Source organism: Gobio gobio, assembly GCF_949357685.1.
Source record: "Gobio gobio genome assembly, chromosome: 19".
Lineage (NCBI taxonomy): Eukaryota > Metazoa > Chordata > Actinopteri > Cypriniformes > Gobionidae > Gobio > Gobio gobio.
Genome location: NC_137112.1, coordinates 32,670,342 through 32,731,289, shown reverse-complemented (window position 1 = coordinate 32,731,289; position 60,948 = coordinate 32,670,342). Strand labels below are relative to the sequence as shown.

The 60,948-nt window shown below is 41.1% G+C and overlaps 3 protein-coding genes across 3 annotated transcripts; 2 read left to right on the top strand and 1 right to left on the bottom strand.

Annotated features, from left to right (window-relative positions):
* The first annotated feature begins 601 nt into the window (after positions 1-601).
* Positions 602-2,950, top strand: golt1a (golgi transport 1A). Its single transcript, XM_079844065.1, has 5 exons — positions 602-702; positions 997-1,088; positions 2,039-2,217; positions 2,433-2,496; positions 2,631-2,950. Exons 1-5 carry the CDS (start codon positions 678-680, stop codon positions 2,670-2,672), a joined length of 402 nt encoding a protein of 133 aa, XP_079700191.1. The 5' UTR covers positions 602-677; the 3' UTR covers positions 2,673-2,950.
* Positions 2,951-3,139: 189 nt separating this feature from the next.
* kiss1 (KiSS-1 metastasis suppressor) lies at positions 3,140-6,686 on the top strand. The gene is made up of 3 exons (XM_079844066.1): positions 3,140-3,322; positions 4,772-4,886; positions 5,178-6,686. The coding sequence occupies exons 2-3, from the start codon at positions 4,802-4,804 to the stop codon at positions 5,441-5,443; spliced, it is 351 nt and encodes a 116-aa protein (XP_079700192.1). The 5' UTR covers positions 3,140-3,322; positions 4,772-4,801; the 3' UTR covers positions 5,444-6,686.
* An 8,107-nt stretch (positions 6,687-14,793) lies between these two features.
* Positions 14,794-42,933, bottom strand: csf1a (colony stimulating factor 1a (macrophage)). Its single transcript, XM_079844926.1, has 7 exons — positions 42,648-42,933; positions 36,858-36,971; positions 36,377-36,439; positions 29,227-29,397; positions 20,549-20,738; positions 18,904-19,728; positions 14,794-15,911 (listed from the first exon to the last, which is right to left on the bottom strand). Exons 1-7 carry the CDS (start codon positions 42,678-42,680, stop codon positions 15,679-15,681), a joined length of 1,629 nt encoding a protein of 542 aa, XP_079701052.1. The 5' UTR covers positions 42,681-42,933; the 3' UTR covers positions 14,794-15,678.
* Positions 42,934-60,948: the final 18,015 nt, after the last annotated feature.

The window sequence follows — 60,948 nt, the reverse complement described above, 5'->3', positions numbered from 1 at the left end:
ACCAAGGCTGGCGGCTTCAACAGAAGCAAATACCATGGATTGACAACATAGCTCCTCACAGTAGGCCTGTCTTTAAATGTTTAAAAGTTATCATTCAAAATCAATTTCCCTGTGGAGGAAATGAATGTAGAAACTGTCGTTGCACATTGCATTCTAGGTAGTCGCCACTATGTTTTAGGACACCCCTCATGGCCAAGTCGGAATCAAGTAAGCCTATTCCAGAAAGCTGTATAATAATTTTATCTAGTTACCAAAAGGGTCTCTGATAAAATTACTATTTTTATGTATGTTGTTTTGCACTTTTCTTCTGAACACAGCTAATATGTACAATTATTTGTCATGCCAATAAATCACATCACATACTCCAATTATTTAGATTGGAAGGCAGGGGATATCAACAAATTGTGAAAGGATGTACTTCCATACAGTAGATTGATTTATTAGTGGCATGTGAGGGATAGGAAATAAGGGCAGAGGGTGAGTGGACACATGGATGAGTGAATGGACTGTGATAGTGTAAACGAGATAAAGTGATCATCATTCTAATACGTTTGGTTAATGTTCACCCGTACGATAGGGTTCAAAAGTCGAGTATTTATGTGAAACAGTCAAGCCAGTAAAAACTGAGGAACTAAAACCTGGAGATCTGAGCCAAGAAAGACAACAAAGGGGAAACCATGATCACAATCACTGGGTTTCAGAGTGAGTGTCTTTCTTTCCTGAATATAAATGAACTGCTGTAGATGTGTTACATTTTTGTACAGTTACAACTAAACACACACACACTGATATGTTCTTTCTGACTTTTAATATAAATTGTTAAAGTAATCGAGTGAATAAACAGAATGTAAATCAGTACAGTTAGAGATAATCTAAGACATATTTTGTTTGCTATAAGATTTCCATACAGTGTTATCCATTTTAAATGCCAACAGTAATAATTGTTTGATTAACTAAAAATATAACTATAAACAATCTGTACTAACTGGATTCTAGAAATCGGTGTGGGTCTGTCAGGATTCGGCATTTTCTTTGTGCTGTTTGGAATACTGCTGTACTTTGACTCGGTCCTGTTGGCGTTTGGTAATGTAAGTGCTATAATGAGCTGTTTAGACATGACACAACAAGCTAGATCTTTGGTCATGGGAAATGTTTCTTAAAGGGGCAGTTCATCAAAAAATTGGAGATTCTATAATCTGCCCAACCTTATGTCACTTTTAACAAATATGACTTTTTTGCTAAATATACAGAATATATACATCATTTAATTTTAAATTATGTTAGTCTGTGCTAGTCTTACTTTGAAAAGTTAGTCTGTTTTAAAGAAATTAATACTTATTCTGCAAGAATACATTAAATTGATCAAAAGACTTTTAAAATTGTTACAAATATAAATATCAAATAAAAACTATATTGCATACAATATGTTGAGCAGAACAACTGTTTTCAACATTAATAATAGCCTACATTGTAAAAAAAATTCAACTTGTGTTCAGCTGCCTTAAAATGTTAAGTTTAGTCAACTCAAATATCCAAGTTGTCACTTAGTACAACTTCACATATCAAGTTGACTAAAGTAAAATTTTTAAGAACACACCTTTTTTTTTTTTTTTTTTTGGAGTGAGTCAGCATATTCAAATGATTTCTGAAGGATTGTGTTATACTTAAGACTGAAATAATGACTCTATAAAAATAATTCTGGTAAATTCATCCATTTGTAAAATTGGGAGCTACATTAAAACTTCCTGTTTAAAATGATATATGACACTGCTGATTGCAAGAATGGGTTCGAAAAAGTACAGGCGAGTCAGGTGCCTCAAAAATGTTCTAGGTATTTAAGGGTTAAAATAGAAAACAGCTATTTAAATTGTAATAACGTTTCATAATTTTACAATTAGTTTACTGTAATAAATGCTACCTTGGTGAGCATAACATTTTCTTTCAAAAGCATCAAAAAATCTTTCAGATTTTGGCATATACATAATATTTTTTCTTTATTATGTGTACTTTTTCAAACGTTGTCTTTCTCTTGTATCAGATTCTGTTTCTCTCTGGTCTGGCGTTCATCATTGGCTTGAGGAGAACAGTGCACTTCTTTTTCCAGAGACAGAAACTCAGAAGCTCTGCCTTCTTTCTAGGAGGTGTGGCTTTAGTTCTACTAAGATGGCCTCGTATTGGCATGCTAGTGGAGACCTATGGCTTTGTGCTTCTATTTAAGTGAGTAAAGAGTTGAATCATATCCTGTCCTTGTGTACGAGGCAGAGGCAGCGCCTCCATTTGGTTAAGATGTTCCTACTTCAAACCAACCAAGAGACATTTTGCCTAAATTCATTTTTAATACCTTTATTTTTACTACATAGGCTACATGCTATTTCTCTGCTTGATCGTTCCACCCTAAACTGACAAATAACAAGACTCTGCATTGTGTGTAGGTCATTCTTCCCAATGGCTTTTGGATTTCTTGCAACAGTCTCAAACATTCCCTTTTTAACTACGGTATGGGAAATAAGCTTTTTTACGATTTTTGGATCACAACTTAATTCTAGCTATAAAATTTAAGCACAACCAACTGATTTCTTTTTACAACTATACAATTAAACATTCCTCGTTGTTTATTTGCTCTCTTTCAGATTTTAAACAAGTTATCTGGAAGTAGTTCCTCAATGGTGTAAGGAAATCTGGAGGTGCTACTGTTAATATTGTAGATTCTTTATATATATATATCAGACTGTAGACTGATGTATATGATGGGTAGATGTGTGGGCTATATAATAACTTAAGAATGTTGTTTTTTTTTGTGTTCATTTATTTTAAATACATATCTTTTTCTATTTAAAAATATATGCTGCAATATCACAATTTGATGTACACAAGACATATGTCGGTCTGTACTTTTTACATTTCCCTCCTGAGATGAACACAAGCAAAAATAAAATGTCTGGTGATCTTTTAAAGCTTGTTGACCTGCTCTCAACGCTACAAGTTATGAATATATATTTTAGAGGAGTGCTTTTCCAATCATCTCATTTCTATTCCATCTGTCTGCTCCCCCCAACTTCAATGAACCACCCTCAAATAGAAAATCAAATGATATCGAGTTCAAATATATAAAGGCTTTGTGGTTCCGGAATGTTCCGGTGAAAGGGATGGGTGGTGGGCCCACCCGGGGGCAAAAAGACAAGATCAGAGGGAAAGAGGGGATGGTTATGTTGGTCTGCGACCCACCGGGGAGGCTATGACGCAGGTAATGTGTATGAAAAAGATAAATCGAGTCTGAAGATTGTATGAACCAAACACAACCTCCATACCTGCAAGTGTAAAGGTAAGCCATTTACTTTATACTCCCACTGCCATGTTTGCCTTGCTAGTTGCATATGCGTAAGTGTACGTGTGTAAGCTCATGTATACACATTCTGTGTGATGGTCTATTTGAAGTCTTGGATGGTTTGATTGATATATTTAAAGTTATGCATTTGGCAGATCATTTTCCAAAGTGATTTACAGTTTTTTTTTGTTTTTTTTTAATCAGTACATACGTTCACTGGAAATATGCATTTTTGCAATGTTTTTGTACAGGTGCTTTGGTTAGCCAGATAAAACTAACCCAAAGGGGTCTGAATGTGAACTAAATGTGATCCTTTTCAAAGAAGAATCCACTTTTTTATAGTTTTAAAAATGTAAATAAATGTACAATTTGATATTGCCAATTCCAGTTCGGTTTTGAAGATTTCTTACATACCTTTTATATTGATAGTTTATCATTGCTCTTTAGAGCAATCAGTAGCGTTTTGGTTACAAAATGTCTAATTAGTTGATGTTTATAATATTATTGTACTATGTAATTTTTTATGTATATTTTTCAGTTTTTACATCTATAAACAGAATACGAGTAGGGGTGAAAGGCTGATTTATGATGCTTTTGATAACTTAAATTCTGTTTGAAGAGTGTAAGTGTGTGTCTGATAGAGTTTGCGTCTAGTGTGTGTGTGTGTGTGTGTGTGTGTGTGTGTTTGTTTGTTTGTTTGTTTGTGTGTGTGTGTGCGCGTGTGTGGTCCTGTTAAACCCTATGTTATGGGGACAAAATATCCCAGGATGGCAATATCCAAATCCTTGTCCTTGTGGGGACATTTTTCCTCATGTGGAAAACTGCTTATAAATCATACTAAATTATGTTTTGAAAATGTAAAAAGGCAGGAAGTTTTCTGTGATGGGTATGTACAGTATAAAAACCATTATGTCTATGGAAAGTCCCCATAAAACATGAAAACACAATGTGTGGTGTGGGTGTGTGTGGGTCCTGGTAAACACTATGTTATGGGGACAAAATATCCCAGGATGGCAATATCCAAATCCTTGTCCTTGTGGGGACATTTTTCCTCATGTGGAAAAGTGCTTATAAATCATACTAAATTATGTTTTGAAAATGCAGAACGTTTTCTGTGATGGGTATGTACGGAATAAAAGCCATTATGTCTATGGAAAGTCCCCATAAAACATGAAAACACAATGTGTGTGTGTTTCAGCATGGCAATCCTTGTCCTTGTGGGGACAATTTTTGGTACCCATGAGGAAAGCATCTTATAAATCATACTGAATTATGTTTTTATTTTATTTAAAAATGTGATGTGTGTCTGAGCTTATGTTATGAGTATGAAAAGATACAGATAAATGTCACTGAAACGTGTGATCTCATAAATGAGTCTTTAATAAGTACCCATGATTCAGAAAACAACCATGTGTGCTGGTTTCTAATTATATTTCTTTCTTACAGAAACTAATTTTGGTTCAAAACACATTCAAAATGATGCTACTTACCATCATTCTGATGTTGTCAGTGGCGATTGGAGACACATACTCTCCAGGGCATGTTCGATATTACTTAGAAGGTAAGTTCAATGCCAATAACTTCTAATAAATACATTTAAAATATTAAAAGGTGTTCTTAAACAGTCTTGAGGCATCAAATGACAATGCAACTGAAAAGAAAATATTTATAATTATATATATTATAAAAGAAGATATTTAAGATTATGATGTTATTTTGATAGTTTTATGGAAAAACTTCATAATGTCATTAAATTATGAAATATATCATAATTTGCCTGCATTTAATAATGTAATAACGGCAAAGCATAGTTTCACTTGTCTATGTGTCACATCCTTTGTTGTATCTCTAGATGAAACTCCTGAAGAAACATCCCTCCGGGTTCTCAGGGCAACTGATACTCGTCCCACAGCTGGATCTCCTTCTCCCAAGCTCTCAATGCACTTCTCCATGGGTGCAGGTCCTCAGCGGAGCACATGGTGGTGGTCTCCAGAAATGCCTTACACAAAGAGAAGGCATAATGTTGCTTACTACAACCTCAATTCCTTCGGTCTCCGCTATGGGAAGAGAGAACAGAACATGCATGCAGGTTTTAAACAGAAGATACCTGTAAAGTGAGGTCCAATAGACCTTTCTTAATATTGAATATTGTCCTTTCATGTATTCTTTGTGATCGTTTAATCACCTGATTGCCATATGTGATTTATGTACTATATGGGATTGATATGTGGACAGAACATTAGTGGGATAGTTCATAATCTTCACTATAAAGAGGTGTAGTGATAACTTTGAGGACACATTTTACTAGTACTTACAAAATAATATATTTAAAATAATGTTATTTAAAATGACGTCGTAACCTTAATACATAGGTTACACCCTAGAAATTCAATTATTTTTTGGTGTGTGTATTTCTAATGTACTTCCTGTTCACACACTCCGATGATCACAAACCTAACATGTTTTTTGTTTGTTTTTTTACAAATAAACTGTGGTAATACTTCATGTTGCCACATCAAGCAAAATCTGAAAGTTGTTAAGTATACATTTATTTTTATCTTGCAACTTAAACAGATTCTAACACTCCACAATTTCAGTTTCTCTGATTATTTCTGTATTTATATTTTTAGTATGGTAAACAGCAGCACTTGCAACCAAAATTAACAGCTCATCATCAAAACACACTGATATCTGTTATCATACAGTATGTTGATGGTGAGCAGTTCATAGTTTTGTTTTTGATCATCAAAATGGCTCAAAGCTTGATTATCCTCAAAGACTGGCTTCAAAGTTCTGTGTTCTATACTAGGATTGTATATTATAATAAAATTAGATTTATCTGTACAAATTTCAACATTCAAAGCATCTCTTTTACTGTGCAAGATATTTTGGTGCTGTATCTTCAGTGTTTTGCCTTATTTAAAACTGGTGACGTTCGACCACAACTTTCCACTGACTCTAGATGATAATCATTGAGCGTTTCCGTGGTTGTGCTTTTGAGAGGGAACGTGATCAGCATTGATACAAATATTTAAGACCATTATAAGAAGCACATTTGAAAAAGTCATGATGTGGATTATACACCCTGTTTTCATTATTACACTCTGCACGTTTCTCTTCAATGTGCTGGCAGGTAAGACACGTGGCACAAACTTTATTAGATTTTTTCTGATATACATTATACTCAATGATTGTTCAAACCAGAAATGTAGGCTATATAGCTTAATATAAAATGGCATAATAATGAGTGATTTCGTGTCAACAAATATATTAACTATATTGATGTAATCGATGTTGAAATGAATCTGTGATATGCAAATTTTTAACTTTATTACATTTGAAACTGAATACAGAATAATACAAAAACAGCACACATTGCCTAGTTGATCACCTGTATCAATTTGTTTTAATGCAAATGAAATGTACTGATTCCTGCAGTTAAAACCAAAGAAGTGGATTCAAAATCAGCAGGCCCATCTTGGTAATTCTCAACATTACTTTCTTTTTTTTTTTTTATTACCAGTTGAATTTATCCTGTCTACAAACATAACAAACGTTTTGGTAGATTTACAATGTAATACTGATACTTTTAGCCTTTGAGTTGTATTTTGACTTCTATGAGAAGTGATAAATTGATGACTTGAAACAGTTCTTGTATAAATTTAATCTCTTGATGATTCCAGTTATCAATATTTATTTATGCATTGTTTTAGTAATGTTCTTCATCCGATGTTGTACGGCATCATCTGCTTCCTCGTTTTCTTGGTTGTCGTTCTCCTGATTCTTCTCTTTAAAATGTTCATCTCGATGCAAAGAGGTGAGTGCATTACAGTATGCTACTCTGTTTAATTGTTTATAAATGACAAGTGCTTGATAGTATTATGATTAAGTCTTTTTAAATTCATAGCTTTATTTAGTATGTGTGTGATTTTAGGCCTTGACACTATCCACATAGCCAACGAGACAGGAGAATCAACCGTTTTGCGTCAGAATAACACATTAAGTGTTTCCTCTCCTTCGGGCGATGGTAAAAACATGTTTTACAAATAGTCTTACTGTTCGTCCACTGAGGCTTTCACGCTAAACTTTGGCCTTGTCAACAATTAGGTGGAGATGATTCATCCTCTACTAGTTCTGGGACCCCTGAAGGCTCGGTAAGTCATTTGAAAACTAGGCTACTAACTTTCTTCCTCACGCACCTGAATGCCAGCCATTATGTATTCCAGATGCATTACAATTATTAACGTTTTTATTTCATATGGGATTTTGTTTTTGTTTGCATGTCAGCTGGCGGATCTTTCCTGTAGCTCTCAGCGGTATGCAAGCCTTCACGGCAAGTCTTCTGACTACATAAATGTTTCAGAGAGCGCTTTACCTGGACGAGTAGACTTTCATAATAAAAAAATGGATATAGACTATGTAAATGTTAAAGAGTCCCAACGGAAGAAGATCAACAGAGAAGGCCAAGCGAGCTGTGACGGCACTACAAGTGTTAGCAGCGATGAGTCTGTCAATTACTCCAAGGTTGTCTTTACTAAGACAGATAAGTAAAAGATGTCTGTTATCATTTACTCACCCTCATGTCCTTCAAAATCTGTATGACTTTCTGCAGAACTATTACATTAATTATATTATATTATATTATATATTTTTTAAGAACGTTTCAGTAGTTTTTGCCCATACATTTAAAAGTCAATGGCGTCCAAAGTAACACTGATTGACATTTCACTTTATGGACAAAGAAATAAAAATCCTCATTTGTGTTTCACAGAAGAAATTAAGTCATGCAGGTTTGGAACAACATGAGGGTGAGTAAATTATGACATCATTTTCATGTTGCAGTTTAATTGTCACTTTAACATTCTATTAAAAGATGTGCATGTCACTGTAAAAAATTAATAATCTGTCTTGCAATTTTCATTAAAAAAATTAAGGTGGTAATTAAAAAATATTGAGAATATTTCACTGATAAAAACCGAGAGATAAGCCTACATTTTCCTTCTTTTTTTTAAAGGAAACTTAAGCAGTTTTGAGGCTTGAATTGAGGAACCAAATTAAGCTAATAAAATTAAAGGGGTCATGAATTGAGAAATCAGCTTTTCATTCAGCCTTTGATAAAAATTAATTGTGATATAAGAATGTCCTGTAAGTTTCATAGCTGAAAACATCCTTGTTAGTCAATGAAAAGCTTTTATTGACACCAGGCCAGCGCTCGATCTCAGAATGTGCCAGGCTATGACGTCTGAGTGTGGTGAAATGCCGCTTAATCTACTGATTATATTGCGGAAGTTTTGAACATGCTTATTTGTCTGCAGTGAAGTTTTGCTGATGTGTGTGTGTGTGTATGTGTGTGTGTGTGTGAGTGTGTGTATGTGTTAGTGATGCGCGGTTCGCGGATATATCCACCAATCGGGCGGGCCAAGTAATACAAAATAACATTCATATTAGTTGCGGGTGGATGAGAGATAAATAATTTTGTTTGTTTGATAAAGACATTTTGCGAGCCCTGTGGGCGGATTCCGGTTGCCTTTTCTCCACATTGGAAGTTTTCAAAACAATTCCCCACATGTACTTACGGGGGAGCCGAAACTCATTATTATGCAAAACTGTTATCCAATCATAGCAGTGGGCGTTTACTTGAAAGTCTTCAGTGCGGCACGCCCATAAAAACAGAGCGTTCCAGGAGAGAGGCTCAAAACCAGGGCAGAAAATAGCCTATTACTTATTCATTATGATGTTTTTAAATGTAAAAACCACGCAAACGTAATAAGTTGACCTCAGACAACAGTATAAAAAATTAAAAAGCCAGTTCATGACCACTTTAAGGGAAAAAGGCTACCTATTTATTTTAAGAAAATTAGTTAAATTATGCGGTTTTATTTAGAGACTAATTCCCAGCATGCATTGCATATGGCTGGAAATGGAGAGTAAATATTGAAATTTAGTGTTATTTTATGTGTTTTTGAGTGAAAGGAAACAGTTATGTTTGACATTTGAAAGAATTTCTGTAATGTTGAAGTTCGTTACCATTGTGCAGAAGAGTAGAGCTTATGGTTAGGTTGTGAATAACTGCATGTACTAATGTTATGAAGCATGTTGCTTTTTTCAATGAGCAATAACTTTGCTATTGCCTGAGCAGTAACACGTTTGTTCCTACTTGTGCTGTGCTAGCAGCATACATGTTTTTAATTGTACAACATAATTCATAGTCAAATATAAACTGGTCATTTCCATTCACTCTAAATCACACACTTTTGAGAGTCAACAATAGCACATTTCACTAAATATATTAAATTCATTGTGTCAGCCAAAGACAAATCCTTCTAAAACAGCCTTAAAAACTACTCAAAAATATAATGTGTAATATTGTAGCCATAATTTTTTTAAAATAAATCGCACATAAAAAATGTTTACAGTGAAATGTGAACATGGTTACATAAGCATAAGGGATGGGGGGGCATTTTTTTCCAGTGGATTTTCAGGCACACTTTTTAGTGTATTTTTCAGATCATAAAACACCACATCCTGACAGGAAGTACCCAGACATGCATCCAGACATGCATCTGTGAAAGTCTAGCAGTAATAAATAACTCATTTAGATGTGCAGACATCAAAACAAACATAACAAACATATGCCCCTTCTTCACTATTGACACTTGCTTTTTCCACCGTCAAGCATCATTTTTCATTTAGGGCCTGAAACCATAAAAATCTCACGAAGCACAAGGAGCGCAACCCCTTGGAACATTGTTATAAAAGGACAATTTTTAAATATAACTTTGATATTTCCCAATACCACCACTTGTTTGATGCAGTTTTCAATATTTGATATTTACAGGTTTAATATTTGATATGCCGCACTTCAAAATGTCAATGTTGGTGGTGGATTGCATCAGCTTGCACTGACAGTGTCCCACCGCTTGGTGGTATCAATCGTGGCATGTGTTACTATACGGGGGTGTATACATTTGTGCATGAACCAGTGCCATTCAACATTATATCATCCTTCTCATTGTAAGGCCAAAACTTTTTTATGTGATATAAACAACCCTAACCACACATTCGAATATCTGATAAACACAAACCCTCAAAACAACCCAAAAGGACTTTTAAAGTCACCCTCTTTATTCTGATAAAACACAGATGTTTAAATAAGTAAATAATTAGAGGAGACATCCAGGTTCCAAGAAACGCATCTATTTGGAGTTCGCGTTCGAATTGAATTCATTACAAAATTAGCTTTGTATCGCGGCACTCCTTTCAGGTACTGCACAGAGTGAGCCTTTTGTGCAACTGCTTTAAATTCAGAAGCAGTAATTGTGGTTCAATGAACTTAAAGTGCATGTCTTTGTGAATATTGCTCCAGTATGTTTCAGACTTTGTGTCATAGAAGCTTTGCTACAGACTTTTAGAAACATCGCCTGCATGTGGTTTTGTTTAGGGATTAAAATAAACGCAGTTCATTTCATAACAGATGCTGAAGTTGAAGGGGGTTCCATCTTTAGTGGCAGGGCAACAAAGAAATGCCATTGCATTGCTCACATCCGGCTAATAATGGACTTTGATCTGTCCGCTCCACTCAGCTGCAGGCACATCATTATTTTGTTAGTCCAAAACTGATTGTTTTTAATAAAATCTTAATAAAACCGAACCTTTTTTTTTTCTTCATCAAAATTGTCATTGTCACATAATTAAACATTTAATTACACAAAAGTGCTTTTCCACAGGCAGTAAAAAGGGATTGACTGTTGCGCAACGTAAACCGATGCAAGGAGGATTCCAATCATTTTTGGCACATCCACAGAGGTTTGGTGTGTGAAATTTGGTGGTTTGGTTAAATCTCCACCAGCACATGCTAGATCTGTGCTGTAGACAAAAACAGCATTATGTAGTTTGTGTGTGGACCTAAATCTTTTTTTCTTCTCTTAATATAAACCATGCAAATGAGACATTTCAGGCCAGTTCTGACATTTTGCACTAAACCACAGCTTTGCACAAAGAAGTTAACCCTGTGGTAATCGATGCATTGCCAATAAGCCAATGTCATCGAATTAAGATGTAGAAAGTGCAGTGTACGCAATCGATGAAAGAACAGGAAAGACAAAGACCGGTGAGATATAACAAATGTTATAAGCGGTCTTTAAAATAGCTCTAACGTTTAATGCTAAAGGCTTCATCAATAGTGTCACAATGACTTCATGATCGAACTAAATAAAACTTGACCACCAAAACCTCACATCAATAAACTGCTCTAGCCTTATTGCTACACTGTTTGAGACCTTTTATGACAGAGTTCCGTTTTAAAACCACAAGAATTGCATTTAAAATATCTAGGGCTGGTGAAATGGATTAGATTTTCTGTTTGTTTGTTTGTTGTTTAACATGCTACAGTGCATCTTAATGACATATTAATTATTGTTTTCAATTACTTATCTGTTCTTTTATGTCTCCATGTCCAGCTGCATAAATAATTTATATCAAACACTGTCTTGAATGAGTACTTTTTGTGTGCGAATTATAGCTTCCATAGCACAGTAAGGCAAAGCAGATGCTCACATTTTGAGGTGCAAGTTGAAGGAAAGAACTTAATTGAAAGAGAACAACCGCACACTCTCTTAAACATATGTATTTACCAGCACTCCGGCTAGTAGCCTTTGTCAAGGTATAGTTCTACAAAATGGAGATTATTGATTGATTTGTCATTACTCTCACCTGTGTATGATTATCCCATCTATTTATACTGCTCTCCATTTTGTAGAACTATACCTAGTTTTGTTATTGTAACAATGTGAATTAAAAAGGAATTGATGTCAAATTGATTGACATTATCTCATTGACAGACTTCAAATAACATGTTTATCTGCTGATCCTATGTCTTGATATTCCATCACATGAAAACTAACGTGAAACACATTGTATTTACCATTTAAAAGGATAGTTCACCCAAAACTTCTGTCATCATTTACTCACTCTCAAGTTGTTCCAAACCACGTAAGACTTTCATTCATCGGGGAGATCGTAAAAGTAATCCATAAAAATCGAGTGGTTTAGTCCAAATTTTCTGAAGAGATGCGATCGCTTTACATGATGAATAGATTGATTTTAGGCTTTTATTCACATATGAACATTGATCAGCGAACATTAAAAAAAAGCTCAACCGTACTTGCTTGACGCGCAAGAACAAACCTCATTGGTTCTTGCGGAAGCTTAAACGTGCTGTGAAACACAAAGTGAATCCTCATTGGTTCTCGCATGTCAAGCAAACATGCTTGAGCTTCCGTTTATCATATCCAGTGCCGCCGCTTCCACCCTGCGCTGCGCGTAGGACACCAAGTGCTGAGGGGGCACACCATAAAATAATTACTAGTTGCGTAGCTGTCAATGGAGGGACAGAAATCTCTCCAAATTTGATTAAAATTATCTTAATTTGTGTTCTGAAGATGAACAAAAGTCTTATGGGTTTGGAATGACATGAGGGTGTAGCCTGACGTAGTAATACTCAATTCTAGTCAGAGTCTATTTGACTCTATTTGAGTCTGATACTGCTCCATTGGGCTGTGATTATGGGGCATGTTTCAACCGAACCAGGAAAGACCTCAATTGGATAGACCTACAACCAATAAGAGAAACGGAGCGACGCATAACGTTAGTTGTCAAATGTCAACAGAACTCAACTGCACTGTGTTGCCAAGTCCGCAGGTTTTTTTTTCATGTCCGCGGGTAGAAGCGACCCCAATTATGTGATATACAGACCCAGTAATGTGAATTTTAGCAAGCATCCCTGCCAAAATAACACATATTTTACCCCCCAAATGCCCTTTTTTTCTGGAGAACCCCCCCCCCCCCCCCCCTCCCTTGTTTTTGGCTAGTTTTGAGTAGCAATTGGGCGGGTTTTGTTGTAAAAACTTGGCAACCCTGTCTGCCCACACGCTGGAATAAGTTACGTTAGAAGAAAAAGATGAGTGTAAACGATCTTTGCCGGTGTTGTAAAAAAAAGACTGTAAGGATACACAGAGTACTTACCAACACGATCATCATTTCTGAGAGAAATAGTAAAGGTGAATGCATATGAACAAGTTCTCCGTTTAGGATTAGAACAAATTCAACCCAAGCGCCTTTGATGATGTGGATGATTACGTTACTGTTGATCATCTGTCCATCATCGTCTAAAGCCCGCCCTGACAATTTCATTGGTCCGAACAGTTACTGTTCAGGCATAATTGCTCCTCTACGGATCAAGTCCAGACCGAACTGCCCGCGCTCAAATGTTGTGGGCGGGGCTAAGTTTGGCTGGCATCCAGGCTAATGAGGGTGAGTAATTAATGACAAAATTTACATTTTTGGGTGAACTAACCCAAGGTAGATGATGACAGATAAAATGAAAGATGACAGATTCTGTCATCGTTTCTAGTTGGAGGTTTCTGCCAGTTCCTGTTCTCCATATTGTGAGTCAAACAAGTCTGGTAACTGAGGGTATCACCTTTTGTCTTTCTCTGAATGGTGGCAGTTGATGATAAATGCTTGATATCATGAAGTTGTCTGAGTTGTATAGTTATACTGAAACTACAATGTATAGATTAGCCCTAGAAAAGCCCTATCAGGCTTGATGTCTGCAGCGCCAAATGGTAAGTTCTCAATAAAGATTCCTACTGAAGACACACCCGAGTTTCCTACATGTGTCAGTTATTTACCATTTCCTTTACCAGCATGACACATCTTTTGAAATGTTTGCCTTGATGACTAAAAGGGTCTTTTAAAGGGATTGTCACAGTTATATTCAGTTTGTTTTAGTTCTCATGGACATTCAGTTTATTTTCATCAGTCACATGTGTTCCTTTGTTCTATTTCCCGCCACAGTCTGTCACCATGGACACTAACCACATTATCACAGCTGTTCGTCATTTAAGTTAATCATCTGAGTATTTAATTCCTGCTTGTTTTCAGTTCATTGTCCGGTATTGGTTGTGTCCTGTGGACACGGTCTTGCACATTGGCTTATTATTTGAGTCTTATTAATAAACCAGGTGTCATCTTCATCTGCCAAGAACCTGAGCGTTACAGGGATAGCTCACCCAAAATAAGAGTTCTGTCATCAATTACTCGCTCTCATGTCCTTCGAGACCTGTATGACTTACTATTTCTTCTGTGAACACAAAAGGAGAACTTGACCCAGTTGCTCTTTTCCATGCAATTAGTCCACATGAGGATGCAAAAGCACTATAAAAGTATTAAATTGTTGATGGGATTGGAGACACGAGGGTGTGTAACTAATGACAGTATTTTCATTTTTGGGTCAACTAATTCTTTGCACATACTTCTGCCCTGACGTCTATTATTATTTTATTAAAGTCATATGTTAGAGGAGAGATGTAGCATGTGACAAAAAAACAGTAATGCGCATCTGTGAAAAGACAGAGACATTGACCAAAAAAAACAAACAAAAGAAAACTGCAACAAACTAACCAGGTAACATGAGATTGCTTTATTGTAAATGGGTAGTTTTAAGGACAAACACACTGCTAATGTTGACTGTTTCACGTTCTACAAAGCACCGGCGTCAGCAGTTTCTTTAATCTGTTATACTCATTTGTTTTTTGGTACTGCACAAAATATATTGTTGTTAGATTCCTTTTATCAATATGAGCCAAGCAAATCATTAGATTAATTATTTGCTTCTGACATAAATACAGCACTTTGACTGTGGCTTCGTCCCACCTGCCCTGAATATACAGAATTTATTTATTTATATACACCATATATATATTTGTGTGTTTGAATATCAAAACAAGTAAAATCTTGAACTGACTCTCTGAAAATGAACTCTCTTTTTTCTTTTTCTAAGAATTAGTGATATATTCCATTCAAGATGTCATGGTCAGTTTGACTGGGCAAAATGTGCAAAGAAGAACAAGATTAATGCGTCAAGTTTATTTTGTGCAAGAACACTTACATATTTCATAGGCTATATCATGTCAATGGACCACCTGTAAGATCATTCATTTCCTGTTCTAGTACTATATCCTGATTGTGGACACCTTTTGAGCAATTAAAATCCTTTGTATTATAATTCCATACTGAATGAGAAAAAGCAACCTGCTGATATTTTGTCTGTCAAAATATAGTTTGTTTTGAATAAATAATTTACTTTATCACCTCTTGGTTTCTGTTCTTTTTGAAGTGTCTTCATGTTGGAAACTTTAAAGAATGTTGATTTTTCTGTTTGACTGAGATCACTTGGGACACCCTGCTGAAAAGACCACCAGAGCTAATCACCAGCATATGTTTTGGCTACTAGTCCCAGCAGGCTTCTCAGGCTAGATCAACACCACTCCAGCACTGACCAGGATGCCGGTCTAAGCAGGTCTCTTTAGAAGGGCAAAAATGCATTGTGGGTCACTTACTTTTTGCTGTCTATAAAATAGGAGAGTTATGAGCAGAAGTCCACCGCACCCTAGTGCAATTATAAGCACGGTGCCAAAAGAGATGATTAAAATGCTGGATTGTTCTGTGGCAGAGTTCCTCTTTGTTTTGCTGTCTGGATGAGTCTGGTCCTTCATCCCCTGCCTGTCCTCCTGGGATCTGCTGTCTGTGGAAACCAATGGTATTTTTGGTGAATCATCACAGAATTGGTAACACATGACCTTGAACGCATTCTTCTGCTTGAGACGCATGTTGATCGTTGACGTCTACTATTCAGGGTTAATATTGTTAACTAAAACTATTTTTGTTAATTGAAATTAAGTAAAAAAAATAACCTATATAAAACCTAAAATAAACATACTATACATATTGGCATACATACAGTTGTAATCAAAATTATTCAGTCCCCATTGCATATCTGATAAACGTAGCTCCTAACTTACCAATTTATTATATTGACCAATATATTTATTGACTCTTTAAACTCTTAAAAATAATGGGCGTGTCAGTCCTTATTTTAGGACTCCTACATTTTTGCTCAAAGCATTTTAGCATTAAAACTAGTAGCTCCTAAATCTGTGATAAGTTAGGAGTAGTCCAGATGACTCCTAAATCACTAAGACTAAATCACACAATCCTAATGGCTTTCTCCCCTTTCTCTCTTCCACTTCGCTTCTTGTCTACTCACTGTCCTATCATAACAATAAGGCAAATAATTAAATAATGTCGGATTACCTGTGGCAGTTGTTTCAAGAGTTCCCACTTACAAATTATCGAATAGATTAAAAGAGTAAAATAATCCTATTTGGCGTGCTGTCCAAGGGGATCAAGGGCTCTGAGCCCGGAAATTTAGCCCAAATCCAGAGTTTTCCCTGAATCCCCGACTGGGCTGAAAGTGAAGAGTCGAGGTGTCGGAGGGATGCAGAAAACAGTTGAGGTAACTTGGTGAGTTGGCTCTGTGTACTCTATATATGTCTCCTCTTGAGTTGATAAGATAGTGCTCCTCCCGAACTTTGTTTATAAAACATAATTTCTCGCTTGAATTTTAAGAGAGGCTGACAATTAGCTGAACATATACATACTTGTTTAATTAGTGACAGCCTACTTTTAAAAATCTTTATTTGAATACATTCTTTTTTTTTTAAACTGTATTTGAATATGGCAACTTTTTATTTTAAAATCTTTATTCGGATATGGCAACATGATACATCGTTCCACAATATTTCTATCACTGACAGAAACTCCTCCCCCATCAGCCAATGTGTGTATAGTAAGTGTGATGACATCATCCATAGCAACGAGGTCAACCTCGCCCCTTATCCTTAGCTTAAAGGGATAGTTCACCCAAAAATGAAAATTAGCCCATGATTTACTCACCCTCAAGTCATCCTAGGTGTATATGACATTCTTGGAAAAAGTGTTGAAAGTGAAAGCACTTTCAACACTTTTCCACAGAAGGCGATCGGCTGGAACTTTACATGATAAAGTTTTAAATATGGATATTTTTCTTACACAAATGCATCAATTCACTTCAGACGGCCTTTATTAACCTCCCGGAGCCGTGTGGAGCACGTTATTCGACGGACAGATGCATTTATTATGGACTTCAAAAACAGAGCAACTATTACTGCTATTAAAAAGCTTGGATTAGCCTGGACTTTTTTAATATAACTCGGATTGTATTCGTCTGAAAGAACAATGGCATATACACCTAGGATGTCTTGGGGGTGAGTAAATCATGGGCTAATTTTCATTTTCGGGTGAACTATCCCTATAAGATTTCTCTCTGTTCCTTAGTAAAAGTTGATCTCAGCAGCTTTCTGAATAGGTTTTAAGAGAAAACTAAGAACTTTTACTGCTATTTAGGAGAACTTTTAGTGCTAAGATGAAATGTTTTGTGAATACGGACCCAGGTTTATTGGCAATAGCCTATTTGTAGACTTTCAGCCCTTTGCAATGAACAAATCAAACAAAACTCATTAAAATAGCTCAACACAGCAAATGTTTCAAGTGGTTTCCCCAAATTCAACTGAAAATGCACAGAATGCCTTGAACAGAATCCCTCGCAAAAGCACAAATCTGCAAAACAGGTGTTGTCTCAAACAAACCTGATGCAACTAATCAAGGGCTTCATTGGTTGCAATAGGTGTGCTTAAGCTAGAACACATGAAATATCTGAACGGGCTAGGTTTGTTGAGTGTCACGTTTGACTGCATGTTAGAAACATGTCTAAGTCAAAAGAATGGTCCAAAAAGTTAAGAGAAGCCCTTCCTAAACATTGAACAGGATACAAAAAGATAGCGAAAGCACTAAATATTCTTAGAGACACTGTTGTGAACATGGTTCGCAAGTTCAAAGTTAAATGCGGTGATGCTCTGGGGCTGCTTTGCCTCCTCTGGCACTAGAAACCTGCAGCGTGTGGAAGGCAAGTTGGATTCATTTTTGTATATCAGGAAATCCTAGGAGAAAACGAAGCTGAACCTTGGGTGTCATTGGACCTAACAACAGGACAATGATCCCAAGCATACCTCAAATTCCACCAAGGCTTGGTTGCAGAAGAAGTTCTGAAAGAGTGGCCCTCACAGTTACCTGACTTGAACCCCATGGAAAATCTCTGGTGGGTTTTGAAGAAGGCAGTTACAGCACGCAAGAATGTTACTAAACTGGAGGCCACCGCTCATGAGAAATGGGCTAAGATTCCTCAGAAACGCTACCAGAAGCTGGTGTCTGGTTATACATCTTGTTTGCAGCAGTTAATAACCGCAAAAGGGTGGTCTACTAAGTAAGATGTTTGCCATGAAGGGGTTGAATAATTTTAAGACTGCAGAAGTCATTGAAAGCTGCATTTTCAGTTGAATTTGGGGAAACCACTTGAAACATTTGTTGTTTGAGCTATTTCAATTACTTTTGTTTGATTTGTTCATTGAAAACAGCTGAAAGTTTGTAAATTATCCAAATAATCCAAAAATTTTGATTTGCAATGGGGGTTCAATATTTTTGATTACTTTATATATCCTTATAAAAATGACAACAGCGCATAGCAATAATTACTATTTAAACACAAATTAAAAAAAAGAAAGAATACTTAAAATATGGATGATAACTATAATAGTGTATAAAAAATAATATACAGTATATAGTCTATCTAACATCCTCACCCTTGCTGAGCTTTGACTCATGGATGGTTCCCATGAAATTCCTTGGCACCCTCATCGGACTTTGGGTGTGTGTTTGGAAATTTTCAGGAGGGCTATGACCTGGCTGTTCACTGAGGATGCTCAGACCTTCTGATGAATGTGCAGCTGCTTTCAAAGAAGACAGAGCTGTGGTTGTGACTGGCACAATGTGTTTACTTATTTGAAGCATCTGGAAAGATTTGCCTTTTATCTGTGCGCTCTTCATATCTTTATATGTTGGCTCAGATGTTGCAGTAACCCAGTTCTGGGATAATTTCACATAGGAACGGGGTGGTCCTTCCTGGCTTTTAGAATCTAAAGACCTCTTGGCAAGTAAAAGCGGCGTGCTCCTCTCCACACCCTCCTGTGTGTTATCTCTTGTGCTTTTTTGATAGGGAGCAGATGCGGTCAACTGAAGAGTTGAGTCAGTTCTGCTTGGAAATATATCCTTATAATGTGTAAATGAAGGGAAAATATCAGATGATGGCATATTCTCCATCTCTGAGTTTGAAGTTTCTTCACGTAAAGCTGGAGTGCTACCAAAGAGGACGTTGGGTAAATCTCCTTGCATTGATCTCCATGTAGTCGGTGTCCCTGGAGCTAGAGTTTGGTGTTTGGTTACTGGGACAGCAGACTTGAATTGTTTAGTTCCCTCACTAACACTCTGCAAGGTTACTGCTGGTGAAAAAGTGGATCTTTGTGGGGATTGAGTGGATTTCAAGTAGATATTCCATTGGCTTGCAGATGCAGATGTCCTAGATGATCCACTGCTCACTGTTGGACAAATGCAGGGGCATTCAGATGCTCCTAGAGAAAATGTAATGCAAATTATAGCAAAAGCAACTTAAGTGAGACTAGCTGGCTTTTTGCTATAATATTTTGCTCATTTTTATCAATTTCTTGAGCCTGTTATGCTCTAAGCTTCTTTATCTTTTTTTAAGGAATTCATTTATATTTACATTGACGTCTGTGTTTGCAGGTTGCATTGGTATACCAGTGGGTAGGTGTCAACAAGTGTCTTTATGAGTGAGTCTTTTTGATTTGAAAGAATAATTCAAAAACACTGATTAATTGAAAAATGAATAATCAAATGATTATTTATGAACCTTTCAAAAGTTTACAACTGTGTGTTGCTTGGAGTCGCGCAACAATTCTACTTCAGCTTCATTCAGAACTATTTATGTTGGCAGTGCAAAAGTAGACAAAGCATCTGCCAATATTATCTAACATGTAAGTTAGTAAACAGATTGTTCTCTGTTGGCAAGATAGGTTTGTAATAACTTGTCTGTCTAGGTGTTTTCAAAACCTTTGCTACAGTACATGACCCTTTTGCAAGAAAGCTAGGGAAACGTCAACAGCCATAATGCACTGGCCATGAAAGTATCATCTGTAGTTTTAACAAAAGCGCTGCGCTGTCAAAAGTCTACAGACTTTTGCTGATAAATAAATGGGTAGATCTGGGTTCAGGTAACATGGAGACATGGAGTACACCTTATTGATTTACTCATACTACTGACATTGTAGCAATACAAAGCTAGTTAAATATTCTTGCATAAAAGTCCTAGCAAACTTTTGAGTGTAATATTGCTTAATTCTATGATTTTACTGGACTTTGCAGTTGTGGTACCTGCTGTTTGGCTGAGAGGTGCAATGGTGGATTCTGGGTAATCCTCTGTGTACTCCTCTTCACAGTTCCAGTCCACAGGTTTGTCGCTCTGAGTCATTAGACCCATATACATGCGAATCACTTCCTCAGCTTTCTCCAATGCTGTCCTGGGCCAAGTCATGTGGATTCTTATGAATTTCGTTGGGCTATCCTGTAAGGTGTAAAACATGTTCAGGTTACATGGCATATGAAAGTATGTATGAAAGGGTTACAGGGCATATGAAAGTAACTATATTTAATACAATGATTTTCCCCATGTGCATCCTGCCAAAGAAAATGAACAGTCTGACCTGTTTTTTAAAATAGAGTAGACAAAGACATACAATGCATCATGGCATTCATCTGTGATTTAATTAAGACTGCAACTGGAAAAGTTTCCTCTGGACTTGCTGAGAATGTGGTCCAATAACTTAATGTGGGTAGAGAATAAGTTAACTTAATAGGCATAATGTCTACTGTTGTAACCTCCGGGAACGAGGGAAAGAGACATGGAGTCGATGACTAAGTTTCAAATACACTAAGGGTCGCACTTAGAAGCCCCAAACACTTCTGATACTTTGAGAAAAGGTCAATGAGAATTAGTGAGTGTAATTTGCATACCACTCCCCCAGACATACGGATATAAAAGGGGGACAGGACAGGGTGCATCACTCATTTAGGTTTGTGCTGAGGAACCGAGATAGTGTCCCAGCAGTGGTTCACTAGTTCATGTAGGTTGTCTACAAACCGGAAGGTTGGTGGTTCGATCCCCGGTTCCACTTGACCAAGTGTCGAGGTGTCCATGAGCAAGACACCTAACCCCAGCTGCTCCCGACGAGCTGGATGGCGCCTTGCATGGCTGACACCGCCGTCGGTGTGTGAATGGGTGAATGTGAGGCAATGTATAAAGCGCTTTGGATGGCCATTGGTCTGTTAAAAGCGCTATATAAATGTAGTCCATTTACCATTCAGAAGTTAGTTCAGCATTGTGGCTGGAGGGACACCACATCTCGTTCCCTGATGGAGGTTACAACAGTAACCGAGACATTCCCTATCTGTCAGTCCCTATTCCCGATTGTGAATTTCCAAGGTTGAAAGATATCGACTGCATCCAAAAACACACAGGCGGACATCTTTGAGAGGGAAAAACGCTCTCATTTGCTTCCATTTCAGAGGATGAAGGGATTGAGCTTGTGTATAGGCGACACTCACTCTGCCCTGAAGAACAAATCTGAATGGGTGATGCACACCGTCTACCTGTTATACATGCATGTCTGGGGGAGTGGCATGAAAATTTATCTCGCCAATTCTCATTGGCCTTTTCTAAGATTATTTCTAAGAACTCCTTCTAAGAGGTGTTTGGGGCTTCCAAGTGTGACCCATGTCAGTCATCTACACCATGTCTATGTGACTGACAGGTAGGGAACTGAACGTCCGGTTACGTATGTAACCCTCGTTCCCTGAGGAGGGAACGGAGACGTACGTTAGTGACTAACGAATGGGGGTTTCGCTTAGAAGCCAATCATCTTCATCGTATTCAACAGCGCCCAATGGCAGTGCCAATGCCATGGGCATGCGGAATTTGCATGCGTAACTCCGCCCCACCTCGTGGGTATATAAGGAAGTACGCTGCGAACATCGCATTATGTTACTGCTGCAGGAGCCAAGACTGAACTCCTCGCGTTCCAGGCAGCACAGCTGACGTGGCTAAGGAAACGTACGTCTCCGTTCCCTCCTCAGGGAACGAGGGTTACATACGTAACCGGACGTTCCCTTTCGTTCAGTCACTACGACGTACGTTAGTGACTAACGAATGGGGGAACCTGTAAAACAGCGCCACTCAGCTGTCATCCAGTGCCCTGCGTAAGTGTGAGATCCCGCCACTTAAGGCCCTAGGACTCCCACTTATCACAGGATTACCAAGGTACACTGGGAAGCATATCCCAGTGAGGGAATGCCAAGATGCCTACCGTAGGGAGGACTTAGAGAATACACACATGACCCGCTGAGGGTTGCATATGGAAGATCTCTAGGGTACCAGCCGAAGGTGGATTTTTAACCCTAGGGGTGGCAGGGACTTGCCAAGGGAAAGACACCTGCTCACTGAGGAGGCTTACGGTGGGAATACTCGTGTGGGGGTCGCCAGAGGGGAACCATGCACACGGAGCACCTGGCCGGACATGAGGGTCTGGGCTCGAAAGGGCAGACTGAACTGATGTCGGCGTCGACAGTGCTGGAGGAGCTCAGGGCTCTCGGGGAGCTCACCTGAGGAAAATATCGCACGTATCCAGTCATGGGAGTGGAATGGCGAGCAAGCGAAGACACCTGAGCGTGGTCCATTACCGGCCCCTCGGGGGGGCGAGTACAAAGTCGGACACTGGCTCCACTCGGAGATTGTAGAATCTGGCGAATGTGTTGGGTGTCGCCCAGCCTGCAGCTCTGCAGATGTCTGTTAGCGAGGCGCCATGCGCTAGAGCCCAAGAGGAGGCCACACTCCGGGTGGAGTGTGCCCTCACACCAAGGGGACATGGTCGACCTTGCTGCTGGTAAGCCAAAACAATGGTGTCCACCACCCAGTGAGACAACCTCTGCTTTGAGAGAGCACTTCCCTTCCGCTCTCCACCATAACAGACAAAGAGCTGGTCTGAGGTCCTGAAACACTGCGTCATGTCTACGTAGGCGCGGAGAGCGCGTACTGGACAGGCAATGCCAAGGCTGGGTCTGCCTCCTCCAAAGGCAGCGCTTGCAGGTTCACCACCTGATCTCGGAACGGAGTGGTAGGAACCTTGGGCACATATCCGGGCCGGGGTCTCAGGATCACGTGAGAGTTAGCCGGCCCGAACTCAAGGCACGCTTCGTCAACCGAAAATGCTTGCAGGTCCCCGACCCTCTTAAGCGAGGCCAATGCGGTCAGCAGAGCCGTCTTCATAGACAAGAACTTAATCTCGGCCGACCGCAAAGGCTCAAAGGGAGGCCTCTGCAGAGCACTTAAGACTACTGAGAGGTCCCAAGAGGGAACGAGAGGAGAGCGAGGAGGATTCAGTCTCCTCGCTCCCCTCAGGAACCTGATGACCAGGTCGTGCTGACTTACCTTTTTGTCTCCCAGGAGATCGTGGTAGGCAGATATTGCGGCCACGTACACTTTCAGGGTGGAGGGAGACAGCCTTCGCTCCACCCCCTCCTGGAGAAACGATAGCACGGACCCGATCGGGCATTTCCAGGGGTCTTCTTGGCGGGAAGAACACCATGTGACGAAGAGGTTCCACTTCAACGCGTAGAGACGTCGTGTAGACTCAGCTCTAGCGGAAGTGATGGTAGCGACCACCGCAGGTGGAAGGCTACTCAAACCTGCCGTGTCCCGTCCAGAAGCCACACGTGGAGCTTCCAGAACGCTGGACGCGGGTGCCAAAAGGTGCCCCGTCTCTGAGTCAGAAGGTCTGGTCTCAGAGGGATAGGCCAGGGAGGGGCTGTCGCAAGGAGTAAGAGTTCTGGGAACCAGGTCTGGCCGTGCCAAAGCGGGGCGACCAAGACGACCTGCTCCTTGTCCTCCCTGATCTTGCACAGTACCCGTGCAAGAAGGCTCACTGGGGGAAACGCAACTTGCGTAGCCCGGACGGCCAGCTGTGCGCCAGTGCATCCGTGCCGAGGGTGCCCTCGGTCAGGGAATAATACAGGGAGCAATGGGAAGAGTCCTGGGAGGCAAACAGATCTACCTGTGCGTCGCCGAACCGTTCCCATATCAGCTGGATCGTCTGGGGGTGGAGTCTCCACTCTCCGGGGAGAGGCTGAAACCGTGACAGCTCGTCGGCTGCACAGTTCAGGTCTCCAGGGATGTGGACAGCACGAAGGGACCTCAGGCGCTTCTGACTCCACAAAACGAGATGGCGGGCGAGTTGAGACATACGGTGGGAGCGTAGACCGCCCTGGTGGTTGATGTACGCTACTACGGCCGTGTTGTCTGTCCTGACTAGCACATGTTGACCCTTCAGCAACGCTCGGAAGCGGTGCAGGGCGAACCGTACAGCCAGTAACTCGAGGCAATTGACATGCAGAAGGCGCTGGGGTCCTGTCCAGGAGCCCGCGGCTGCTTGTCCATTGCACATGGCACCCCAGCCCGTGGATGATGCATCTGTTGTCACAACAACATGCCTGGAAGCTCGTTCTAAGGACACTCCGGTCCGTAGAAACTTGAGGTTCGACCACGGGGTGAGTGTCTGTAAGCAGGCCCGAGTCACTGGGACCCGGAGCGTGCCAGACCGCCATGCCCATCTCGGGACTCGATCGCGTAGCCAGTGCTGAAGCGGTCTCATATGAAGCAATCCGAGCGGCGTTACCGCGGCTGCAGATGCCATATGCCCCAGGAGCCTCTGAAAATGTTTCAGTGGAACCGCACTCTGGCCCTCGACTTGTCGAAGGGCAGTCAGCAGAGACTGCGCGCGCTCGCTCGAAAGCTGCGCGCACATGGCGACCGAGTCGATATCCATACCGAGAAAAGAGATCCTCTGCGCGGGGCAAAGTTTGCTCTTCTCCCAGTTGACCCGAAGGCCCAGACGGGCTAGGTGATGGAGCACCAGATCTCTGTGTCCGCAAACCTGCTCTCGAGAGGGACCCAGTATGAGCCAGTCGTCGAGGTAGTTCAGGATGCGGACCCCGTGCTGCCGAAGGGGCGCAAGGGCTGCCTCGGCAATCTTCGTAAAGACGCGAGGGGACAGAGATAGCCCGAATGGTAGAACTGCGTACTGATATGCCCGCCCCTCGAAAGCAAACCGTAGGAACGGTCTGTGTCGAGGCAAAATGGAGACATGGAAGTAGGCGTCCTTCAGGTCGATCGCTGCAAACCAATCGTGTGGACGAACGCATTCGAAAAGGCGTGTCGCTGTCAACATCTTGAACGGAAACCGGTGAAGGTAACGGTTCAGGATGCGCAGGTCCAGGATTGGCCGTAGCCCACCGGTCTTTTTGGGTACAATGAAGTACGGGCTGTAAAACCCGCAATTCATCTCGGCTGGAGGGACAGGTTCGATCGCACCCTTCGCCAGTAGGGTGGCAATCTCCGCTCGCATGACGGGGGCGTTGGCCCCGATCATGGTGGAACGGACTCCCTGGAAGCAGGGAGGAACCCGTGCGAACTGAATCGCATAGCCGCGCCTGACGGTCCGCTCGACCCAGCGGGACAGCCCTGGAAGCTGAAGCCAGACATCCAGAAACTGCACCAGCGGGGTCATACGGTGTACAGACGTACCCGGTGTGGGCTTGCAGCGATGCAGCGTCACCGGCCCGGACATGGGAGGCTGTGGGGCGTCCCGGTGCGGGGGCACGGTTGACAGCTGCGTCCTGACAGAGGAGACCAGGGAAGGACCAGCGTTCCACTGGGGTCTGCTCTGCCAGGAGGCTGGCGACAGAGTGGGATGCGAGTGGCGGGACCCGTGGGTGGCGCGCACCGTCATCACCGGACTCTGTGGGCTCAGGGATGGGAGTGTTAATTCTTTCTTTGACCAACATAGGGTGCTGCTGACCCGGGGGCCAGCAGCTGAACAAAGGATTCTCCCCCGGCCCTCCACCGGGGGAAGGAGTGGTCCTGCTACCATCTCCTCGAAAGAATTTCCCATCCCTGAGCCGTCCGTCTCAGGAGCGCCGCTTGGCCTGGCGTTTAGCGGGGCGCGGGGCGGCCTGAGGGGACTTGGACGCCTTCCTACGGCTTCCTCCGCGACCCGGCCCGGGTGAAGGCTGCTGCTTGGACCGGGTGGGAGGGGCGGGAGCCTTAGGAGGGCGTCCTCGGCGTGGAGCAGACTGAGTTGACTGCGCCGGCGGCGGGGTGGAGGCAGCAGCTGGCCGCCGGGGCAGTACGTGCTTAATAGCCTCAGTCTGCTTCTGGGCGATTGAGAACTGTTGGGCGAAGTCCTCAACCGCCCCGCCGAAGAGGCCGGCCTGGGATATGGGGGCATCGAGGAACCGGGTTCGCTCGGTGTCCCGCATATCGGCCAGGTTCAGCCACAGGTGACGCTCCTGGACCACATTTGTGGACATCACTTGACCCAGGGAGCGTGCGGTCACCTTCGTCGCCCGGAGAGCGAGGTCGGTGGCGGCACGCAGCTCATTTAAGAGCCCCGGATCAACTCCACCCTCGTGCATGTCCTTGAGGATCCTGGCCTGGTAGACCTGGAGGATCGCCATGGCATGCAGCGAAGCGGCAGCCTGCCCCGCGGCTCTGTGCGATTTCGACACCAAGGTTGATGTGAATCGACAGGCTTTGGAGGGGTGCTTAGGATCACCACGCCAGGTTGAAGCGCTCTGAGGACACAGTTGCATCGCAACAGAACGTTCAACTGGAGGGACCCCAGTGTACCCTTTAGCTGCCGCCCCATCGAGGACGGAGAAGGCGGAGGAAGTCAGTGAACGGTCACGGGAAGACAACGGGGACTTCCAGGACCGCGTGAGTTCCTCATGCAGCTCGGGAAAGAAAGGTATTGAGGGCAAGGACTGACGGGTGTCAGCGCGAGCCCCCAAAAACCAATCATCGAGCCTTGAGCGTTCGGGACAGGGTGGAGGGTTCCACTCGATCCCTAAACTCGCGGCTGCCCGAGACAACATGGCTGTCAGCTCTGGATCTGACTCGGGCAATGCTGGCACGCCCGAGGGCGGCAGCACAGCCGAGTCGTCATCTCCAGAGGACTCGAGCCCACCTTGTGATGCGGTGATCGACATCGCATCCTCCTCTGGAGCGCCAAATGAGATGCGCGGGGGGGCCGGAGCCGGCCCCGCGATCTGCATCTGAACACTCGCGGGTTGCAATGTGCAAGACGGGGGTGTGGCCCGAGGCATGAGCGTCGGGGCTTTGTTCCACACCGTAACCGTCAAGTCACCCTGACCACCAGCCGAAGTACTGGGCCTCTGGGACTCAGTAGATCGGGGTGTGGTAGAGGGGACTCTCACTTCAGTACGAAGGTCATGGAGTCTTGACCGCAACATTGCGATGGTCATGTTCCCGCAGTGAGAACATGACTCATCCGCGAACGCTGTCTGAGCATGCTGAAAGCCCAAACATATCAGACAGTGTTCGTGCCCATCAGAAGAGGAAAGCAACCGACCACACCCAGAAGTACACGGACGAGACATCCTGAAAAGGACGCGTCACGTGTAAGCTCTTTTATGAGAGGAAGCTTCGCAGAGAACGCCGAAGCGCCCAGGGACCACACACCAGCTGTCTAGCGGACCACTGCGCAGATCAGCAGGCAGGCAGTATGATGATCACTGGAACGCGCCGTAACACCAACGCCTCTGGAAAGCTGCTCGTCTCGAAAGCTGTCGATGACTCAGATCAGGCTTGTAGGAGTGAAGAGATCCTCTTGGCTCCAAAGCAGAAACATAATGCGATTTTCGCAGCGTACTTCCTTATATACCCACGAGGTGGGGCGGAGTTACGCATGCAAATTCCGCATGCCCATGGCATTGGCACTGCCATTGGGCGCTGTTGAATACGATGAAGATGATTGGCTTCTAAGCGAAACCCCCATTCGTTAGTCACTAACGTACGTCGTAGTGACTGAACGAAAGGGAATTCCTTATTACAAATAAACAAAAACAAAATGTAGCTCTTAACATTTTATTATGAACAGTCCAACACTACTGCAAGAAAAACTATTTTAACAAAGGCCTCTGTTGCCAAACCACTAGCTACTGTCCAAGACTCTTGGTTTCTTGACTTTTCCCCCTTGAAACTTTATACTGTTCAATTTATGTACATACAAAACATAGCCTAATGTTTCCACTTGCTTGATTCTTGCACTGTTTTTGCATCAACTGTTTTGTGATATTTGTCATTGAAAAGACTTTATACACCAATCAGGAATAACATTAAGAGGCGAAGGTAAAGTGAATACATTTTTTGAGTGAATTTGAACGAGTTTGACAAGGGCCAAATTGTGATGGCTAGATGTCTGGGTCAGAGCATCTCCAAAACTGCAGCTCTTGTAAGGTGTTCCCGGTCTGCAGTGGTCAGTGTCTATCAAAAGTGGTCCAAGGCAGGAACAGTGGTGAACCGGCGACAGGGTCATGGGCGGGCCAAGGCTCATTGATGCACATGGGGAGCGAAGGCTGGCCCATGTGGTCCGATCACTATGGGAAGAATGCATGCCGGCGGAGCCAGTGCGATGCTTAGATGCTTGCAATGTTCCGCTGGGTTTGAGGTGTTGACTTGGCCTCCAAATTCCCCAGATTTTAATCCAATCGAGAATCTGTGGGATCTGCTGATTAAACAAGTCCGATCCATGGAGGCCCCACCTCGCAACTTACAGGACTTAAAGGATCTGCTACTAACATTTTGGTGCCAGATACCATAGCACACCTTCAGGGGTCTAGTGGAGTCCATGCCTCGACAGGTCAAGGCTGTTTTGGCAGCAAAAGGGGGACCAGCACAATATTAGGAAGGTGTTCATCATGCTATGCCTGATCTGTGTATATCCTTTTTCTAAGCAGCTCCACAAAATGATTACTCTTTCATTTCCATTTGTTCAGTTGTTTACGTGTTTCATTTGTAGACATTTAGGCTGTTAAACTCAGTAAAGTATGAAACGGCAAAAAATCTTCTTCCATAACCCTATTTATAACTTGCAGATAATTGCAACACAGCTCTCCTAGAGAATAAAAATGGACTTTGTTACCTCAATCTCCTCATTGATTGGAGGGATGCATCTCTGGGAGTAAATGTTGTAGATCAAGTTCTTCAGTGAATTAGTATAACGATAATTGTCGGAGTCCTTAGCATATCTGAATTGGGTGTTGAGTAGCTCCAGTATGTGAGGGAATGCTGCCTTAACATAACACACAACACTCTGCAACACACAAACATATGACAACCACAATGAACATTTGATATCGCACACTGATTTTGTACACCCTATATTATTCAGACCTGAGTCACAAAACACACAAGGCTGTATTTTATTCATACACCACATTTCTATAAACTGCATTTTGTGAGTTTTTATTCCTATTGTATTACAGTACACAAGCTTTCCAAATGGCTATGCTTGCAAATGTCATGCTTCAAATCAAACACGCTCTTTCGTAAAGCTTGCGCTCAATTTGAATGGTGATGGGGCATCTCAGATCTCTACAGAATGGTAAATCTAGGCATCATCAGGAGTTTCTCTTTCTGATAAATGAGAGGAAATGTTTACCACATTCCATAAAAGAAATGGTCTTTGAACAGAATAAAAATATCAATCAACTTAATTCATTTAATTCACCTGTTTTGTCACTAGCATTTCCTCATCTAGTCTTTGAGAGTGGAACTTTTTATTCATAGAAATGTACAATAATTCCACACATAGTATACCAGGGAAAGTCCCCTCAGGGATAAGTGACTTGGTCAAGCACACAATTACAGAAGAATTATTGCTTGGTTGCCTAGTTTGGGAGCCTGAAATCTTTGAATTGTTAACTGTTAAAGTCAGTTAACTCTCAAAGTTGTTTATCCAAGATGCAATTCTTCAAATATAATGGACATCTGGACATATATGTACAATTCTTGCTGAATACCAGGGACCCCAAAACACATCTGTGTCCAGAGCAGTCTTCAAGCTGTGATCTTTCAAACTCTTAACATGACTGATGGCCTTGTACATTTCCAAAAGAACGTTGTGACTATTTAACTATTTTTGTTCTGCCAGTGCTCTCCTTCAGAAGACGCTTCCTCTTCACACTTCACATGCACCATGGTGACATTTTGAAAGCCTTTGAAAACAGACTCTCTTTGAGCTCAACAATCAGTAAAAATAGATTTCAATAAATAATGTGATGAACTTCAAACATCATCATGTGAAAACACTGGCAGTGTAATTAAAGCATGACAAATTCACACTAATGTGAGAGGTGACACTTTTGTGTGTGATACTTTTAAGGTTTTGTGTAACACGAGAAAAAAAAAAGGATTTGAAATTATAGTTGCTGGTTGACAAGCTGAAAAACAATTCTTGTCCACTTCCAAAGGTAATTTACTAAATCTAAACCACTTTGTCTGATTGACTAGATTAAATTGACCGGAATTCCTTTGTCCAAGGATCACTGTGAAAAACACTTGGAAGCCAAACAACAACAAACTGGCAGGAGACAACAACATCTTTACTCGTTATCACATAACTATTTATTATGAGTGTACTGTGCAACCATGCATTCAAAACTATTTTGCAGCTCTGGACCAGGTCTATCCAGATCAGTCCCACAAAACAAGCCAACCAAATAATATAATATAATATACCGAATGGGTGACATTTGCTTGTTGTAACTCTTAAAAATTAAACTTTTTTTTTCAACACTGAATCTAATACTACACATATTTAACTCTTCAAAATGTCTATTGGTCAATCTGAGGTTACTTTATTTAGTTCTTTACAAGGTTTCTAAACAGAAGATGGATGTGTGTTTTCTCAGTCCTGTTACCAAAACTCATGTGCCATTTAAAAACCATGTTTAAAACCATGTCAATTAATTCCTTTGTTTTCCCTATTAAAAAATGGTATAAATGATTGACCAAACAAAACTGATGAAAACAGTGGTTTAACCATATTTTTTTTCTTGAAAAAAAGTAAATTTTTGTAACAGGAATGAACACTTGGTAACAGGAATGAAGACTGTGTAACAGGAATGAGTGTCCATACGTGTGTGTGTGTGTGTGTGTGTGTGTGTGTGTGTGTGTGTGAGAGAGAGAGAGAGAGAGAGAGAGAGAGAGAGAGAGAGAGAGAGAGAGAGAGAGAGAGAGAGAGAGAGAGAGAGAGAGTGTACATAGCAGTGTGTGCTAAATGTCTAATTTTGTTTCATAATTTCAACGATAAAACTCATAAATCAGGTGAATATTATATCAGCTAATATTCACAATTTTAAATCAACAAAACAGAGGACTCTACTCACTCCTGTTACTTTTACTCAGTCCTGTTATTTTTCATATGAGTAACAGGGCTGAAAGTAACAGGATTGAGTTTTTAAGCAAAAACCTTTGGTCTTCCCATGGCCTATATGATCCAGTTGATGCAACATCCTTTTGAAAAGCTCATCTAGTGGCATGTTCCAAGTTTTTAGAGGGGGCAATGTGTGAGGATAACAGGACTGAGTGAAAACCTGGGGACACGACTAAAATGTGTATAACATATTATGGATTTTTAATTAAAAAAATATTTTTTAAGCATAGATGGTATATGGAGTCACACAACGATGCAAAAAAAAGTACGATATCTGAACAATTTTAATGATTATATTTCATGATAAAGTTTAGATTTAGATACCGGGGACATGAAACAAATAATATTTTTTTGTGTGTTCTCAGTAGTTAATAATGTTTTAAATTTTATATTTTACATTTGCAGTTAGATTCATCTTCAGGACACTTTGCTTAATTATAAAATGTATTTTAGAGTTAATTTCCATGCAAATTTATACAAAAAATCTCCTGGGGACTGAAATGTTACCCATTCGGTGGAATGTTCTTAGAAGAGAATTATATTTCTTGTCTAATCTTGTTTTGGTACCCGATCTGATCTAATATAAATAACACCAACTTTGCTGTTGATGGCACACTTTGTAGAATATTAGGTCTACTTTCATATAATAGCCCATAAACTGTTACAGAATGTATAAATTACTTTTGATATCATTCATATTACTATTTATTTATATTTTAAAGTGTCATTAATGTAAAATACTAAAAATATTCTCATTTTAATTTTATTTTGACAATTTAGTAGAATAATTGAATAACTGATAACAGAAAAATCTGAATCCTATAATTATCTGAAAGGTAATTGTTTTATGACTTATGTACAAGCATATCAATATTTACTTATTTAATTGCCCATATTTTAATTGAAGATATGTCGTTATAAAAAATAAAAAATAAACATAATAGATTTTGTCTTAAAAGAAATCACTCAATTAAACTATATGTTTTAATGAAAGTGAAGATGCCTGAAATTACATCTAAATCATGAAAATATTCAATAATAGCCCTGTTAATTACAATAAGTATTATAAGTTATTAAGCTTAAAAACAATAACACCAGTAACAACATGCCACTTGGGGCCTTGTGCCAAATATGGCTGGGTCATCTTACCCCAAGAGTCTAATTTTATCTTTTTACTTCAAAATAAAAGCTATAGCATTTACTCCACAAAACCAAAAACATTGTGTTCACAAATCCCTCATTAACAAATGACACAAACTTTGATATTCAACATAATAAAATGCCATATATCACTATTTTCGATAGACACAAAATTAGATCAAAACTGTTTTGACTGACTAGTAAGAGTAAGATGGATAATTTGTATGGACAAGCACCCAATCCTCGCCCCCAATGCCACCCCACCCCAGTGCCCCTTTTTTTGGTTTGGTTCACTGGCCCTCAAAATGTCTGTGCATAGCCCTGGTCAACACTATAGTCACGTATGGATCAGCTGTGTGCAATCTGTCATTACAAACCAAATGAGTAAATGGCAGGGGAAAAATGTCCAAACAAACAGTCTCTGTGCAATGAAACAAACCGCGACGACCTACAGGACCGACATTCAAGTGAGAACAGCTAGACCTCAAGCACAAACATACAATAGTCACAGATGCCACAAAAGACAAACCCCAGTTACCACAATTTATTTATTATATGCACTACTGTTCTAAAGTTCGGGGTCTCTTAAAACCACCAGAGCTGCATTTATTTGATCAAAAATACAGTAAAAAACTAATTATTCATGTGATGGCAAAGCTGAATTTTCAGCATCATTACTCCAGTCTTCAGTGTCACATGATCCTTCAGAAATCATTCTAATATGCCAATTTGGTTACATAGTAACATATCTGTTTTTTTTTTGTGGAAACCATGATACATTTAATTTCAGGATTATTTGATGAATATAAAGATCAAAAGAACAGCATTTATTTAAAATAGAAATCTTTTGTAACCTTATGAATGTCTTCTGTCACTTTTAATCAATTTAATGTGCCCTGAATAAAACTATCAATTCCTTTAAAAAAGACCCCAAACTTTTAAACGGCAGTGTATATAAATGCATATATTGATGAACACAAATAGAACAAAGCAAGGATGAACAAAGTTATTAAAAAACAAAAGAAAACAGTAAATAAATGTCATGCATTCACACCAGTAGGTGGCAGTATAAAGTCTAAAGCCAGGGCAGGGACACACCAAGCAACATCGGGCCGTTTTTGAACGTCGGCCGACAAAGGCTGGATCCCAAATGGCACCCTAAACCCTCACTGTCTTCCTCTGAGTCCGCACTTTCATGATGTAATGCCGCTTTGACTGCCGGTAAAGATCTCAGCGTAGCAACAGGTGCAATGATATTACGCAGCGCCTGAAAAAAGGCTAACTTCCGTCAATATAACCAACGTGACAACCTGCTTGCACAGGAAGCGTGCTTTTTTTTGAGCAAGATGCTAACGGTCTAATCAGATTCAATGATCTATGCTAAGCTATGCTAAGTGCTATGCTAAAAGTGCAGCAGCAAATGTAAGAAGGACTAGCCGAGGTAAGGCTGCTCTTGGCGGGGTTAATGAGCGCTGAGTGCCCGGTGGATCTCACAACTCCAAAAACACCAGATAAAATGTTCAAATAGGCTCTCTCTTTATAAATAAAGCACAGATTTGAGCTTTAAACAACTACATTCTCGCCTGAAAAAGTCTTGAAACTACATTTCGTGACACATTAACAGTAGAATTTTTAAATTACGCAGGGTTTCTCATCCGCTATTGATGCTTGCTGGTTGGTTACGAGATGCATTCTGGGATAACTGTCTGTCTGAAGTGCACTCAAGTCACCTCCCGATGCATCCTCGACAAAAGGGGCGGATCAAAAACACATCCAGGGATTTGAACTGTACTTGGCTAGATGTGAACTTTGAATTGGAACTGTACTTGGGCAGCAACCGATGACGTTTCAGTCCACAAGAACACAAGTACTGACAAGAACGCATATTGAGAAACGGCCTGTCTGTCTACAACTCTGCATAGCCTTATGGAACGCACTGATGACGCGTGATGTCTGCGTGAGCAGAGTGCGTGGAGGTATGGAAATACATATGTTGACAGGCAGATAGGACATCCTATCATTGCATCCTGAGACTTCCACAGAAGATATATATACATGTTTTAATATGTATATCGTCGCTGCCCGATGAAACTCACGTATGTCCAAAACGGTTACTTTTCAGGAAGTGAAAAAAACACCGTATTTCAAAAGCAGTTGAATGTAGCGTTGTCATACTTGGTACGGCATCTTTACATGTAACCATATTCTTGCCAGTGTAATGATATAATCCACATTTGACCAAAATTGAGTTTAAATGGACATACGTGCATATTTTACAGTAACAGTATCGTTACGCGTTCTTCCGATCATTAATTAGAATGGCCAAGTCGCGTTTCATATTGACAGAGGAATACGTGCTGGACATTCTCAGCCTCTGGCAAGCGGTGATAGCAGTATGAGTGAGGCATGTTCTAGTGACAATCATGACAGTAGCATTACAGGCTATAATTTGATCAGTTTGACTAAGAAAAAAAAAACGTTGAATCTTATCAATGAGACCGAATATATTTACATGCTAGCAAGCAAACTAATCTGTGAAGAACAAGATTAGAACTAAACTGTGGAGAACTTCAATGTCGTACTTTCGGCTATCCAGTGCTGAGCTTCGATGAAACTTCACGAGACCGGCGAGCCCGGTGAGATGCTTCCAAAGGGCGGGGAGATACGCGGCGTGATTGACAGCTTTGACATCAAATGGATACATGAAAATCAGATGACATGATTTCACAACTTTTCATTGGCCATTTAGATATGTGAAGCATACTGTATACGGAAATGAACCTGGACATTCAATCCGTCTAAGAATCTCAAAATCGGCAAAATGGACATATGTGGTTTTCATCGGACAGCGACAATATATTTGATTGCAATAAGGATGTGAAGAGAGTTCCAACCAGTATAAAAAAAATTGCCTACCCTACCTTTAAACATACATTCATGAACTTCCCTAAGCCCTTGGAAGGGTATAAAAAATTGTCACAGCAAAATCAAATCTCCAAAAGTTACACTCACATGAGCACCATCACACGATTAAAATATATAATATAAGGTAAAATTACTCTGAATAAGAGTCGTTTTAGGAAAGTCATCACCAAGGAGAGACAGTACATGATCCATGAGTTCTGACTCTTGGGGACTGTAGATTCAGACAGGCCAAAAGTCTCTTTTAAACAGGCCCTCAAAGCCGTTTATTTATTCAGCCCAGGAGGATGTTGTAGAAATCTCAATCCTCCATACTGCAGTTGAGCTGCTGAGAGACAAGACCACAGTAGTGACCTCCAGGATCATTTCCCTGAGACTGAATTGAGCTTCTGCTTGTGAACTGTACAGTCATGTTTCAAAAATCCAGTGCAACTACTGTACATTGGCTGCATCGTGAAAAACCATACCCATTTAATGCATCTATATATGCATATATAAACTATAGCAAATAGCCAACAATAATACATTAGTTATATAGGTGTTAAACAGTTTCAGTTAACCAAGGTTTGCGTCACATTGTTTTGCTGCCTCTCCGGTTTAAAATATGATCTTATGGAACATCTGTTTCCGTTCAATGTCTGATTTTGTTGCATGGTAGGAAAATCCATTACACCAGAATGTCAGGCTCTTTCAAATATCAGGCTCTTTCATATACTGTTCATATCTGTTGAAATACCCATAGGTTGGGTAATCCATATCTGTCATTATAGGAAAGAAGGGGAAATGTGCGTACCAGGTTCTGGCGCTCAGTGAAGGTGTAGGTTATTGAACAACCATTTTGCAGCTGGTTCTTAATCTGCAAAGGAAAACATTCAGGGAGAAATGTTTTTTTATTATTATTTTTCCATACAGTATGTTTAGCACATATTTATCAACATCAAAATAAATCTTAATGTGGGCTTCAAAGGCAGCCACACACTGTTGTATGCACAAACCTTATCTTATTAATTGGTCTTATCCTACAAACCTTATTCCATTAAACTAGTGACCTGCTATACAATCATAAAGACTGAATGCCAAATTCAGTATTAACTTCCACTAGCACTCAAACAATCCGAATAATTTATGCATGATCATTACAGACAGCTGTGGTTTTTTTGTGGGATTTTACAAATGAACTATAATAAATCCTTTTTTCATGTAATTAAATAATGTAAGTACATTTTGGTCAGCCCACAGGATGATTTACTGCCAGTAAAAGTAGCACATCTTACCAGACGTTTTATATTCAGGAGATGCTTCTGTGTGACAGAGTGCTTACATGGACCTGGCACACCAGCACAGACCAAATGAAAGCACAGGATAAGGAAGAAGCACTGATGCCTTACCTGTAATCACAAAATGAATGTTTTTATTTAGTTTTATTTGCAGAATCACTAATGCATAGATACATTAGAATATTTTTTCATTTTATATTTTATTTTATAGGTATTTATCGTAGTTTTGGCCCTTTTTTTGTTGTTGTGAAATTGCGAAATGTAGGGTAACATGACCACCCCCCACCCCCCCACCCCCCTCCTGACCATAGATGTCACAAAATCTCATCACAGCATGTTTGATGAATGGCTACTCTATTTGTAATTTTGTCATTTCATCTGAATATCAACATTGGCCAACCCAGAATTGGCACAGAAGGCCCTGTTCCAAACCCGTAAGACCTTCGTTCCTCTTCGGAACACAAATTAAGATATTTTTGATGCCATCCATGGGCAGCAACATCATGGCGTTCTGACGTAGAACCCAGAAGCGCTGCACTGTGTTTACAACGTGAACAGTGTCAGAGACTGACACGGAAGAGAAGAAATTGTTGAATACTTTTTTTAGGGTCTTTTTGCGCACAAAAAGTATGAAGTACTTCATACTAAAGTAGATGAACGAAGGTCTTACGGGTTTGGAACAACATGAGGGTGAGTAATTTATGATTTTTGGGTGAACTAACCCTTTAATATTCCCATGAATTAGATATAAAAATTACATATCTTCAATTAAAATATGGTAACATTCACATGCCTGTATAAAAGTCATAGAATAATTTACCTTTCAGATTAATCAGTTTTACTAGGTTTCTGCTTTTGATCTTCTGTTATTCAATTATTCAACTGAATTGTCAAAATAACCTTTTAAACATTTGAAATAATTTTACATTAATGACACTTAAAATTTTTTTTATAAAAAAAGTTATTTATACCTTCTGTAAAACTTTATCCGGTTCTTACCCCAGTAGGGTCTTCTTACCCCTCTTTTAATATTTTACATTTTGTATCAACTAAATTAGCAAATGTTTCTATTTATTTTCCTATAACACATTGGCTGAAGCATCATCATCATGCACATTTTGTCTTATTTAAGGGGGAATCTTCCCCCATGTTTCCATATTTGCAATTTCAAAGTAAAGTGAGAAGGAGAAGTGATGGAGAAGGTAAAAACAGTATACAGTAATTAATATAATTAAAATAATATAAGGCATCACATAATCAATAAAACAGCCAATGTGACTGGTCACAAGTAATGTTGTTGAACAAATACACATTGTACGTGGTGTGCTGTGTATCTCATATTTAAGAAAATAAGACTAAATTGCATGTTTGAGCTGTTTCAACTGAAAGCAGTTTGCATTTACACATCTTAAAATATGTCAATGCCATTGTTTTGTCTCATTTGCACACCAGTAATGTTTTTTTTGAGGCACGTTCATAAAAACGACTTAAATATCCGAATTGAACTCACTTTATCTAAGCCCTGTCTGTGAAACCGAGCTTATAACATAAACAGCTTGATCTCATTCATTCCTTCATTCATTTTTTTTTTTTTAGCTTACATGCAACTTCAAACACACCCAAAGGTACTTAATATGTTCGCAACAGTGAGAATTCCCCTGAAGCAACCTGGTGTTGAAAGTCTTGAGAAAGGGGAAGATGTTGATGGAAAAGGAATGTAACCTCAGTAACCCCCCAATTCTTAAGTCACTTCGACCTGGGATTAACCTGAAAACCTTATAATTCATATTCATAGATCTTCTGAATGTAGCCACTTATACAACACAACAGGAATGTATCACATAATGTTATATATAACACAATATACTGAATTATAACAATTGTATAACAATTAATAGCAATAAAGTGGGGATGAGTACTTCTCAACCTCTCAGAACACAAAAGCAAATTCCACAAATCTCTGGAGTGCAAACACATTGAAACTATAATACTGTGTAAGGGAAAGTGTTTATGATGTTGGCCAGATCAGTATACTAGTAAATTAGGAAACAGCAGATGACTGTCTTGGCTCATCTTCATCCAAGCCTATCTCCACAGGAGAGCTGAATGGACTCATAGACGTGTGTGCGGCAGATGTGATGCAACCTCTTAGAATATGATAAAAGCCAGACAGCATAGCAAAATCTTACAAGCTTCGTCAGCCCTGCGTTATCAGAGACAGAAGGAGTGCGTAACAAGGCACATTTATGGGAAGTAAGTCCGTCTCAGATTAAATTTGATTATGAGTCAAAGACGAGACGTCAATTTTGGTGTCCGCATCAAATTAAGTTTACAAAAGTCATTTTATATACATAAAAAAACATGTTAAATGCAAGTAAAGTGTCTACTTTAATATTTCAAAGGATTTTGGTAAAAATAAAATGTCAACATATGGGGGAAATAATGTTCCAAAGTGTAAAATTGTCATTCAGCGAAATTGATTTTGCCATTACATATGGCATATTACTATACAAGGCCACCTAATATAAAGTGGGTCCAAAATGTGTTATTTATTTTTTTAAGTATTTAAATAACCAAGGGACTTTTGTCCTGAAAATGCAGTTTGAAAGAGACCATTCAGTGTAACAGGATCAAAAAGCCTTTCTGAAATCATATAAAAAAATGGCATTCTGAATAAGGATAATTTCACCTCTTCATGGTGTGGTAGCCTAAGTTACAAAAACGTACTTCATTCGGTGAAATGCCAAAATGTAATATTGTAATATTGAATATTGAATATTGAATATTGTAATATTGAAAATATCATTCAGGGTAATGCTTTTTTCATTCAGTGTAATGTAAATTCTCTGTTACGCAACAGTGTCATCCATTACACTGAATGACAGTGTATTACATTAAGCCGACATTAAGCCGGTTCACAAGCTATTTTTTTTTTTTTAATTGTGTTGTAAATAGAATTATTCTGAAGCAATAATCTCACCAGTGTTCAATCAGCTTTGACATATTTAAATCTGCATATTTGTGATATTTTTACCTTTTATAAAGGGCATTTTTCCCATAATCGTATTAAATAGGCTATGCTTCAGCTTAATTTTTTTTTTTTTTAATTTGATCAATAAATTAAATTAGAATAAGACACTATAGGGCTGTTACCAATCAAATTAAATAATTTACACTAAGCTAATTACAACTGCATTAAATAATATTATGAGATTGTTTTAAATATGTTTGAATATAAAATAAGAAATGTTGGAAAGATGAAACTAAACCACCAGTAGGTGGCAGCAGGTGACCGTCTTAATGAGTGAGTCATTGAGTCATTCATTCAAACGATTCATTCAAAAGGATGATTCATTCAAGAATGAGGCAGGCCCTGTCCCAAATGGGACCCTAAACCCTCACGGTCTTCCGCACTTTCACGACGTAATGCCGCTGCGTAACCCGCACCAGTGCGGGCTCAGCAGAAGTGCACATGGGTTAGGCGCATATCGACCTCAAATGACAAATGGGACACCCTGCGGTCTCGTGGAATTAACGGACACGCACACACAGCGGCCATTGTAAGTCCACAAGACCGAAAGTGCACATGAAGTGTGCCATTTGCGACAGGGCCTCAGTCATTTACGAAAAGGTCATTGAATCTTTGATTCAACAGATTCATTTAAACGCTGAATCATTCAGTAACACACGGTTGCTGTGAAATGCATTTTGGTTCTGCTGTGATCTTTGTTTGAAACTATTTTTGCCTCATGAAATCGAACAATATTGCATCTAAAATATAAGTGACTTAAAGGGTTAGTTCACCCAAAAATGAAAATAATGTCAATTATTACTCACCCTCATGCCGTTCCACACCCATAAGACCTCTGTTCATCTTCGGAACACAAATTAAGATGTTTTTGTTGAACTCTGAAGGGTCAGTGAGGCCTCCATAGGGAGCAAAGCAATTTACACTCTCAAGATCCATTAATGTACTAAAAACATATTTAAATCAGTCCATGTGAGTACAGTGGTTCAGTATTAATATTATAAAGCGATGATAATATTTTTGGTACGCCAAAAAAAACTAAATAAAGACTTATATAGTGATTTCGAAACACTGCTGCATGAAGCTTCGTAGCGTATTGAATCAGCGAGTTTAATTTTAAATGTTAATTCATTGTTTATGGAACTGTCCTGTGAAATCCACTGTCATATGAAATGTCATTTTCTTTCGTGATGGTATTCAGTAAAACAGCACTCTTGGTTCTGTGATGTTGCTTAACTGTATCATATGTTATAAATATAAAAACTCATTTTAACCGTGTATGTTAACGGAGTTGCTTTGTATGAGCGATGCTCATTTGTTTTGATTTCTCCTTGAGAGGCTGCGCGAGCGTCAATAGCACAAAATTGTTATGTCAGTTTATTATACATTATTATTAGGCATCCACTATTGATTGCCTCTTCCACTACATGAATGCAGAATCATTCTTGCATTTTAGTGATTCCCTTGTTATTTTTTGATGTTTTAATCAGGCTTGTCCGGTCGGGCAAGTAAAATTCTCTTTCACTTATTGCCCCTTCAAAAAATCCACTTGTCCCGGACAAGCTGACAAGCGGACAAGCATTAATGTCGAGCCCTGAATAATCTATATTAAATCTAAAATAAATAGGACTATACTGTATTCTTCTTGTGTTGAAAGCCCCTAAATATACTAATGAACAAATAAATAATTTAGGGTTTAAAAATAACAACAACACACACACACACACACACAAAAATTATTAATATATCCTTCAGGGTCTTGAAAACCATAATATATATATAAATCATTTTCAACATCTTGAATGATATAATAATATAATAATTATATCATTGAAGATGTTGAAAATAAATAAATAAACATACAATATATTGTTCAGGGTGTTGATAGCTCATTATAAGTCAGTATACTAATAAATATACTAATAAATATATCAGTCAGGGTTTTGAAAATGAATAAACATAACATTCTGGGTGTTCATAATAAATACATATCCATATAAATATGACATTCGGAGTGTTTAAAGTCCATAATTAGAAAATCTTATTAAACAAGAAAAAAAAAAAAACTATGTAAAAAAAAAATGTTTTCCTTTCAAAGCAATAAAACAGCTTTAATAACACAGCTCTATTTAAAATCCTCAAAAATAATGCTTCCTGCCATGTGTCTGTGAAGTTCTGGGGTATTTAGCCAATAAAGCATGTAGTGATAACAGGTCTGAGAAGCACCCCATAAAGCCCCGGTTTCTACTACCAGATCTGAAATGGATGTGACCAAATAAAAAATAACAAGGAATAAAAGTGGACATAGTAACTCAACAATCAACAATCACATAGCCAGAAGAACTGGCATGGATTTTTTTACCCAGCAGTTGCCTAAAAGGACAGCCAACTGAAGCAATGAAATTTCACAGACCACAGTTTTCTGCATGCTCCACGGATCACAAAATTTGCCTCCAGTTGTTTAATGGTTTGGCATTCTTACATTGAAATAGCTTGATGGCCATAAATCAAGGAATAAAAGTCTATGGGAAAAGGTTCAACAACAAAGGAAAACAGTGTTCTGAAGTTTCACAAGAGGGAGATCAAATCAAGGCTCCTCAGAGATCTTTTCTGACATTAAACAGACCTCATTTATATACATCAATCTAACGTTATCCATTAATCATGAAGAGGCAGAAATTGAAAGCTGCTTTGCACAAAAATATCAATTGAACTTCAATTCACTTACAACAAGCATCAGAGGAAACCAGCAGTCTTACCTTGGCTTTGTGGGCTGTTATGTGTGTGTTCATCTGGCTGGACTGAGCAAGTAGAAAGCAATAAAGTTCACAAGTAGATTCATTGGATTAGTATTTTTGTTTTGCGTTTGATACTAATGAAGATATTGTCTTCCCCTCTGAAGATCTCTGTAGGCTGATATTGATGGCTGTCTTGAAACAGATCTCCGTGTGAAACGGTTGAGACGTGCCACCTTGAGAGGGTGAATGTTTCTGCCTGAGGACTATGGTGGACAAATAAAGTGAGCTTTTTGTAAAGACCTCCTCCTCCTCTTCTCCCACTGTTGGGCTTATGAAAAGACCTCTCTCACTTTCTCTTCACTCAGACCATTCCAACTTCCTTCTATTTCATTGATGAAGGAAATTTTAGCTTCCTCCAGACCAAAATATGACATACATGTGTTTTACCTCTCAAAAGTGAAATTTGTGGATGAGTACAAAATCCCCAGGAATCATCTGCTCATACAAGATTTGATAATGTTTAAATGTAAGTTGAGCTTAATCTTAAAGTCGGCATGAAACCGAAGTTTACGATAGCCTTTTCTTTTGTGATGTATATCCGAGTGAAACGGCTTCTCGATCAAAAAAACATTTTTAGGGTAAACATATCATCAGAGAGGAGATGGTACTGCAAGAGGGAGGGGAAGTTGTTTTTTATTAAAGATTACGAGGTCACAAAAATAATGATGTGCATGGATAAACCATTTATAATACATACTGCAATATTCCATTAAAAAATAATTGTCAGTTTTGATTTCAGGGTGACTTTAAGTATTTTTCTTGTGAAATATATGTTCTTTGAAGGTATATTTCAGCCAAAAAGAAAAGTTTTCATCATTCACTCACTCTCATGTCGTTTCAGAACTTTCTTTTGTTCTTGAAACACAAAAAGAGATATTCTATGGAGGCAAATTGCCAGAAATGACAAAAAGTATAAAAGTCTCATTTAAACTCGTGCGATGTGTTGAAGATCAGATTGGAAATCTTTCTCTCCAAAATCTTAATCAGTATGTTAATACACTCACCTAAAGGATTATTAGGAACACCATACTAATACTGTGTTTGACCCCCTTTCGCCTTCAGAACTGCCTTAATTCTACGTGGCATTGATTCAACAAGGTGCTGAAAGCATTCTTTAGAAATGTTGGGCCATATTGATAGGATAGCATCTTGCAGTTGATGGAGGTTTGTGGGATGCACATCCAGGGCACGAAGCTCCCGTTCCACCACATCCCAAAGATGCTCTATTGGGTTGAGATCTGGTGACTGTGGGGGCCATTTTAGTACAGTGAACTCATTGTCATGTTCAAGAAACCAATTTGAAATGATTCGAGCTTTGTGACATGCGCATTATCCTGCTGGAAGTAGCCATAAGAGGATGGGTACATGGTGGTCATAAAGGGATGGACATGGTCAGAAACAATGCTCAGGCAGGCCGTGGCATTTACACAATGCCCAATTGGCACTAAGGGGCCTAAATTGTGCCAGGAAAACATCCCCCACACCATTACACCACCACCACCAGCCTGCACAGTGGTAACAAGGCATGATGGATCCATGTTCTCATTCTGTTTACGCCAAATTCTGACTCTACCATCTGAATGTCTCAACAGAAATTGAGACTCATCAGACCAGGCAATATTTTTCCTGTCTTCAACTGTCCAATTTTGGTGAGCTTGTGCAAATTGTAGCCTCTTATTCCTATTTGTAGTGGAGATGAGTGGTACCCGGTGGGGTCTTCTGCTATTGTAGCCCATCCGCCTCAAGGTTGTGCGTGTTGTGGCTTCACAAATGCTTTGCTGCATACCTCGGTTGTAACGAGTGGTTATTTCAGTCAAAGTTGCTGTTCTATCAGCTTGAATCAGTCGGCCCATTCTCCTCAGACCTCTAGCATCAACAAGGCATTTTCGCCCACAGGACTGCCACATACTGGAGGTTTTTCTTCTGTTTTCACACCATTCTTTGTAAACCCTAGAAATGGTTGTGCGTGAAAATCCCAGTAACTGAGCAGATTGTGAAATACTCAGACCGGCCCGTCTGGCACCAACAACCATGCCACGCTCAAAATTGCTTAAATCACCTTTCTTTCCCATTCTGACATTCAATTTGGAGTTCAGGAGATTGTCTTGACCAGGACCACACCCCTAAATGCATTGAAGCAACTGCCATCTGGTTGGTTGATTAGATAATTGCATTAAAGAGAAATTGAACAGGTGTTCCTTATAATCCTTTAGGTGAGTGTATATATCAATGTCAATATGAAGTCTGAAGTCAACGATAGCATTGCAGTGTTGGGGAAAGCTATTTTTAAAAGTTACACAATATTGTGTTATTCCCCCTAAAAAAGTTACTAATTGCATTCTTAGCAATTTTTTATGGAAAGTATTGTATTATGTTACTTTTGCTTTACGTTTTCTTACCTGGGCTTGGCTTGCTTGTTTGTTTTTCAATTAAAAAAGTTCTAGTTTTGGAAAATGTAATATGGGAAAACTCTAGGGTACCAGCCGAAGGTGGATTTTTAACCCTAGGGGTGGTGGGGACACGCCAAGGGAAGAAACCCGCTCACTGCGGAGACTTACGGTGAAATACACGTGTGGGGGTCGCCGGAGGGGAACCATGCACACGGGGCACCTGGCCGGACATGAGGGTCTGGGCTCGAAAGGGCAGACTGAACTGATGTCGGCGTCGACAGTGCTGGAGGAGCTCAGGGCTCTTGGGGAGCTCACCTGAGGAAAATAATCGCACGTATCCAGTCCGTGGAGTGGAATGGCGAGCAAGCGAAGACACCTGAGCCTGGTCCAATACCGGCCCCTCGGGGGGGCAAGTACATAGTCGGACACTGGCTCCACCCGGAGATTGTAGAATCTGGCGAATGTGTTAGGTGTCGCCCAGCCTGCAGCTCTGCAGATGTCTGTTAGCGAGGCGCCATGCGCTAGAGCCCAAGAGGAGGCCACACTCCGAGTGGAGTGTGCCCTCACACCAAGGGGACATGGTCGACCTTGCTGCTGGTAGGCCAAAACAATGGTGTCCACTATCCAGTGAGACAGCCTTTGCTTTGAGAGAGCACTTCCCTTCCGCTCTCCACCATAACAGACAAAGAGCTGGTCTGAGGTCCTGAAACACTGCGTCATGTCTATGTAGGCGCGGAGAGCGCGTACTGGACAGAGCAATGCCAAGGCTGGGTCTGCCTCCTCCAAAGGCAGCGCTTGCAGGTTCACCACCTGGTCCTTAAACGGAGTGGTGGGAACCTTGGGCACATATCCAGGCCGGGGTCTCAGGATCACGTGAGAGTTAGCCGGCCCGAACTCCAGGCACGCTTCGTCAACCGAAAATGCCAGCAGGTCCCCGACCCTCTTAACTGAGGCCAATGCGGTCAGCAGAGCCGTCTTCATAGACAGGAACTTAATATCAACCGACCCTAAAGGCTCAAAGGGAGGCCTCTGCAGAGCACTTAAAACTACTGCGAGGTCCCAAGAGGGTACGAGAGGAGAGCGAGGAGGATTCAGTCTCCTCGCCCCCCTCAGGAACCTGATGACCAGGTCGTGCTGACTTACCTTTTTGTTCTCCAAGAGATCGTGGTGGGCAGATATTGCGGCCACATAAACTTTGAGGGTGGAGGGAGACAGCCTTCGCTCCAACCCCTCCTGGAGAAACTCAAGCACGGACCCGATCGGGCATTTCCAGGGGTCTTCTTGGCGGGAAGAGCACCAGGTGACGAAGAGGTTCCACTAAAACGCATAGGCATGCCGAGTGGACTCTGCCCTAGCGGAAGTGATGGTGGCGACCACCGTAGGTGGCAGGCCACTCAAACCTGCCACGTCCTGTCCAAAAGCCACACGTGGAGGTTCCACAGGTCGGGACGCGGGTGCCATAGGGTGCCCCATCTTTGAGTAAGGAGGTCCGGTCTCAGAGGAATAGGCCAGGGAGGGGCTGTCGCAAGGAGTATGAGTTCGGGGAACCAGGTCCGGCTGTGCCAGTACGGGGCGACCAAAAGGACCTGCTCCTTGTCCTCCCTGATCTTGCACAAGAGCTGTGCGAGTAGGCTCACTGGCGGGAACGCATATTTGCGTAGGCCCCGCGGCCAGCTGTGCGCCAGTGTATCCGTGCCAAGCGTGCCCTCGGTCAGGGAATAGAACAGGCTGCAGTGGGAAGAGTCGTGGGAGGCAAACAGATCTACCTGCGCGTCGCCGAACTGTTCCCAAATCAGCTGGACCGTCTGGGAATGGAGTCTTCATTCTCCGGGGAGAGGCTGAAACCGCGAGAGCTCGCGGCTGCGTGGTTCAGGACTCCCGGAATATGGACAGCACGAAGGGACCTCAGGCGCTTCTGACTCCATAGAACGAGATGGCGGGCGAGTTGAGACATACGGCGGGAGCGTAGACCGCCCTGGTGGTTGATGTACGCTACTACGGCCGTGTTGTCTGTCCGGACAAGCACATGTTGACCCTTCAGCAACGCTCGGAAGCGGTGCAGGGCGAACCGTACTGCCAGCAACTCGAGGCAATTGACATGCAGGAGGCGCTGGGGTCCTGTCCAGGAGCCCGCGGCTGCTTGTCCATTGCACATGTCACCCCAGCACGTGGCAGAGACATCCGTCAATACGACAACATGCCTGGAAACTCGTTCTAAGGGCACACCGGCCCGTAGAAAACTGAGGTTCGACCACGGGGTGAGCGTCTGTAAGCAGGCCCGAGTCACTTGGACCCGGAGCGTGCCAGACTGCCATGCCCATCTTGGGACTCGATCGCAAAGCCAGTGCTGAAGCGGTCTCATATGAAGCAATCCGAGCAGCGTCACCGCGGCTGCAGATGCCATATGCCCCAGGAGCCTCTGAAATAGTTTCAGTGGAACCGCACTCTTGCTCTCGATTTGACGGAGGCAAGTCAGCAGAGACTGCGCGCGCGCGCTCGTAAGCTGCGCGCACATGGCGACCGAGTCGATCTCCATACCGAGAAATGAGATCCTCTGCACGGGTCAAAGTTTGCTCTTTTCCCAGTTGACCCGAAGGCCCAGACGGGCTAAGTGGTGGAGAACCAGATCTCTGTGTCCTCAAACCTGCTCTCGAGAGTGGCCCAGTATGAGCCAGTCGTCGAGGTAGTTCAGGATGCGGACCCCGTGCTGCTGAAGGGGCGCAAGGGCTGCCTCGGCAATCTTCGTGAAGACGCGAGGGGACAGAGATAGCCCGAAGGGGAGGACCGCGAACTGATATGCCCGCCCCTCGAAAGCAAACCGTAGGAACGGTCTGTGTCGAGGAAGGATGGAGACATGGAAGTAGGCGTCCTTCAGGTCGATCGCTGCAAACCAATCGTGAGGACGAACGCATTCAAAAAGGCGTTTCGCAGTCAACATCTTGAACGGAAGCCGGTGAAGGGATCGGTTCAAGATGCGAAGGTCCAGGATTGGTCGTAACCCACCGGTTTTCTTGGGTACAATGAAGTAGGGGCTGTAGAACCCCGACTTCATTTCGGCCGGAGGGACAGGCTCGATCGCACCCTTCGCCAGCAGGGTGGCAATCTCCGCACGCATGACGGGGGCATGGACCCCGGTCACGGTATAGCTGACTCCCCTGTAGCGGGGAGGAGCCTGCACGAACTGAATCGCGTAGCCAAGCCTGACGGTCCGCGCGACCCAGCGGGACAGCCCCGGAAGCTGAAGCCATGCTTCCAGAGACTGCACCAACGGGGTCATACGGACGGCAGACGTACCCAGGGTGGGGTAGCGAGGCAGCGTTACCGGCCCGGACAGGGGAGGCTGTTGGGCGTCCCGAGGTCCGGGCATGGTTAACGGCTGCGTCCCGACAGAGGAGACCAGGGAAGGACGCACTTTCCACTGGGGTCTGCTCTGAAGGGAGGCTGGCGACAGAGAGGGATGCGAGTGGCGAGACCCGAGGGTGGTGCGCACTGTCATCACCGGTCTCTGGGTGCTCAGGGATGGGGGTGTCAGTTCTTTCTTTAACCACATTAGGGTGCTGCTGACCCGGGGGCCAGCAGCTGAACAAAAGATTCTCCCCCGGCCCTCCACTGGGGGAAGGAGCGGCCCTGCTGCCGTCTCCTGGAAAGAACTGCCCATCCCTAAGCTATCCGCGTCAGGAGCGCCGCTTAGCCTGCCGTTTTTTCGCGGGCTGCGGGGCTGGAGCGGACTGGGACGCCTTCCTGCGGTTGCCTCCGCGAGGTTGAGGGAACCGCAGGAGGGCGCCCTCGGTGGCGAGCAGGCTGAGGCAACTGCGCGGGCGGTGGGGTGGAGGCAGCAGCTGACCGCCAGGGCAGTATGTGTTTGATGGCCTCAGTCTGCTTCTGAGCGGCCGAGAACTGTTGGGCGAAGCTCTCGACCGCCCCGCCGAATAGCCCATCCTGGGATATGGGGGCGTTGAGGAAACGGGTTCGCTCAGCGTCACGCATATCGGCCAGGGTGAGCCATAGGTGTCGCTCCTGGACCACATTTGTGGACATCACCTGACCCAGGGTGTGTGCGGTCACTTTCGTCACCCGGAGAGCGAGGTCGGTGGCGGCACGCAACTCATTGCTGAGTCCTGGGTCAGCCCCACCCTCGTGCATGTCACACAGCAACTTGGCTTGGTAAGCCTGAAGAGTTGCCAAAGCATGCAAAGAAGCGGCGGCCTGCCCCGCAGCTCTATAGGACTTCGCCACCAGGGATGACGAAAACCTACAGGCCTTGGAGGGGTGCTTTGGGTCACCGCGCCAGGTCGAAGCACTCTGCGGACACAGTTGCATCGCAACAGAGCATTTGACTTGGGGGACCCCAGTGTACCCACGAGCCGCGGCTCCATAGAGGGAGGTGAAGGCGGAAGAGTTCGCCAAACGTTCGCGGGAAGACAACGGGGACTTCCAGGAACGCGCAATCTCTTCATGCACCTCGGGGAAGAAAGGAATTGGAGGAGCGGTCGGACAGGTGTCCGAGCGCGCCGCCCCCAAAAACCAATCATCCAACCGCGAACGCTCAGGCTGAGGCCAAGGGTTCCACTCTAACCCAAGCGCTGCGGCGGCCCGAGACAGCATGGCTGTCAATTCTGGGTCCGACTCGGGCAATGCTGGCGCACCCGAAGGTGGCAGCACAGCCGAATCATCATCCTCAGATGACTCCAGCCCACCTTGTGATGCGGCGATAGACATCTCTTCGTCTTCCAGGAGCCGGCCCCGATGTAGACGCCTGAACACGGACCGGGTCAGGTGCATGAGAGGGGGGTGTGGGCCGAGGCATGAGCGTCGGAGCTTTGTTCCACACTGTCACCCTCAGATCACCCTGGCCACCAGCCAAAGTGCAGCCTCCAGAGGAGACCGCAGATTGGGGTGTGGCAGAGGGGACTCTCGCTCCGGCATCCGCACGGAGTTCACGGAGTCTCGATCGTAACACCGAGATGGCCATGTTCCTGCAGAGAGAACATGAGTCATCCACGAGCGGCGCTTGAGCGTGCTGAAAGCCCAAACACGTCAAACAGCGCTCGTGCCCGTCGAAAGGCAGAAGGGATCTACCGCACCCAGAAGTGCACGGGCGAGACATCCTGAAAAGGACGTGCCACGCGCAAGCTCTTTTGTGAGAGGAAAACCTTGCAGTCGATGCCGAAGCGCCCAGGGAAACACACACCAGCTGTCAAACAGACCACTGCGCAGATCAGCAGGCAGGAAGTATGCGATCACTGGAACGCGCCTTTACACCAACACCGACTGGAAAGCTGCTCGTCTCGAAGAAGGTTCTCTTGGCTCCGAAAGCAGAAACATAATGCGATATTGCCACGTACTTCCTTATATACTCACGCGGTGAGGCGGAGTTACGTATGCAAATTCCGCATGCCCCATGGCATTGGCACGCCATTGGGCGTTTTCTCTAAGCTCGAAGATGATAGGCTTCTAAGCGAAACCCCCCATTCGTTAGTCACTAACGTTACGTCGTAGTGACTGAACGAAAGGGAACCTAATGTTTATCTAAAGTCATTGCTTAGTATAGTTGAACTGGATCATTTAAGGTCAGCAGCAAAGACACTGGTTAATAAAGTGAGATTAAATACATAAAGTATATTTGTGTTAACCCATTTAATCTTAATTTAATCTGTTTTTGTGAAAGTGAGATGACTAAATGCATGTTCACATTTAGTCTAGAACTACAATAACCATCATGTTCACACAACGCACACAACGCCTCTACATCTTATGATTTCACTCAACATGGGGGCAGGAGAGACGTCAGTCAATAAATGGGAAAACAAAGTGCATTACAGTTTTTCTCCATTGGTTTGGCTCATTTCTTGAAACAGAAATTACATTCTCAAAACAACATGGACAAATCTCCAAACCACTTGGCAATTGTTCACAACAGAATAGCATTTCTCATTCATTTCATCAAATTGCAAATGTCTATGTACATGTCTCAATGTCTCAGTACATCTTTGCAAATGATTAAGTACAGGTAGCCTACATTTAGCACAGTTTGCAAGTGATTAGATCTTTTTGATCTAAACTGATTGTTAGATTCTCAGTCTAATGGTAATTCGCTCCAAAACGTATCAGCGTCATTTCATTGTATAAGTCATCACATGCACAATAGTCTGTTCAATTGTCAAAATTAGTCAAGAACATAATACCATGAATACCATATATGAATACCTTGAAACATTTGCTAAATGTATTACAGCAATTGACAGTCAGGTGAAACTAGACTAATGAAGGAGGACTTTCACACATCTCAGATGACCAATCAAACAGTATGTTTACAGGTGCTGTCCATGACTGTGAATGCTGCCAAACATACATGTAAAGAGCTTGACCATGCAGAACCAGTACAATTTCTGAACATGGAGGCACTTGGCCAAGTAAATGAACAAGGGCAACTGCCTGCTCGAGGAAGAGGAAGAGAGGGGTGGGAATGGGGTAGAGAGGGGTAGAAAGGGGAAGAGAGGGGTAGAGAGGGGTAGAGAGGGGAAGGGGAAGAGATGGGTAGAGAGGGGAAGAGAGGGGAAGGGGAAGAGAGGGGTAGAGAGGGGAAGAGAGGGGAAGGGGAAGAGAGGGGTAGAGAGGGGAAGGGGAAGAGAGGGGTAGAGAGAGGAAGGGGAAGAGAGGGGAAGGGGAAGAGAGGGGTAGAGAGAGGAAGGGGAAGAGAGGGGTAGAGAGGGGAAGGGGAAGAGAGGGGAAGGGGAAGAGAGGGGTAGAGAGGGGAAGGGGAAGAGAGGGGTAGAGAGAGGAAGGGGAAGAGAGGGGTAGAGAGGGGAAGGGGAAGAGAGGGGTAGAGAGAGGAAGGGGAAGAGAGGGGTAGAGAGGGGAAGGGGAAGAGAGGGGTAGAGAGGGGAAGGGGAAGAGAGGGGTAGAGAGAGGAAGGGGAAGAGAGGGGTAGAGAGGGGAAGGGGAAGAGAGGGGTAGAGAGGGGAAGGGGAAGAGAGGGGTAGAGAGAGGAAGGGGAAGAGAGGGGTAGAGAGGGGAAAGGGTAGAGAGGGGTAGCGAGGGGAAGGGGAAGAGAGGGGTAGAGAGGGGAAGGGGAAGAGAGGGGAAGGGGAAGAGAGGGGTAGAGAGGGGAAGGGGAAGAGAGGGGAAGAGAGGGGTAGAGAGGGGAAGAGAGGGGTAGGAAGAGGTATACCTGGAGTAGAATGTGGCCAAAGAAGACGGGGACCAAATTTATCAGATGCGATTCTACTGAGTACCCATGGGTTGACATTGAGAGAGACTGGACAGAGAAATCAGCCCAACCTCAGCAGATATAAAAAAAACAAACCTTTGAAAATGCATGAATGAATCTAATTATTTTATAAATGTGGAGAGAAATACATATTTTCATCAATATGCAGTACTGGTCTTGTGTGTACTGTTTGGTCAATATATTCATATACTTTACTCTAACAATATTTCTGAAAAAAAAATCAAACCCAGATTATATCATTAGAAAAGTAGAAATTTTACAATATTACAAGTGTTTACAGTAAGATTGAGAACAGCAGCGTGTGGATGGCCAGGAGGGTGAGGACGGTAATTTTCATTGTTTTTTTGTTTTTTTGTGTGTTATATTACAGTATATTATGCTGTATACATTTTCTTTTTACTCTGATGTATGGAAGTTATTTTATGTGTGTGAATGATAATGGTTACATTTTCCTTGGCAGTATGAGTGAAATGTGTGATGTCAAACCTTGGAGGCTACTCTTACCCTAAAATCCTATTTCTTTTTTTTTTTTCAGTTTTATACACAATTGTATTCTGTTAGCTAGACAAAAATGAAGGACTGGGCTAAGACTGAAAGGTGGACATGAGGGATATTTCAATGGTCCTCTGCCATAGTGACAAAACATCTAAACATTTTGACTTGCAGTGCTTACACAATGCCAAAGGGACGAAGCATTTTGGGGGCACTGACTGTTTAAATGAGAAGGAAATTTAGTTTTGACACATGAGTGAACTGTTTTGGGAGAGGTATGAGCTTTTGCAGGTGAACCATGGTGTTGTGCCGAACCATCCACGTTATTTTGGCAAAAGCACCAAGAGTGTTGAGAATGTCCGGTCTGTTTCAAGAAATGAGCCAAATCAATTGAGAAGGATCTTTGCCATTTTCATGGCACTGACTATTTATATGGGAAAGGAATTTAGTTCTGAAGCATGAGTGAACAGTTTTGGTAGAGATATTAGCTTTTGCAAGTGAGTTATAGTGTTGTGCTGAACTGTAAGACTGTTTTGCCAAATGATCTTACAATTTTGAGAATGCAATTTCTGTTTCAAGAAATGAGCCAAACTAATGGAGAAAAACTGTAATTTAAAAAAAAGTAACTTAGATATTTTGTTGTAATGTGTTACTTGCTACTTGAAAAAGTAATCGAATTATGTAACTTCACAGACAAGGAAGTCCCAGACTAAAATGCATGTTTGAGCTGTTTTAACTGAAAGCAACTTGCATGCACATATCTTAAAATGTGTCAGTGCCCTAATTAAATGAATGTCTTATCCTGGTTTAAATTAAGCCCTTTCTGTGAAACCGGGCCATAATGCTTTACCCCCAACACTTGTCCCATGACAGATCATGACCAATTGTGGATAAGCAAAAGCACAAATGAACACTTTAAGGGGCTAAGCGATGTCATTTTTTTAACCTTGACAACATCTGTCCCCATTCACTTTTATGTATTATGTATTATGACTATGTTGATTTTATTCTAAATATTTGTCTTGTATTCATTCCAAGGAAGACAGAAAATTACAGAATTCAAAGTAATTCTTCATTTTGGACTACATGTCTTCACTCCCTCTGAACGTGATGGGAGATGATCGCCATACAACTTATAGATACTGTTTTTACAAAGTTTAAACAACATTCTCCCCAGCTGGGCATGTCTGTGAGAACTGGAACACAGATATTTGAGTTAGAATATTTTATTTTTTTATTAATTACACAACACATTGAATTAGCGTCCAAAAATAAAGGTTCACCTAAATCCTGAACATGCACAATTAATATACACCATTATAACCCAAGCTGTGCAGAGAGAAAGGATAACCTTTGACTTGTTCCTTCAGACGAAAATACCTCAAATAGCCAAGACTTTACTTTAACTTAATTAAATTGCTTCTACACATCAATTCTGTCTCTGCTAGAAATTGGTGTCATTGGTCAAGAAATAGGCGGATCCATGCCAATTATATATAAATTAGGTGATCAATGACACGTTGTTCTGTTCAGACATCCAGTCTGAAGCACACACAAATGCATGAAGGATGGGAAAGTGTACAGTGATATAAACAAGCTGAGATGCTGGTACAAATTAAGATTGGAGCAGTTCACATTTGTATGTTTTCTATTTAATATTTAACTGCCTGCCATTGAGATCTGGGTGGTGAAAAAACCCCGAATTTTATTAGTCATTACAGCCACAAATTTTAAATTATTTTAATAAAGAAATCAGCCTTGCATAAACACCTTACATACACTTTCATGTACAATACAACTATGACTTACCTGTTAACTATTTTTGTGTAAGCCATTCAGAACTGAATTAGTCATTTCTGATAGATAGACAGACAGACAGACAGACAGACAGACAGACAGACAGACAGACAGAGAGACAGACAGACAGACAGATAGATAGATAGATAGATAGATAGATAGATAGATAGATAGATAGATAGATAGATAGATAGATAGATAGATAGATAGATAGATAGATAGATAGATAGATAGATAGATAGATAGATAGATAGATAGATAGATAGATAGATAGATAGATAGATAGAAAGATAGATAGATAGATAGATAGATAGATAGATAGATAGATAGATAGATAGATAGATAGATAGATAGATAGATAGATAGATAGATAGATAGATAGATAGATAGATAGATAGATAGATAGATAGATAGATAGATAGATAGATAGATAGATAGATAGATAGATAGATAGATAAATGATAGATAGGCCAGCTACCGAGTTAACATCTGTAGTATCTAATCTATCTTGACCTTGTCTTCTATCAGCTTCAACATGGAGTCAAAGCAGAATTATAAGTCAAATTCTGTGGGAGAGTAAAATATGCATACCTCCCACATGAATATCTTCACACCCCGGTAATCATATGCACATGGGTTACACATGTGCCGTCTCTTTCAAGAAGCAGAGAGCGAATCCATTACAGGCCCAAAGCATGTGTTCTGTCAGTATCACTGTTCTGTGCTTCCTTTGGGGCACTGAGTGCGGATATTTACCCTCAAAACGGGATCTTTTTCTGTACTTAAGGTGAGCCTGGTTATTTTGCATATGCAAGGAGCAGCTCTAAGTAAACAATGTAAAGCACATGCTTTTACAATATGGTGACTCAGATAACAGAAAGTGGCATAATTCTGACAAAACTTAAAACATTTTTGTGGACAAGCATTGGCCATGTAATCAAACTTTTTAATGCTTGTCCATTACCATGTCACAGATGCCAGTTTCTCTAGTTATGACATTTTCAGATTACTTTTTATGTGATCTTCTTTATGATAAGACATTATTTGGCATTACATGTAGAATGTTAACAAAATACAAAAGCTTTAAACTATGCACATAATTAATGTGTGGATTTAAATGTTTTCAAGCTGCCTTGGTAGTAACTGTCCAACATTACAAGTTAAGTTCACTCAAACTCATTTAAGGAACAGCCAACTTCAAAATTAATTTTGTTTTGTCCAAGTATCTGAAACATCACGACATACACGTAGCCACTGGATCTTGTGTAATGAACAGCACCATGAAATGTATTTGGCAAAAGATCTTTCCAGGCACCACTATCCTCTTTTATCTACTAGTTGGATGATGTTTTCCCTTTGGAGGCTTGAATGGAATCAGTATTTTATTGCATTAAACTGTAGACGTTTCACATATGGCTTTCAAAATTACATCTTAGTGATTTTAATGTTTTCCCAGCTAACAGGGAATATTCTGAGAACTTTATTCTTCGAAAAAAAATGGAAGTTTTGAACTTAATGGAAACGTTAACGAAACGTTCTTAGAACATATTTTTGTTAGCTAGGTTCAGTCATTCTGGCTCTCTGACACACTCTTGCCCCTCTAACCTTATACCATCTGATATTCTTTTGGCTTATTACATTTCTGAAGCAGAGGCACAGTCACATGACTTCCCAACATTGGACTTTCAGATACAATGTCCTCTGAAACACAACATGTCATGTTTTGGCTTTATAGTTGTTGTTGTTTTTAAAAAAAAAAAAAAAAAAAGTTGTTCCATTGATCTTGGAAATGTATCAAACTTATTAAGCTGTTTTCAGGGATTTACTTAATTACCACACTGACCAATATATGTTTGGTGGTTGTGGTAACTGGCCAGATTAATGGTTTGGGCTGCTAGCTGCAATTTTTATGCCCCCCTCTCAGCAGCCCTGGGCATTTGGGACTATGTGTCCAAAAATATTTTCTCTAACCTCAAGCCCTTTTCCCCCACATTGTATGTAGTAGCGGCAACCATGTGTGGGCCACTACAGTCTTCTATCGAATAGCAGCATTCATTGGTCCCATGAGAGTGGGGCCTACTCATAAAACTATTGTGAATTTTAATGTCTAGTCGGCCCACAGTTTAGTTCTGCCCCTTTCGGTTTTCAGAAATTGTTTTTGTCTGGCTTTTATTATGAAGTATTGTCTGTGGTTCATAATTTGTAATTTACTTAGCAATTTCTTCTGAGATGCCACTGAAAATCGGTCACTAGTTCACTCGTTCATTTCTTACATAGTGAATGGCACATATTGCACTATAGGGGGAAAAGAAAAATTTAAATGAGTGAGCGACTTAAGGGACTGTGCCAGAGAGCAGAAATAACTATTTTACACCTTGAATATACTAATAACGATAATAATAACTTTATTTTGAAAATACATTCACAAATATAATATGGTATGATAAAAAAATGAGTGAATAACATGATTACATGTTCTTATAATCATGTAATCATCAGAGACTCAAATAACTCTATCGATTTTTATCATTCAGGCAAGTGTTATACATCATTATAATACTTTTATTTGCGTACACTCACAACAAAAACAAAACTTTGAGCTTTTTGCAAAATAAAGAAAACAAACATGATGCACGTTCTGTCATCTCTCAGCCCGTGAAGTTCATTCTGAAATGCGACAGATAGTTCATTCATTATAATAGAATAATAATACAAAACAGACAGAGGGAATTGTATAATTACACATCACAGAATTGCCAGCACTAAATAGGGAATAGGGAGAAATTTAATCTACGTCTGTCACCTCATGTAATTGTGCCCGGGTGTTGTTTGATCATGAGTTAATGCACATATACACTCTCCAGTTCTCTTAATCAGCTGTCAGGTCTTGCTTGATAGTAATGTTCGGTATGTTCAGCTTTTTTTACATCTTGAATTTAATGTAGCATTTTAGATCCTTTCAACCTTTGTGTGTGAGACCCCCACTCAGTAGGGATGGGTGAGTGGGGAGTACAACCAGGTCTGACGTCGTTCCTGTTACGCAGGGAGCCCATTAAACGTGTCTTTACACTACTGAGAGTATGGGGTCTGGGGCCCAACCTGAATTCAGGATTACTCATAAATATTTTGTCCCGGGCCCCTCGAATTCAAACAAGTTATACTCCAACCTGGCAGCAGCTACATCTGCTACATCTGGTCATCTATCTTTCCTGTCTCTTCCTTTGAAAAGTACACCCATAGTCTAAAGATTTCTCAGCCTTTTCCTCACACCTGAATGTACTTGAAAGCAGAAACTCAACCACAGAGTAAAGGTCATTTTTGTGAAGGACGAATAAATAAAACCTACTCATGTTTCTCTCATGATTTTGTGTGAGGAATCCTCAAGCCATGCATGGCAAATATGGTCCATCAACTTCGGTAATTTTGTCCCTGAAACAGATTTTTAACACTGAATGAAAAAGAAAAGTATATGCTTTCTAATTACATAATTATCACGTTTCTTCTCATAAGCATTGTCAATATATAATTATTTAAATGGTGGTGGTCAAAAATATTTTGACAAAATGGCCTCTAATGACCTTTTCTGAGGTACAGTTCTGTTCATAAGTTTACTTTCCCCCTTAGCAGAATATGCAAGATTTTAAAGGGGTCATGAATTGAGAAATCAACTTTCCCTTGAGCTTTTGATATATAAAAGGTTGTCTTAATATAATAATATCCTGGAAGTTTTGGTGTTGAAAACTTCCTTGTTAGTCAAAGAAAAGCTTTTATTGACTGTTGGCTCAGCAAACGATCAATCTGCGAATTTGCTTCTCTGTGACGTCAGAGAGCAGTGAAAGGCCACCTCAACAGTAGAAGAAGACGAACACCTAATTCTGTAGCCCCGCCCACCGACTCGCGCATGACATGTTATAGATAAATAACACAGGCCTATGTGGAGCTAAACCTGATTGAGCTACCAATAAACATGCTGCATGAGCTTCCTTCGGATTCCAATATTAGCAATGCATGGTTGAACTTTATTTTTAACGAAGTTCCAGCTCACGTGCGTAATACATCGCGTGTTTGTTCGCTTCATTTCACTGAGGTTTCTTTTGTAAACAAGACATTGATTGAGACTGGATTTGCAGACAGAATGATGCTGTGCCTTCTGGATTCGACAGGAATGTTGCAACACACTTATGTGAGTAAAAAAGTTTTTTTATGTGTAGTGGTATTGCATTGTTACAGATAATTTGATATCTACTGATTATGTGTATGTGTCTAACTAAACATAATTAACGATAATTTACCACGCTGTCGCAGGCTGGAGTATCCTTTGTATTTGATGTGTTGTTGGTTCATTGTTTCAGAATCGAACATGGGCCAGGGCTCGCAAAGCCCGACGTCCCGGGGCTAATGTGTTTTCCAGTCGGGCTACCAAAATGTATCACTGGCTATCTTAAATAGTGAAATAACATTCCTTTCTTGCTGTGTGTTGTTCACTCTTGACTTGATATTTAAAGGAAAAATACAATCGCAGAAGAAGTTTTGAACATGCTTATTTGTCTGCAGTGAAGTTTTGCCGATGCACGTGCGTGGTGTGTGTGTGTGTGTGTTTGTGATGCAAGGTTTGCGGTTATATCCACCTATCGGGCGGGCCAAGTAATACAAAAAATAACATTACAATGAATTGCAGGTGGATGAGAGATAAATCATTGTTTGTTTGATAAGACATTTTGCAAACCCTGTGGGTGAATCATTCCGGTTGCTGTTTTTTCACACGTTTTTAAAACAATTCCCCCACGTGTAATGACGGGGTTGCCGAAGCTCATTATAATATGCAAAACTGTTATCCAATTATAGCAGTGGCCGTTTACTTCCAAGGCTTCAATGCAGGCACGCCCATAAAAACTGAGCGTTTCAGGAGACAGGCTTAAAACCGTTACAGTTTATGTGCAGGCAATGAGCTCACAGAGACGAGGGTAGCCAGGAGAACAGGAAACAGGAACTTTTAATATAAAACTCAGGAACACAACGGACACGTACATAAACGAGAACCGACAAACACTGAGGGCAAACTGAGGGTTTACATACACAGAGCAAATGAGGATAACGAGGTGCAGGTGGTGGACAAGGCACAGGTGACACATGACTAATTAACCAAACTGGGGAGAAACAGAGTAACAGAATCTTAATCAAAACACACAAGACAGAGCATACATGAAACAAAAACCAGGGTAGAAAATCGCCTATTACTTATTCATTATTTTTCTATTTGAATGTGCAAACCACAGGAACATCATAAGTTGACCTCAGACAAGAGTATAAAAAAACAAAAAGCCAGTTCATGATCACTTTAATAATATTATCAAAATAAGTCACATCCTTTAACACACCATTTTTTATTTAGTACTCTCCTGAATAAGGAGACACTTTTCTGTAAGTTGAATATGGAAGCTAGATAATTTAATTTATAAAGTTTTAAATATGGATATTTTTCTTACACAAACGTATCGCTTCAGAAGGCCTTTATTAACCTCCCGAAGCCGTGAGGAGCAGTTATATGATCGATAGATGCACTTTTATGGACTTTTATTCACTGCCATTATAAACTTGGAAGAGCCGGGACATTTTTAATATAACTCTGATTTTATTCGTCTGAAAGAAGAATGTCATATAGGATGAGTAAATCATGGGCTAATTTTCATTTTTGGGTGAACTAACCCTTTAAGGGAGAAGGTAGTAAGTTGATTGGATTTATTAACTTATTTACGAAAAATAATTCAAAATGTATTAAACTACCTACATTTTATGCATATTTAATTTTTAGTTCAAAAGTATCATTTAGCCTTTTTGTAAAAATGTTTAGCCTATAGTTGCATTGTTCAGTCGCTAAGGCAAGCTTCACCAAAGAAAGAAAAAAATTGTACAATAAAATTTTAATATTTTTAAAGGCTGAAACGTTTTTATCTAAAACTATAGAAACCCTAAAACAGCAAAGTTCTTTTTTATTTCAATAAACTGCCTCATTTTCGTGTCACATATGCTCAAACGCTGATTCATATATTAATGGTGGAATGGAAGGAATTTATGTTATAAAACAACGGGTTTTGACTAAGAGGTCAAAGTCATTTGGACATTATTAAATAACCAGGACTGTCCTCACATAACTGATTATGTACGGACTGCAGTGCATCTGTAGGGGTGAATGGAATATCATTGAAATAGTATTAGGTTTCAGATTATCACAGTTTTCTTCCCACTGTGCAAGGACGAAATGCTGAAACAAAATCGTCTGAGAATGACCTTTTTTATAATGTCCCTCTGTGGGAGACAACAGGAATGGAATTTTGAATTGATTTACCTGAAC

Excerpts from the sequence above, each read along its gene's own strand:
- golt1a (XM_079844065.1), top strand. The coding sequence starts at position 678 with ATGATCACAATCACTGGGTTTCAGA. Across the intron at positions 1,089-2,038 it reads TCCTGTTGGCGTTTGGTAAT|ATTCTGTTTCTCTCTGGTCT; the intron begins GTAAGTGCTATA and ends CTCTTGTATCAG. Across the intron at positions 2,218-2,432 it reads GGCTTTGTGCTTCTATTTAA|GTCATTCTTCCCAATGGCTT; the intron begins GTGAGTAAAGAG and ends CATTGTGTGTAG.
- kiss1 (XM_079844066.1), top strand. The coding sequence starts at position 4,802 with ATGATGCTACTTACCATCATTCTGATGTTGTCAGTGGCGATTGGAGAC. Across the intron at positions 4,887-5,177 it reads TGTTCGATATTACTTAGAAG|ATGAAACTCCTGAAGAAACA; the intron begins GTAAGTTCAATG and ends TTGTATCTCTAG.
- csf1a (XM_079844926.1), bottom strand. The coding sequence starts at position 42,680 with ATGAACACACACATAACAGCCCACAAAGCCAAG. Across the intron at positions 36,440-36,857 it reads TCCTGAATATAAAACGTCTG|ATTAAGAACCAGCTGCAAAA; the intron begins GTAAGATGTGCT and ends TTTCCTTTGCAG. Across the intron at positions 15,912-18,903 it reads TGAGTCAAAGCTCAGCAAGG|ACAGCAGATCCCAGGAGGAC; the intron begins GTGAGGATGTTA and ends TGGTTTCCACAG.